The sequence below is a fragment of the Urocitellus parryii genome, chromosome 11, assembly GCF_045843805.1.
Source record: "Urocitellus parryii isolate mUroPar1 chromosome 11, mUroPar1.hap1, whole genome shotgun sequence".
Lineage (NCBI taxonomy): Eukaryota > Metazoa > Chordata > Mammalia > Rodentia > Sciuridae > Urocitellus > Urocitellus parryii.
In genome coordinates this window covers 81,112,241-81,184,329 of record NC_135541.1, presented here as the reverse complement: position 1 = coordinate 81,184,329, position 72,089 = coordinate 81,112,241, and the positions used below count along the sequence as shown (strand labels likewise).

Genomic DNA, 72,089 nt, shown 5'->3' with positions numbered 1-72,089 from the left:
TCTTGTTGCCTTAGGCGTGTCCTCTACTTTGGAGTTCCCATAGAGTTCTGGAGAGTGAGTGTGCTCAGCCCGGTGCAGTGGGAGAGAGTTCCCGGGGAGGGTGCATGGAGTGCAGGTGGAGTTTGGGCAATAAAATTTCCTGTTTGAACATACAAGTGCTTTGTGGCAGCTCGGTGATTTGTGCCCAGCCAGACTGCGGCAAATACTCTCCCTCTGCATTCTTTATGTACCATAACACAGAGAGAGTATTCACTGTTACATTTTACTATGACTGCCTACTTACCTGTGTCCTCCAAGACTGTAAGATCTAGAACAGGGAAAGAGTCCTAGGACAGGAAATGAGTCTTTCCCTCTCCCTGTGCATCTCTGTCTCTTTCTGTTTCCCGTTGATCTGTTGCTTTTCTCTTTTCTTCCATTTATTTGTATTTAGATCACAGCATAATAGCCTGGCACACAGTAGGTCTTAGTAACTTCAAATGTTGAATGGTTAAAACTCTCTCTTGGCTTCCAGGTCATCTCTCTTTCTTGATTTTTCTCTTTCTCTGGCTTTCCTCTTTCTTTGTTCTTGGAAGTCTTCACAATCAACTCCTCCTCTGTCTACCCATTAACTATTCTTCAGAGCAGCTCATTCTTATCTGCCTTTTGGACTTCAGCCATCAGTAAATACCACAATCCCCAAAAGCATATTTTCAATCTTAACCTTTCACATGAGCTAAGGCTGGCCCTCTCTCCCTTCAAGCAGTTCAGATAAAGTCTCATTATTTCTCCATTCCCAACCTGGCCTCCTCCTGCTTCCAGTACTCAGTCCACTCAGTTGTCCAAGTGACAAACTTCAAAGTCCCCCAACTCTTTCCATTGTTTTTCCCCCTTTGTCCTGCTGGGCAACATGTTTCATCCATTTTCACAATTTACACTCTGTTTATGAGTCTTTATTTTTTCTAATTCTTTTACCAAGAACACTTTGCCCCCACTTTAACTCAAATACTTTGCATTCTTTGAAATTCAGAAAACTGGTCAATTTCAATTCGTTGCTTCTTCCTCCAAGTGATTTCTATTTTTGTCTGCTTGTGGGATTTGTTTGTTTGTTTGTTTTTGCAGTTCAGGGGTTTGAACCCATGACCTTGCACACATGCTAGTTAAGCACTCTACCACTGTGCTATAGATCCCCCACACTTGTTAAAATTTTGGGCCAGGGTCTCAGTTTCCCAGTCTTGCCTCCCACTTATGATCCTCCTGCCTCAGCCTCAGAAGCAGCTGGGCTTGATGGGTAGCTGAGCCGAGTAGATGGCTAGGGCACCTGGCTTGATGCCGTGACTTTTAATGTTGGATCTAAACATGTCTCCATCAGTAGAAGATAAAATTATTAGGTTTTATTTTTGTCATTGGGACTAGCTTGTGATTGATATTTTATGCAATTAAAATATTTTATATGAATGAATGAATAAATGAATTAACTGGGAAAGAGAATCTTTTCAATTACACCCTTTCAGAGGTTATTGCAAGAGAATCTTTGAGACTAAAGGATAATAGTCTCAGTTGAAAAACCTGAACTTTATGTGACCAAGTCAATATACACTTTAACAAGATATTGTATGTGCTTATACAGGACAGTTAATTGCTATGCACGTAGCAAGATTTTTTTTTTTTAAGCTTACACTGAAGAATTTGATTTTAAACATTTTCAATTCCGAGTATGGGCAAATTTTAAAAGGGAAGGTGTGATTTTAACTCCTTCTATGCTCTTTTTTTACCCTGGGTGATAGGCATTAGACAAAAGAAAAAAAAAAAAAAAGCCTGTATCAGTACAGGGCTGGGCACTTGGTAAGCCCTCAACACATTTTAATCCCTTTCTTTTTTCCTCTTCTTTATTTCATATTTGAAGGTTAGCGAATGTTGAGTATTTGAAAGAAGTTTTAGTTTTTGGATTTCAATTTGACTAAAACAACGTCATATTCTGACAGTCCCTATTAACTCTGAAACCCAAGGGAAAGAAATCGCTGGAAGGGGAGGGGGAGAAAAGAGGTGGCGCAAAACTGAAAGCAAAGGCGCCCAGGAAGCCATAGAAGGCAGCTTTTTTGGCTGCCTTTGCCTTTTTTAAGCCCAAAGAGGCCTGATGCGCTAACTGCAGTCGCGGATTAGTTTCCCCCAGGAGGCTCCTGCCTGCCCAGAATCTCCCCGGCCTCCAGGTGCCTCCTGCTTCCGCCCTGCAGTGCGCTGCAGATCGCGGCCGCTGGGGGCGCCAGGGGCCGAGTTTCTGAGGTGGAGACAGCGACCTTACTCTGAGCTTCACCTCTCGAAGCTCCCAGAAGGGTGGCCACAGTGGCGAGGTGCGCACCAAAGGGCGCCCTTTCCCCGGGCAAGCTGCAGCACAACTGCTTGCCAAAGGCGCCTGGGGTCCGTGACGCAGCCGCCGCCGGGCTCAGGTTCAGGCTGCTGGAGAGGCTGCGGCGGTGGTCCTGGCCCCTGCTGTTCAGCGGCGCCCCGGGTCTGGGCAGATCCTGGACTCAGGGGAGCTAAGGCGGCGCCAGGCTGCGCAGCCTGCTCGCCGGCGCCTGGCTCTCACAATGATGAAGAAGTTTAAGTTTAAGGTGGACTTCGAGCTCCAGGTACCCTTCATCAGTGGAGTCCTCTTCTTTAAGATGTGGCTGCTGGTCGGCCACATCTTCACTGCAGGTAAGGCGCCCTCCGTGCCTGGCACGCCTCCAGAGCCCTGCTTGCCCAGCCTTGGCTGGTTCAAGGAGAGCATCCCTTCCCTTGGCCCCTTCATTCCAGGCGGGCAGCCAGCCTTGTGAGCTCCCTGTCCTGCAGGGACCCGTCCAAAACCAGTCAGGAATGTATCCATCAGCACAAAGTGCTCCACAAATGGGTTTAACTAGATTGGCCTTGGCTTCTGCATTCCTCGCTCCAAATGGTTCCTGGTGACAGCTCTTTCCTAGGAATGGGAGCAATGGCCAAAGGGAGAGAGAGGATGCCTCTTGTTTCCTTAGGACATTTCCATATTTGTAAAATACAAAGTGTAATTGGAGCTGTTGTTAAAAATTAAAAAGGATCCCAGCTTCTCTGAGTTCTAAGAACGCCCCCTGTGAACAGCCTGTGCTTGGTGTCACTCTTCTTTTTGGTGGGCTAAAAGGGGTTTTGTGCGCCCAGATTGAGGCTGAGGTAGGCCAGGTTGGTCTTAATTTAAGGCAAGTGTTCCTAGCAGATGAGGCAACAGTCCATGAAACTGTAGATTGCATCTCCAGCTCCGAACTAATGCTCATCTAATTACCTGTCTTGAAGTGACCACTGTGAGTCTCAATGTGGGGGACTTAGAACCAGGAGGGGATCCCAAACTCTGTGCTCATTTTGAAATGAACCTCTCCCTGTGCGCCCTGTGCACTCTCTGGGAGAGACATTAATATGTTCCAGAATGCATCCAGGTGTGGCAATGTTCCTTGAGTAATTTCAGGGTTATTCACAGACTGACAGATTTGCCCTAGGGTGTTTTTCTATTTTCTTGAAAAGAAAAAAAAAAGTTTATCACTGAATTTTTGAGTTCTTGAGGTCAAGGAGAAGGGTTAATGATCTTTGTTTAACCCAAATATATATATATATATATATATATATATATATATATATATATATATATATATATATAGTGGTCACAGACTTTATTTTGACACTAAAAATATTGTACTTTCTTTTTATCTATCATCCCATTAAAATTGTAAAGGAAATAATGTCAATGGATTGTGGAATTGGAGCCAGAAAATTGTCCACTGTGGCAATATTGAAGATTATGGCAGCCTGATAATGTCTGGTTGGCTAAACCAAAGGACGTGTTAAGCACTATTGATTCTCAAAATTAATAAATAGTCCACTGAGGATAATTTTAAAAATTAAGTTTGGTAACAAATCTGAGGATATTCAGCTAATTAATTATAGAACATAATTTTTAGCACACCTGTAAGATAATAATGAATGGTACAAATAATGTGTGTGTGTGTGTGTGTGTGTGTGTGTGTGTGTGTGTTTGTGTGTAACCAGCTCCCAAGGTATGGAAAAGCCTATATCAATTCCGAGTGTACTGTAGGTGAAAGTGACAGTCTTGTTTTGCTGCTAGGTTCTAGCCCCCTACCTGGAGCAGATAGGTGAGTACTCCTAGCAATGGTGACACCTGGTGGTCAGGACACTTGCTGGCTACCTTTTGAATATACTTCATTAGTTCTTTCTTTTTTCTTTTCTGTTTTTTTTTTTTTTTTTTTTTTGTACAGGGTCTTTAACTCAGGAGAACTGGACCAGTTAGCCACATTCCCAGCTCTATTCTGTATTTTATATTAATACACAGGGTCTGGCTGAGTTCCTTAGGGCCTCACCATTGCTGAGGCTGGCTTTGAACTCACAATCCTCCTAAAATATACTATTGTATTTAATTCTCAAAGCAAGCCTAGGGATCCACATTTTGTGAATAAATGATTCAAAGTCCCCACAGATGATATGTGTGATGCTGAGATTCTGATACAGGTGTAACATTAAACAGGGGGATGCCAGATAAAAAGAGAAAGTGTGTTCTGTGCTGAAGAGTTTCTAAATAGGCAGCTTCCTAAAGGTTTTAAAGTGCAGTGGGTATCACTTGATTTGTCCTCTGCAAGAGTTGGAAAGGAAAAACTATGCTGTGGTAAGCTTCACCCTTTCTCTTCCAGCTAAAATCTGGCTTTAATCAAGGTAAACACTGTTAAGCATATTGCTTGATTTTTTCTTCCTTTTTTTTCCCTTTTAGGCTGAGCAGAGAATGAGAAAACTGTGATTCTTGATTTATCCCCCCCTCTTCATCCTCAATTCTTTTTTAATTTATTTTTTAATTTGTTTTTGTAGTTGTAGATGGACAGAATGCCTTTGTTTATTTTTATGTGGTGCTAAGGATAGAACCCAGTGCTTCACACAGGCTAGGTAAGTGCTCTGCCACTGAGCTACAGCCCCACCCCTTCTCCTCAGTTCTTATCATTACAAAATTTGTATTTATGAAAAAAAAGAATACTGCTTGGTACAGCCAAAAAACAAAGAAACAGAATTTGAGGGAAATGATTCAAAATAAGAAGTATGTGCCTTTGAAGTTAGGTAGAGAGAGTTAGCATAAAGCTAAGATCAAGAGTTTGCAATGAGGTAGGTTTAAGCCTAATCCCAGTTCCACTATGGTAGATCTGGTTGTGGTTACATAGGCTCTCAAAGTTAAAAAAACTGTAAAATTGAAACAGTCACTGACACTTGAGGCGATTTTGAGGATTTAGTAAGCTGTTGTGCCTAAAATGTGCCCAACAGTGCTTTGGCATCTAGTTGGCACTTATTCAAAAATGTCTGCTTGCTTTAGATGTCATAGTTAATTTCTTTTTCCTGACAAGTAGAAAAATGTTGATTTAAGAAACATTCCTCATTTTACAAGGGAAAAAAGAAATCCTGAAATACCAGTGGTAAGTAAATTATTTCAAAATTGCATAACTCTTACCTAGTGGATGCCAGTCTAGGAATGCAACTTTGATTAAATGCTAGGTTTTAATTTCTAAAAATCCATTTGTGGGACCCTTTTAAATCAGAAACATTAAACACTGTAACATTTCTCCAATAAATATGTGAAATCAATATTATGTAAAAGATATAATAAAGTACACTCAAGACTGCTGTCTTTAGAAAGGTTTACCAGGTTGTTCTTGGCTAGTGTCTGGGAACCTGAGTGGTAAATAGTTGTATACCTGATATAAAACTTCATCTAAATGATACAAGGTGCTCAATGTGCCTAGACTGCAGAAAGTGTGATTTTTGATAAACACCTTCTGAGAGTCATGCATTTGGGTCCATTAAGCAAAGGGTGCTAAAGTAACCAACCTAATAAAAACCTTCAGCACTGAGTCTCTAATGAGTTTTCCAAGTAGACAACACATGTGACAATTTGATGCTAAAGAAATTGTGCCTGAGTCTGCTTAGTATCCTGTTGATGTAATAAATCATAGCTATAAAACAACTATATACTGAGTCCTGTGAGTTCTCCTGAGGAATCTCTAAACCCAGGGATGGTCTTGGGAACCCCCCTACATGAACTAGTGTGAAATAATATTTGTTTGTTAGAGAAAAGTCTTGGAGATATATAGAAAATTCTCTGTCTCTTACACACACATACACACACACCATAAACTTGGCTTTGTATAAAACCTAAACATGCAGATACTACATTTTTCACCAAATATTAATTGTGCATTTACCAGTTTCTAGCTGTTAGGAATCATGAGAAGTACAACAAATAAAGGTTCCACAAAAAAATACCTCAAGTTAATAAAAATAATTATAATTATTTGTCAATAGGAGACAGTATGACTTGCTGCCCTGTCCATGGGTCAGACAATATGTAAGGGTTGTTGAAATTATAAAGGAAAAGAGTTCATTTACAGCTGTACTAGTTACTTAAAATTGTATTTGCATTTCAGTTGAGCGTGCTGGGAGGATGGATTTTTATTGACAAGAAAGTGAAGTGGGAGGATAGCTTGAGCAACACACTCATAGAATTGGTTCTACATCATCCTGATTCCACAGAGTTCATGTGGAGAAAAAGCAGAAGATTAAAAAAAGCTTTTGAATGCCATTTTAGTTTGCTTTCCACTGCTCATAGGATAAAATTCAAGCTAGGATTCTTGAACTGAGTTGTAGTATGATTAAAGTGATATTTGAGCTTCCTGGAAGGATGACGCTTTTGAATTTAAGTGATAATAGATGTGATGAGGAGAAAAATTAGGAGCCTATTAAAATAATGCAGGCAGAAGCTAATGAGATCCTGAACTCAAGTTTCTCATATGAGTGACTGATAAATGAAAATACTGTGATAGAGCCCTTGATACCAGGAGAGAAATAAGAAAGTCCAGACAATTGTATATGGTGGTAGAAGATATGAAGACTTAAGTTGATAACATGATAACATGATACATTGGGGGTGACAGTGAGTCTGATAAGCAGTCGAAGTCACATTTATTGTGATACATGTGTTTCTTAAATTCTAGTCTATGGGAGCCATACAAACCTGCTTATTTCTCATTTAGGTCTTCCTTATACTGTTTTGGCCTTTTAGTGATTGTTAGTGAAAATTAATTTTAGAAGGATCCAGTTTCTTAAGGGAATGTTTGCTCAGTGAAGAGGTTAAAAAGAAATAAGACTAGAAGGTATTTATTTGTAATGAATGATGTTGTTATTATGATTTTGGTACTGGGAATTAAACCCAGGGGTGATTAACCACTGAGCCTCATCCTCAGCCATTTTTATGTTTTATTTTGAGACAGGGTCTTTTTAAATTGCTTAGAGCCTCACTAAATGCTGAGTTTGACTTTGGACTTGGGATCCTCCTGCCATAACCTGCCATGCCCCCAGTCATTGGGATTACAGGGGAGAGCCACCATATCCAACTATAACTGTTATTAAAATGGTCAGGGTAAATGGTTAGATTTTACATAGCCACAATTATTATAACATTTGGAAAATACCTTGTACAATTATATTGGTCTATTCAGCTAAGCCAAATTCTGGCATAATAAAATATTTTTAAATATCTCTTAGACAAAATATTATATTTTTTGAATCTTTTTAGAGTTCTTCCTTTGTAAACATTTAAATCACTTTTGAAGTTTTATTAAGACTTTCAGGATAAATTTAATTCTGTTCTGTTTAAATAAAGGAAGAAATTTTTTCTACATATTTTAGGCCATTTTTCCTTATTTCTTCATCTGTATGGGTGGATGGGTGCTAATACCTAAAGTAATTTTTCAGATTTCACATGAGTTTGTGGCAAAAACACATGTGAATTCAGGGAGTATCCAGGAAGCTATTAAACACATCTGTGTATTGGATCTTTTACTTTGTAAACAAGCTGAAAATATTTCTCTCTTTTTTGTCAAAGACTGTCTTTATGTTTTCAAGATTTTATTTGTTTTTTTTTAAACTTGTATAACAAATATTTATTATTTTAACTAAATTATTTATTCTAATTTGGTAAACATGATGGCAGAATAGAATTTATTTCATATTACATAAATAGAGCACGAGTTTTCAAGTCATTGATTGTACACAAAATATTTCACACTGTTCATGTCTATGTACATGTACTTAGGGTAATGGTTTCTAACTCATTTCCCCATCATTCCTACCCCTGTGCCCCCTCCCTGTTTTCAAGATTTTAATTCACTTCATTGTTTATTTCTTTTTAGTATTTTTCCATACTTCAAAAGTAATATAGACTCATGTGGAAAACTTAGAAAAGCAAAAAGAAAAGAACAAAAATCGCATGTAAATGAACAATCCAGTAATAAACACTATTACTGATATTTTGGTGTATGACCTAAAAACCTATATCAATCCCCACGTATACATACATACATAGACATATATGCATGCCCTCTCCATAATCATCAGCAGAGCAGAGAAAGGGAATATAGCCAGAGAAGAGGGGAGGGAAAAAGAAAGTATCTGGGACTGAAATGGAGCAAATCGCATTCCAGTCATGTATGATTGTATCAGAATGAACTCCACTATTATGTATAATTATAATATGCTAATAAAAATGAAAATGTTTTAAATAGATGCATATCATTCTATTTTGTTAATTTTCATGATTTATTGTACCAACCTCTTTGTAGCAGTCGGGTTCTTGTTGTTATATTTAGATGCTGGGTATTGGACCTCTAATTCTGGGTTATATCCCCAGCTCTTTTTTTCCTTTGTAATTAATATTTTTTTTATAAATAAACCATCATAAGTATCCATATAGCCCAATTTTGTGCATGATTATTTAGTATTAACACTTAGAAATGGAAATATCTAGTAATGCATGCATGTTTTTAAAACATTTGACATATACTGCCAGTTCATCCTTTTGCATTAAATTGAGTTTTGATGATGAAAAAAAAATAATAAATATCAAATATCAAAAGTAATCAATATTAGAAAATGCTGTTTGACTATATGACAGAAAATTGTTTACACCCTTGCTCCAGCAATGGCCCTTCTGGGTATATATCCAAAGGCAATTAAATCAGTATACTGAAGAGAAGTCTGCACTCCCACATTCATTGCAACATTATTCACAATAGCCAAGAAACTGAAACAACCTGTCTGTAACAGATGAATGGATTTTTAAAATGTGGTATATCCAATGGAATAATATTCAGTCTTTAAAAAGAAATAAATCATTTCATTTATGACAAAGTGGATGAACCTGGAGGACATTATGCTAAATGAGGTAAGCCAGGCATAGACAGTGCACATGTGTAACATGAAAAAGGCCATCTCGTGGAAGCAGAAAATAGAATGGTGGTCTCCAGAGCATAGGGGTGGAAGGTATGGGGAATTTCTAATTTCTGTTAGAATGAGTAAGTCCCAGAGATATATTGTATATCATAATTATTAGAGTTAATGTACATTTAGAAATTGCTGAGAGTGGATGATAAATGTTCTGAGAACAAAAAAAAAGTAAATTGGTGAAATTATTAACTTAATTGAACCATTTCACAATGTACACATATATCAAAAAATCATTATACACTATGTAATAAAACATTATGAAATAAATATATAATTGAGTGCATAAGTTTTGGTCAACTGTATATTAATATAAATAAAGATGTAAGAAGAACTCTTTATATCCTCACTGGAAATGGAATCATCAGTTCACTTTATTATAATAGCTGTGATCTACTAGTAGCTAACACTTATTTTAGCACTTTCCATATATATATATATATATATATATATATATATATATATATATATTTCAATTAAATTATATGTACATGATCATGTGTATGTATAAAAGTACAAATTGCTCATTCATTAAACACCTTCTGAATACCTGGTAGGCACCAGACATTGGGAAGGGTGTTAGGAATCTCTAGTAATGATGACATCAATACCGGAAATTAAACAGCTGACTTTTCTCTGGAGCCTTCTATGAGGTAGGCATGGAACAGGAATCCTCCACCTAATTTAGTTCCCATTTTATAATTAAAGAACAAAGAATTAGAGAAAATATCTAATGCAAATGATCAGCTCTACTTGCAATGTGGTTATCTAAATTATGGTCTGTTAGGCTCAAAAACGTGTCCAGCTATGTCACACTGTGCTCATAGAGAAGACAGACATACTTTCCCCTAAAAACAAAGGTGACAAAGGACAGTAGATGTGTGGAGAGTAAGAAGACACCATGGTACATGCTGTCCTCCAGTATTGGTCTGACCCTTCACAGATCTCTAACAGAGAAGGTAAGACCAATACTACAAGGTCCATGGATTTTCTCGTGCATATTTTCTCTGTCTCCAATGCTTCCTTTTTGAGTCCCTTCCTTCTGGGACTGTGAAGTTGACTCAGTCAGGCTTCTCTGGCCTGCAGGTCACAGGTGCAGAGGCCATAGGACTCACTGGATGCATGTGGCGTTAGGCTGCCCGGGGGTCGGTGTAGGGCAGAAGAGCGCAAACCTGCTCAGCACACCTCCTAGCTGGCCTGCTAAGCCAGACCAGGCTCCCTCATGGTGGAATACTAACAGAATGACCAGGGGTCAGAGAGGGCAGAGTCTGTTTGTTCGGCCAGCAGCACCCCATTGGAATCAGCCACTTGTTTCTGCTGATCTCATTTTTTCATCTCTTCCAAGGCATGATCAGCTTAGTTTTCTTTAAGTTCTGTTTATGTTAGTCACAAGCAGTGGCTGTTGGTGACCAAAGAACCCAGTTAACAGAGGGTATCTACATGCTGGAGCAACCGAGTGCTCCATAGGAGTTACTTCCTTTAATTGTCAGCAAAAGCAGATGTGGTAGGAAGGAAATTATGGACTCTACATGAGAAAGCTGGGCACAGAGATGTCAGGTCAACTTCTCCATGCCACACAGCTAGGCAGTGTTGGAGCTGTGACTCAGACTGGGGTCTGTCAGACCTCTGAGTTCATATCCAGAGCCTTCCTGCAGTCACCACCTCAGTGAAATGTCAGGTGCACACAGTGCTATGGGGCCAGGGAGATTGATATAGTCAACCCAGCTTATGGGTCAAGAGGGACATTGCCGCCCAGCTGAAATCCATCAGATGCATCCACAGAGAGGGGACAGGTGGGCCTAGCATACTAGGTGACCAAGTTAGGAAGGACATTGCAAGCAGAGAGCCTGTCCACTAGACCTGGTCTCTTGCTGGTCTTCAAGAGACCAGGAAGACAGATGGCCCAGCACTAGTTGATTCGTGGCTCATCCCCCTTGGAATGAGGTTCCGCATTCACCTGGCTTCTCACGTTTCACCCCGACTCTTGGGGTTCAGGCAAGCAGTCCCTATCTTATCCCCCACCTCTCGGTGACCAGTTTTTGTGCCTGCTTCTTCCTGGGCATCCGATTACCTGCTGTCTGAATCCACCAGCCACCTCTGCCTCAGGGGTCACTGGAACCAGTGCCTGTTTAGGGGGTGTTCATGGAAACCTCACAAGGTCCTTGGGGAGATGGGCTCCAGGCACCCCTATCAGATGGACCATGAACCAACCATGCAGTTCCCAGGGCTCCTTTATGGAAGCCAATGGGCCATCCCAGACTCACAGAATAAAGGCTTGTTTGAACCCTTTTTGAAAACTCACACTTTGCTTTCTACACATGCACTGGCGAGGATTTCTCCAGGATTTTGTTCAGTTGATGCCCAGGGTTAAATTTTCAGCTTTGGAATGAACTCAGAGGTGTTGAACTGGCATAGGTTTTGGAGTTAAACTTCAAACAGCTTCACAAAGGATGCTTTCTGGGGAAGAGCAGCTGCTCCCAGAGGCTTTGCTGCCACGTTTCCAGCTCCTCCTATGAGCATCTTCTCTCTTTCGTGATGGCTTACCTGCCCACCCTTCAGTGGGACATGATGGTGACAGCATACAGGCTGTCATCCAGAGGACTGGACACGGGGGTCAGAGAGCAAGCACTGGAGTTATTTTGGCGGGCTTTCCTTGAATAGGCACTTGGATTTAGGTGGCCAACACATTGATCTTGGTTCCTACTGGAGGTCAAAGTCACTACTATGGAGCTGGGAAGAGTCATGTGGATCCCAGGCTTGGTGCTGGGGCCAGCTGCTCTGCTCTCTGTGTTCTTCTTACTCTGGTCCACGCCCCAGAGTGGTGTGTCCGTTGTGGGGAACCTGATGGCAAGGTGTAAGGCGGCTGGGCCCGACTTCTTTGGTAGATCATGGTCCAGAACTCATGGTCCAACTGCAGTCAGTTCTGCTGACCAGTGTCATCTATGAACGTTGTTATTCCAAAGTACTCCTTTTGTTTCAGGTTGAAGTGTGAAGCCACAAGGTCCAGGAGCTCTCTTGACAGAACTTTGGGCTGAACCAGCAGCTCCAGCCTTCTGTCATCCAGGAGCTGCACCTGTAGTGCCTGTCCTCTGTCATCTGGTACACATCGGCAGCCCGCACAAGCCTGCAGCACCTGATGGCAAGCGCGCAGCCGCTCCATCTCCACAGCGTGGACACTATCAGGTTCCACACGAAGGGGCTGCTGGTGAACAGCAGGTCCTCCACGCAGCACATGAACAACAAGGCCATCCTCTTGGCTCCGCCGGGGTTCCCACTGTTGTCCCAAAGCCACGTCCAGGGGCAGCAGTGTCAAGCCTGTTGCCTGGCTGGTTTAAAGTGTGCATCCTGGCCGGTTCCAGGCAGCATGCCCTGAGATTGGGCACCGGCCAGCCAAAGGTGGCGGCTGGCACTGGCCGCCTGCCTGCACACCAATGGCTGCATTGCCCAGCAGGCTGCACTAAGATCCACCAACTCCTAATATATTTTTAATTCTTTACCTTAATCCTCAAAATAATCCTATGAGGAAGTACTAATATTTTCTCATTACTATTGCTATCATTACCATTGTTGTTATTATTACTCTCATTTTATACCTGAAGAAATAGAAACACAAAGAATTATAGAAAAGTCAGCTAGTAAGTTCAGAGCCAAGAGGCAGGCCGGCTCCATGGTCCATTTTTAATCATAGACTTTAATGCTGCTTACGTTTTGGTTTGTAAGCTTTCTCAGCTTTATGTTTTAGAAAACCAATACATAAATCTATGTAGTATAATTTTTCCTGAATATTAGTTATAGGAAATTGGTTCCAATATGTGATACCACTAAATGGGTTAGTAGACCTGGACCATTTACATTTGCCTCAAGATAGTCATACATAAAAGATAAAAAATATAATACTCATGCATATACTCTATTTTTCAAGCTGTGGTTTTCTAGTTCTAAGTCTACAATATTCAGACTCATTACTAGGTATTCATGCCTTGTAAAACTTTTGCTAATGCCATTTTATGCCACTAAGTTAATATTCACCATTATATCATTAAACTATGCACACAAGGCAGGGGAATCTGAAATTCAAAACAAGTTTGGGCAACTTGGAGAGGACCCAAAATTTTTAAAAAGGCTAGAATGTGGCTCAGTGGTAATATACACTGAATTCAGTTCCTCAGTACAAGAGAATGGGGGAGAGATGAAGGTCTTCAAATGCTGATAATTGAATATATATATATATATATATATATATATATATAGACACACACACACAAACACACACACACACACACACACACACACACACACACACACATATATATATATATATATATATATGTTTATATAGTATATAAAATAAAATATACATGTATAGTTTAGCTCATATATATATTATATATGCATATATATGCATGTATATTTTATATTCCTAATTTTACCCAATTCTTACAAAACCCCTTTAACAGAAGTAAAAAAAAAATTATTGCTACTCTTCTTGGATTAGCAGATATATCATAACACACTTTAAAAATTTTTAATGTTAAGCATATTATCAGAATAAGGGTTTAGAAAAACAAAAATATTCTGAAAAGACCATTCATCCTAGTACATGAGAAATAATTGAAGTGCTAGATAGTTTAGGAACTGTCTCATAGAAAATAAGTAGATCTGGGACTGGGGTTATGGCTCAGTGGTAGAGCTCTCACCTCGAACATTTAAGGCCCTGGGTTCGATCTTCAGCACCACATATAAATAAAATAAAATAAAGTTTACAAAAAAAGAAAAAGAAGTTTTTCTGACATTAGTGTCACAAGAGCACAAAATGAGGACCAATAATAGGTGGGAGCTCTAGGGGAGTAGATTTATAATCAACCTAAAGAGCACTTCCCAATGCTTTGTACTGACTGGACATTGAATGGGTTTCTTTCAGAGGATGGTGGAATCCTAAGCATCATCTGAATAACTGTTTTGGGAAATGTTGAAGAGTGAATCTTTGGAAATTTTTTTTTAAATACTTTTTTAGTTGTAAATGGACACAATATTTTTGTATGCATTTATTTTTATGTGGTGCCAAGGATTAAACCCAGTGCCTCACAAATGTGAGTGAAGTGCTCTATCACTGAGCTACCACCCCATCCCAGAATCTTTGCAAGTTTGCTAAGTATTCTCTTCCCCTCTCTCTGCAGTAGATTAAATATCTGTGGAACTCAGAAGTGATCATATGACTTTCTCTGACCAATGAGATGTGAGCAAAAGTGACATCTGCCATTTCTGGGCAGCAGGTTTAAGAGAAATGATGTAGTTTGTTGTGTCTCTTTTCCTTTACTACAAACAGCTGTCCATGTGTGGTCAACCTGGACAATGAATGAATATGGTATGGTTCAGAGCCTCAAGTGACCTCCACTAGACATTAACATGAACAGAAACAAACCCTTGGATGTTTTTTGAACCATCAAAATTTCAGGGTTGCATATTAACTGAAGCATAATGGACCCTATCCTGACTGATACAGACTCTTCTTTATTTAGGTGACCCCTAAAACCAATCCTATACATGAAGTTTTTAGGATGTGATATCATCTGCAGTATTTTTTAGTTGTTTACTTCCTGTATTTCTTCCTTATAGTTGAGTTGTAATTATCAAGCGTTATAGAGTCAAGAAAAAAAATCATGTATTGTTGGGTTGTAACTCAGTAGTAAAATGCTTGTCTCATAAGCATGAAGGCCTGGGTTTTATCCCCAGTACACCCCCCTACACACACACAACATACAAGAATCATGAATTGTCAAAGTTACCCTTGAAAATAATGAGAAACACCCACAAAACCAAAACAATAAATGCAGTAGTATATGCATATCTCTGTAAGTATTATACATAAATTTACAATGAAGTTGTTGGATCATTTTTTAAGGATAATGTTGCATGACAATACATATCTTAAAATTCTAGAATTATACCTGTGTAGCAAGATGTGCATGTTTTAATATTACCAGAAAACTAAGGACAAAGTAACTGAAGAAATTGAAATTGGTGTCTCCCATTTCATGCTGACTGGGGGCTTTTGCTCTCTGAGTGGAGTGGTGAGGGAGACCCTGTGCTCTTTTTCCTCACTATGACTCTAAGTGTTAGGTTCTCTAAGTTACATGTGCCATCCCATGGTGCAATTGTGTGGCACTTCTTTCCTTCGTTATAGTTTGAGTATTAAGGGCTGGGGTTGTGGCTCAGTGGTAGAGCTCTTGCCTAGCACATGTGAGGCCCTGAGTTAAATCCTCAGGACCACATACAATAAATAAAGATACTGTGTCCATCTACAACTAAAAAATAAATATTTCAAAAAAAGTTTGAGTATTAAAAAGCAAGCTTAGGTCCTGAACCAAAATTTCAGGTGATCACAGATTAGAGGAGACCAACAAATTTGGACTATATGTTCTTGTGTCATAACTCATTTATTTTTAAAAAGTAAGAAGAAGCTTAAACTAAATAGAAGTTTATTTCTCTCTTATATAAAGTATAAACTGGCATGGTAGTTCTGTATTGTCAAGTTGTCAGGGGCCTGGTCTCTTTTTATCTTGTTTTCAGGGTATTGTGCTCATCCACAGGGATTAACTTGGCTCACCCTACATCCAAATTCTAGCCCCAACCTTTGGAAATGAGGAAAGGGGATGAGGAGGTCCCTTTTGCTCACAGTCCATTGACCAGAATATAACTAGAATGTCACATTCAACTGTCTGGAAGGATAAAAAATGTAATCATTGCTGGGTTCCATATACCTAGAAAACAATTCTAATTATAATAAATGGAGGGGACAGCAGCTATCAGGAGACAATTAGCTTCTGTATACCTCTGTTTTAGAGATAAGAAAGTTGATCCTCAGAAAATATTTTGTTCAAGGTCTCACATAACTAAGATATTTGAAAAGCTGTCCAAAAAAGAGAAGTTAGAGTTATGCTGAGTATATCAGAAGTCAGAACCAGAATTGGTAGGGAGATGTTAAAGGAGGCATGTTTGTATACAGTTAATATTAGAACAAATAATTTTCAACATTTAGAAGAGTACAATAATGAAGAGGCTACCTCAGTGCTATTACCAATTGAATGGCCTTGTCCATTTGTCAGGGATGTCATTCTTAGCTAGGCACCATGCCTGTAATCCCAGCACCTTGTTTGAAGTGGGAGGATTGCAATTTTGAAGCCAGCCTCAGCAACTCAGGCTCTTAGCAACTTAGTAAGACCCTACCTTAAAATTGAGAGAGATCAATAGATAGATAGATAGATAGATAGATAGATAGATAGATAGATAGAAAGAAAGATAGATATACCATTCTTCATTAGGAAGATGGGTCACTTGGGTGATTCTTAAATCTTTTCTAATTGCAAGTATCTATGATTGAGCTTTCAGTTTTGTCTCCTAATATGAGTGTTCCTAAACCTTTCCTTTTTAGCCAGGACCAGTCAGCTTATATTAGCCAAATTTGTATGTTTTTGTTTCCTTGGTAACCTATCCTTTCCCTACCTCTCCTTCAAGCTTCTTTTAGTTAATTCACATTCCAACCTTTCTTCAAGATCTTGATGTAATTTAATGTCTCATCAGTTTGATTGCCACACCTGTCCCAACTACAGCCTACCCACATGTTTTTCTCCAACCCTTGGTGTACATACTAAATATGTTGTTAATATGTTGGTTATTTGTTTAGTGAATGAGGAACCTTCCTCACCATCCTACTTTGACTTCTCACTCAGTTGTTATAATTCTTGTTCCTACCAGTCTCTTCACAACAAATTTGTTCTTCAAATTACCTTTATTGATAATTACCATGCCATGTAAAAACTGCAGTTATACAAATATGAAGAAAAAGAAGAAGAAGAAGAAGAAGAAGAAGAAGAAGAAGAAGAAGAAGAAGAAGAAGGAGAAGAAGAAGGAGGAGGAGAAGGAGGAGGAGGAGAAGGAGGAGGAGGAGGATTAGGAGGAAATTAAGAAATATTTAACTACTTTTTTACTTTTTTCCCTTTTTGTGGAGGGGAGTTAGGAGACATGGAAGAGATTTCTTTAGGAAAGTTTTTTTTTTTTTTTTTAATTCTAACTGGAGGAGGAAATAGATTGGCAGAAGGAACAGCATACACAGCATGAGCAACATGGTGTGTTCAAGGCACAGTTAGGATACTGGTATTTTACTGATGCCACAGAAAGATAGGGAGAGGAAGTGGTTATTTCAAGGAATCTAGACTTGTGTGCATACTGTATTTAGGGAGTCAAAAACAGAAGGGTGACTTAAACAAAGTGATAGGTGGCTTTAGGCTGAAATTGAAGGGAATTCTTATTTGACAGACCACCTTAGCTTTCTCAGCTATCAAGAAAGGTAGACGAAGGTATGATAAAATATCAGAAAAGCTTCTACAAGTGATGGAATGGGATGAAGAATAAAGGCAAGTCCAAAAGGCCCCACTGAAATTTTAAAATATGAATTATAGTATGAGTAGCATGCACATTTGTACAGTTTTTTTTCAGCAATGCTCATAGGTTAGGTGTAGGAGAAAATGGATGGTAGGATTGATTCAGGTTTAGAAGTTGATAGCTTGATGGAAAGGTCAAAGGCAAGGGATTAAGAGTGTTGAAAACATTTTAAGCAATCAATTATGGGATACAAATTGCATAAGAAAGAAAACCAGGCCAAAAAGATAAATCTGGAAAGTATAGAATGTTTGGAAGATGAGGCCTCAGTGATGTCAAAGAAGGTGTGTATTTAATCAGTAATGCTATTATGCTTGATTAATCTAGGGATTAAAGAGTGGGATATTAAAGCCTGAGTTTCCTTCAGTAAAGCAGTGTAGAGTGGGCAAGGTCAAGGGCGTGGGTGTTGCTGAAATGGCATGAAGGCTTGGGTAGGGCAAAGAATGCTGAGCCTAGGGTGTTAGGTTATTTTTCTAGTGTTAAGGTAGATTGTATGATTGCAGGTGTTGGGGTGAAGACAGAGATTGCAAAACAGATATTTCAACTGTAGTATCAAATAGGAGAAGAGCATGACATAACCAGACATGTTGTATCTTCAGATTTTGAGTCTTAAGTTTGAAAGTAGAAGGGTGACAACCTGCAAGTGACAGGGTGCTACAAAGGGCTGGTGCTGCCTCTGGACCTGTGGGAGATGGAGGTGGAGAATTAACCTCCTGCCAGCAGGGGCATAATTCCAGTGGTATACTCTTGAGGTAGCCAGGTTTCAGTTAGGCAGTAAGTGGAGGGTTAGTGAAAAGACTGATAATGTGAGGGTTTGCTGAATCCTGGAACAAAGGTTAGAGGTGGTGAGACAGAATGAGGGGAAAAAATTTGCAACAAGAGAATGAATCAGAGTGAGGTTAGGTGTAGGAGAAAATGGATGGTAGGATTGATTCAGGTTTAGAAGTTGATAGCTAGATGAAAGGGTCAAAAGGCAAGGGATTAAGAGTGTTGAAAGAAATATAAGCAATCAATTATGGGATCCAAATTGCATAAGGATGGCAACCAGGCCAGGGAAATTTTTTAAAAATCCAAAACAAAGAGTGAGAAAAGACAGAGGAAATTGGGAACTGAAAGAGAATAGGTGACCAGGACTTCCATTTTCATCTTCTCCTGTGGATTGTGGGGATAAAATATATAGGTAGAACTGAGAGGCCTGAGGATGTCCAATATGGACATGAAATAGTTTATATCAAAGGCCCCAGAGATACAAAGCGACTCTCTCACCCCTCTACTTATGGCCTCAATCCTCATCACCATCTGCCTATTAGCTCTCATTTCAGAAAAATAGTATTCCTATTATTCCCTGACATCCCTATATCTTTGACCCAACCCACATCTTATTTCCTTCTCCTTGTTTTGTTATGCAATTCTGAGCTAAATTCATGAAAAAATAATCTACAATTCCTATCTCTTAAGAATTCCTTTTCTCCCTTTTAACCCTTACTCTGAGTCTTGCTGTACCATTTGACTCAAATTATTTTTTTTTGCTAATATCATCAGTCATCTCCAGTTGACATAACTAATCAATATTTTCTCATTTATACGTTTGTGCTCTGCTCAGAACTTTATCATTACCTATTTCTTGAAACTTGAGTATTTTGGTTTCATGAACTGAATTCTCTACTTTTACCTCCCACTTCTTTATTTCCTTTACCAAATTCTCTGAGGGTATTACTTCTCCCCATTTTTAAAAATCAACTTTATTTTAAAAGCAAGTACATAGTTTCCATTTACCTCCTGTGCTCCCACTCAAAGAGGCTTCCCCACCATGGTCATCCTGCGTTTGTTACAGAGGCACACTTGTTACATTCAGCAATCCACACTGACACCTCATTGTTCCCTAAATTGTGCAGTTTCCATTAAGGATCAATCTTGCTGTTAGGTATTGTATGAGTCTTGACAAATGTATAATGACATGTATCCACCATTGTATTATAATAGTAAATAATTTCACCACCCTAAAAATCCTCTGTAGGTTTTCTATTTTCCCTGTCTCCCCAACCACTAATCTTTTTACTTTCTCCATAATTTTTCTTTTTATCATAATATTATGTAGTTAGAATTGAACATTATGGAGCCCTTTCGAATTGGTGTCTTTCATTTAGTAATATGCATCTAAGTTTCCTCCATGTCTTTTCATGTCTTCCTAACTTTTTTTTGATTTTTAGTGCTTAATAATATTCTGTTATCTAGAATTCAATTCATTTGTTTTCATCAGAACATCTTGATTGATTCCAAGTTTGGGAAGTTATGAATAAAGATGCTATAAACATGTATAGTTAGGGTTTTATGTGGATATGTTTTCAATTCACTGGATTAAATACCAGAGAACATGACTGCTGAACCACATGGGAAAGTATTGTCAACCCTTTTTAAAGGTGAATGGTCCATTCTGCTTTGTAAATAGGTAACTTAAGGTCAAAAAACTTAAATGACTTACCCAAGGATTACACAGTAATAAGTGATAGAGCAGGTCTAAACTTTGGGATTTCTCCCTACTGGTCCAAGACTTTTTACTATCTTATGTGGCTTCCTCATTACATAACAGAGAAAAAGTTTGGATTTCTTACCCAGGGGTTTAAGTCTAAAATTATCACACAGCTCAAAAAGACTACAGTAATGTTGTACCTAGAACTGGGTGGGGAAAAAGTACAAGCAAGAAAAGTATAATATTTTAATACCTTTAAGAGTGAAGAGGATATTAAAGTTTCTAAAAAAAACCCAAGAGTTTTATTTATATTAAAACATGTTTAGATGATAGTAAAATAGCAACTTATAGGAGGGAAGAAAATATTTACAAATCACATATTCCATAAGGGTTTAATATCCAGAGTTGGGCTGGATTTGTGCCTCAGTGGCAGGTCACTTGCCTAGCATGTGTGAGGTACTGGGTTCAATTTCCAGCACCAGTAAAAATTATTTACTATTATAATACAAAATAAATAAAATAAAGATATTATGTCCAACTACAACTAAAAATATTTTTTTTAAAAAATACCCAAAGTAATGGGCTTGGGTTGTGGCTCATCGGTAGAGTGCTTGCCTAATATGTGTGAGGCCCTGCACCACATAAAAATAAAGAAGTAAAATAAACATATGTGTCCAACTAGAACTAAAAAATAAATATATTTGTAATATGATGTATTAAGAACTATGTAATGTTTTGAACTACCAATAAAAAAAAAATTCACAAGAGGTAAGAGACAAGCCATTGGATGTCTACATTATAATTTCCAAAAATAAACTACAATATTAAGTCATGCTTTTATGAAAAAAAATAAAAAATACAAAGTGAATAAAGAACTCCTTCAACTCAACAACAATAAAACTTGATTAAAAATGGGCAAAGGATTTCTCCAAAGAAGTTGCACAAATGACCAATAAGCACAAGATGTACAGCATCACTTATCATTTGGGAAATGAAAATCAAACTACAATAGGAACCACCTCACACCCATTAAGATTGGCTACTATTCAAAAATAATAATAATGACAAGTGTTGACAATGGAATGGAAAAATAGAAACCCTCTTGTGTTGTTGGAGTAATGTAAAATAGTACATTCAAGATGGAAAATAGTATGGCAGGTGCTGAAAAACCTTAATAAACAATTCCACTTTGGGGTATAAGTACCCCAAAGAATTGATAACAAACCCAAACAGGTATTTGGACAACCATGCTCATAGCATTATTTGCAGTAGCCAAAAGGTGTAGGCATTTTAAATGTCCATCAAAGGTTGAATGAATAAACAAAATTTGGCATACACACATATAGTAGAATAGTATTCATCCTTATAAAGGAAGGGAATTCTGATACAACATTTATGAAATTTAAGGATACGATGCTATGTGAACTAAGGACAAATACTATATAATTCTACTTAACTTAGTTAATCTGACCCAGAGTTGTCAGGTGGTTGTCATGGAATGAATAGTGGAATGGGGAGATGATTATGGAAATGGAGTTTTGGTTTTGTAAGATAAAAAGTTCTGAACATTAGACATACAACTGCATGACTGTAATTAACCCAATGAACTGTGCACTTAAAAATGATTGTGATGGTGAACATTATGTGTATTCTACCATTATTTTTTTTAAAAAAATGAGTAAATATTTTGACCAAGCCCCAGATTTTTATAAGGCTAAGCTAATTATTTGTATATTATTATATTCAAGTAAAGTACACAAGTGTTAAAAACAAATTTTTTTCAATACTCAATTTTTGATGAGTTCAGTCAGTCACTCTACTAACTAATATGATTTAGTAAATGATAGACATGTAGGCTTAGGCTTATACAGTGATTACTTTTTATTTGATACTTTTGGAAAGTTCCTCCATTGCCCCAGTCTGGCTGGGCACAATTCAGGAGCCACTTGTCAAAAGAAACAAACTTTATTTTTAGAACACACGCCACACCACACAGCTCTTCATGAAAACCTTCAGAGCCCAACTGCCACCACTGGCTTCCCACAAGCCTCTCAACATCCCCCACACCTCCTGCTCTTGAGGCCAATTGGCTGGGTCACATAGGCGGAGCTAAGAAAAAGTCCCCCAATGAGCAGTTCCGTGGTCTGAAAGGGCAGGGAAACAATCCAATGAGCATCACTGCAGAGGAGCCAATCAGTTGGCAGCTAGAAGTTTGCTGGGGCTGCTGTGAGCCACTCATCAGCTGGCAGCTGGAACTTTGCTGGCAGCTGGAAGTTTGCTGGGGCCCCTTCTGCTGGGGTCACTGTGAGCCAGTCATCAGCTGGCAGCTGGTACTGGCAGCTGGAAGTTTGCTGGGGCCCTTTTGGCTGTGGCTCTCAACACTCCATCATAGTATAATGTTTAACTCTGAGGCATTGCCAAGTTGTTTTTCAAGAGGCTGCACTAGGAAATGCAATGCTTTCTTGACAGAAACACAAGTGCAAGCAAATGTGCTTCAGGTTGACTGGGTTCTGGGGGCTCAGGGTTCTACAAAATTTAGATTTCAATCCAAGGTTATGGTAAAACATGTGAAGTTCAATGCCAGTCTTTTTTTTTTTTTTTTTTTTTTTTTGGTATAGGAGGGGAACATGGAAGGTGCCTACAGGACCTTAGCAGAATCCTCACCATGGATGGGCACTGAGGATATGTGGCTATACAGTGGTGCTGTGATGTGCCTGGCCTCCTTTGATGGCAGGGAAACTGTAAAAGTGCTAGTGGATCCGCAAAGTGGAAATGGCTCCAAAAATCAATTTCTTTTTTATCACTCCCCAGTATGGGGACTGGAACCCAGGAACATTCTACCTCTGGGCTGTATCCCCAGCCCTTTTTAAAACTTGATTTTGAGACAGGGTCTTGCTAAGCTGTCCAGGTTGTCCTCAAACTTGCAATCCTCATGCCTCCATTTCCTGAGTAGTTGGGATTATAGATGGTGAAATGAGAAGGTCATCATTATGCCAAATACATGTATGAAGACATGAATAGGTATGAATATACTTTGTATATGAACATAAATGTGAAATATTGTGCTCTATATGTGTAATATGAATTGTAATGCATCCCACTGTCATAAGTAAATAAAAAATAAAATATGTGTTTTATAAGAGATAAATAAATGAGATGCTTTTTTATGTTAGAAATGCAAAATAATAGCTTTTGTAATATATAAATAATCTCAAAATCTAAAAATTATTCCAAGTACAATATCATGTGGTATATGTTTTTGTCATTTTACCCTTCTTATACAAACATTTCTGTTGTAAGGACCTAGCTCCCTTGGAACATTTCATCAATAATTAATGGCAAAAGCAGCTGCCACCCATTAGTTCAGAAAATGGAGATTTTCCACAAGATGTAGATACTGTGAACACATTGTCATATTTTGAGGTCTTAAATGTGAAGAGGTAAGATCTTTATGGAATCACATTTTTTTCTTTTGCTATATACTTCTTTGTTATGATTTTACTTATTTGGAGATGTGTGTGTCCACACACATATAAATATATATATATATATAAATTTGTTGTTTGTTCTCCTGGGAATTAAATTCAGGGTCTTGAACATGCCATATTTTTAGAGAGAGAAGAGAAATGAGAGAGAGAGAGAGAGAGAGAGAGAGAGAGAGAGAGAGAGAGAGAGAGAATTTTTTATCATTTATTTTTCTGTTTTCCGTGGAAAAAAATATCTTTTTTTAAATTTTATTTTTTATGTAGTGCTGAGGATCGAACCCAGAGTCCCATGCACACCATGCGAGCACATTACTGCTTGAGCCACATCCACAGCCCATCTACCCTTTCTTAAAATTGTGTTTTGAAATGGGTTCTTGCTAGATTGGTCTGGCCTTCAACTTGTGAAATTCCTGTTTCAACCCCTCAAGTAGCTGGAATCATGGGCATATGCCATCACACCTGGGTTGCCAGTACGTTTTAATAAAGTCCCACAGTTTATTTCTATAGTTTTCTTCTTTGTTTTCCTGTTAAATGTAATTCACAAACTACAAATAGTACTTTTAACTTATTTTTGTCATTATTAGTCGGTCTGTATTTTGCTTAGTTGTGAATAATTTTAAGTTGAGTCAATCAGTTTTCAAATATCATTTTCTTTAGTGTCTTCTTGTCTGCCATAAAAAATTCATGGCAAACTTAACCATTGTTTGCGGACATCAGACACTTCAGGGGAAAATACACTTATTTGGAGCAGAATTGTGCTGTGTTGCCAAAAAGTAGCCAGATGGCTTTCCTTTCATAATCAAAATGTGTACTTTAGAATTTGAAAAGACTGCCTTGTGTTTACAAGTATGTTGTTTACTCTTAAAACTCTAAAAACATAAATGCCTTTGTGATTTGTTTTAATGAAAAAGAGACTTTAAGAAAATCAGCACTCTCCATTTGTAATAATTAAATTTATTCACATTTATTTGGAAAATGTTAATTTATTTGATTTCAACTTGTATTTTTTAAATAGTAATAAAAATTGAAGTAGATATATCAACTCTGTCTAGATGTCTGCATTTAGCTCTTTGTACTAAACTAAAATATTGCATTCTGTTTTTCTTTTCTCTTCAAGGGAATTTACTGAGTCAGTGGCAACAAGGCAAAAATCCCAATACTGTGTCAAGCTCTGGAAAACGGAAGGCATTTAGTAGATCTGTCAGAATTTTCTTCACATGACATCTGTAAAGTGTTAAAATTTTACCTTCAACAGGTTCAAGTTTTACTCTAAACCTACCATCAAATGCAAAGAGCAAAAATATTTTATATTTCATATTTTTCATTGGTATAGACTATGTCATCACCCCCTCATTATTCTAAGATTTTTATTATTTTATTACTTTTTATTTTTTTTTAATTTTTATTGTTGGTTGTTCAAAACATTACATAGTTCTTGACATATCATATTTCACACTTTGATTCAAGTGGGTTATGAACTCCCATTTTTACCCCATATACAGATTGCAGAATCACATCGGTTACACATCCACTGATTTACCTATTGCCATACTAGTGTCTGTTGTGGTCTGCTGCCTTTCCTATCCTCTACTCTCCCCTCTCCCCTCCCCTCCCATCTTCTCTCTCTACCCCATCTACTGTACTTCATTTATCCCCCTTGTTTTTTCCCTTTCCCCTCACTTCCTCTTGTATGTAATTTTGTATAACCATGATAATATTCCATTTCCATACAATTTCCCTTCTCTCTCCCTTTCCCTCTCACCTCTCGTCCCTGTTTAATGTTAATATTCTTCTCATGCTCTTCCTCCCTACTCTGTTCTTAGTTACTCTCCTTATATCAAAGAAGACATTTGGCATTTCTGTTTTAGGGATTGGCTAGCTTCATTTAGCATAATCTGCTCTAATGCTATCCATTTTCCTGAAAATTCCATGATTTTGTCTTTTTTCAATGCAGAATAATACTCCATTGTGTATAAATGCCACATTATTTTATCCATTCATCTATTGAAGGGCATCTAGGTTGGTTCCACAGTCTTGCTATTGTTAATTGTGCTGTTATGAACATCGATGTAGCAGTGTCCCTGTACTACGCTCTTTTTAGGTCTTTAGGGACTAGACCGAGAAGGGGAAAAGCTGGGTCAAATGATGGTTCCATTCCCAGCTTTCCAAGAAATCTCCATACTGCTTTCCAAATTGGCCACACCAATTTGCAGTCCCACCATTAATGTACAAGTGTACCCTTTTCCCCACATCCTCACCAGCACTTGTTGTTTGACTTCATAGTGGCTGCCAATCTTACTGGAGAGAGATGGTATCTTAGGGTGGTTTTGATTTGCATTTCTCTGACTGCTAGAGATGGTGACCATTTTTTCATGTATTTGTTGATTGATTGTATGTCCTCCTCTAAGAAGTTTCTGTTCAGGTCCTTGGCCCATTTGTTGATTGGGTTATTGGTTTTCTTATTGCTTAATTTTTTGAGTTCTTTGTATACTCTGGATATTAGGGCTCTATCTGAAGTGTGAGGAGTAAAGATTTGTTCCCATGATGTAGGCTCCCTATTTACCTCTCTTATTGTTAATTTTGCTGAGAAAAAAAACTTTTTAGTTTGAGTAAGTCTATTTGTTGATTCTTGTTTTAACTCTTGTGCTATGGGTGTCCTATTAAGGAATTTGGAGCCCGACCACACAATATGTAGATTAAAGCCAACTGTTTCTTCTATCGGATGCAGAGTCTCTGTTTTGATATCAAGCTCCTTGATCCATTTTGAGTTAACGTTTGTGCATGGTGAGAGAAAGGGATTCAGTTTCATTTTGTTGCTTATGGATTTCCAGTTTTCCAAGCACCTTTTGTTGAGGATGCTATCCTTCCTCCATTGCATGCTTTTAGCCCCGTTATGAATATAAGATAGTTGTAATTTTGTGGATTGGTTTCTGTGTCCTCTATTTTGTTCCATTGGTCCACCCGCGTGTTTTGGTACCAGTACCATGCTGTTTTTGTTACTATTGCTCTGTAGTATAATTTGAAGTCTGGTATCCCTATACCGCCTGATTTTCACTTCCTGCTTAGAGTTGTTTTGGCTATTCTGGGTCTTTTATTATTCCAGATGAATTTCATGATTGCTTTATATGTTTCTACAGGAAATGCCATTGGGATTTTGATTGGCATTGCAGTAAACCTATAGAGAACTCTTGGTAATATCACCATTTTGATGATATTAGTTCTGCCTATCCATGAACAGGGTATATTTTTCCATCTTCTAAGATATTCTTCTATTTCTCTCTTTAGGGTTCTGTAGTTTTCATTGTATAAGTCTTTCACCTCTTTTGTTAGGTTGATTCCCAAGTATTTTGAGGGTAATGTGAATGGAGTGGTTGTCCTCATTTCCATTTCAGAAGATTTGTTGCTGATATCACAGAATGCCTTTGATTTATGTGTGTTGATTTTATGTCCTGCCATTTTCCTGAATTCATTTATTAGCTCTAACAGTTTCTTAGTAGACCCCTTTGGGTCTCCTAGGTATAGAATCATGTCATCTGCAAATAGCGATAATTTAAGTTCTTCTTTTCCTATTTTTATACCTTTAATTTCTTTCGTCTATCTAATTGTTCGGGCCAGTGTTTTGAGAACTATGTTGAACAAAAGTGGTGAGAGAGGGCATCCCTGTCTTGTTCCAGATTTTAGAGGGAATGCCTTCAATTTTTCTCCATTCAGAATGATGCTAGCCTGAGGCTTAGCATAGATAGCTTTTACAATGTTGAGATATGATCCTGTTATCCCTAGTTTTTCTAGAGTTTTGAACATAAAGGAATGCTGTACTTTGTCAAATGCTTTTTCTGCGTGTATTGAGATTATCATATGGTTCTTATCTTTAAGTCTATTGATGTGGTGAATAACATTTATTGATTTCCGTATATTGAACCAGCCTTGCATCCCAGGGATGAATCCTACTTGATCATGGTGCACAATTTTTTTGATATGTTATTGTAACCGATTCTCCAGCATTTTATTGAGGATTTGTGCATCTAGGTTCATTAGAGATATTGGTCTGTAGTTTTCTTTCTTTGAAGTGTCTTTGTCTGGTTTAGGAATGAGGGTGATGTTGGCCTCATAGAATGAATTTGGAAGTTCTCCCTCTTTTTTCTATTCCCTGAAATAACTTGAAAAGTATTGGTATTAGTTCTTCTTTAAAGATTTTGTAAAACTCTGCTGTATACCCATCCAGTACTGGGATTTTCTTAGTTGGTAGTCTTTTAATGGCTCCTTCTATTTCCTCAATTGATATTGGTCTGCTTAGGTTGTCTATATCCTCCTGACTCAATCTGAGCAGATCATATGACTTAAGAAATTTATTGATGCCTTCACTATCTTCTATTTTATTGGAGTATAAGGATTCAAAATAATTTCTAATTATATTCTGTATTTCTGAAGTGTGTGTTGTAATATTGCCTTTTTCATCCCATATGCTAGTAATTTGAGTTCTCTCTCTTCTTCTCTTCATTAGCATGGCTAAGGGTCTGTCAATCTTATTTATTTTTCAAACAACAAACTTTTAGTTTTGTCAATTTTTTCAATTGTTTCTTTTGTTTCGATTTAATTAATTTCAGCTCTGATTTTAATTATTTCTTGCCTTCTACTACATTTGCTGTTGTTTTGCTCTTCTTTTTCTAGGATTTTGAGATGAAGTGTGAGAACATTTATTTGTTGGTTTTTTTCTTTTTTAAGGAATGAACTCCAAGCAATGAATTTTCCTCTTAGAACTGCTTTCATTGTGTTCCATAGATTCCGATATGTTGTGTCTGTGTTTTCATTTATCTCTAAGAATTTTTTAATTTCCTCCTTGATGTCTTCTATAACCCATTGATCATTCAGTAACCTATTGTTCATTCTCCAAGTGATGCATGATTTCTCCTTCTTTCTTTTATCATGGATTTCCAATTTCATTCCATTATGATCAGATAAGATGCATGGTATTATCTCTACTCCTTTTTACTGTCTAAGAGTTGCCCTGTGACATAATATATGATCTATTTTTGAGAAGGATCCATGTGCTGCTGAGAAAAAGGTGTCACTGCTTGATGTTGGGTGGTACATTCTATATATGTCAATTAAGACTAGGTTATTAATTGTATTACTGAGTTCTATAGTTTCTGTATTAAACTTTTGTTTGGAAGATCTGTCCAGTGGTGAGAGAGGTGTGTTGAAGTCTCCCATAGTTATTGTATGGTGGTCTATTAGACTGTTGAACTTGAGAAGAGTTTGTTTGATGAACATAGCTGCACCATTGTTTGGGGCATATATATTTAAGATTGTTATGTCTTGTTGGTGTATGGTTCCCTTGAGCAGTATGTAGTGACCCTCTTTATCCCTTTTGATTAACTTTGGCTTGAAATCTATTTTATTTGATATGAGTATGGACACTCCTGCTTGTTTTTGAAGTCCATATGAGTGATATGATTTTTCCCAACCTTTCACTTTCAGTCTATGTATGTATTTTCCTATCAAATGCTTCTCCTGTAGGCAGCATATTGTTGGATCTTTTTTTTTTGATCCATTCTACTAGCCTGTGTCTCTTAATTGGTGAGTTTAAGCCATTAACATTTAGGGTTATTATTGAGATATGGATTGTTCTTCCAGCCATATTTGTTTACTTATGTTACTTTACATGGTTTGTTTTTCCTCTTTGATTATTTTCTCCCTTACTGTACTACCTCCCACTGTTGGTTTTCATTGTTATTTTCCATTTCCTCTTCCTGTAATGTTTTGTTGAGGATGTTTTGGAGATGGTTTTGTAGCTGCAAATTCTTTTAACTTTTGTTTATCGTGGAAGGTTTTAATTTCATCTTCCATCCTGAAGCTTAATTTCGCTAAATACACAATTCTTGGTTGGAACTCATTTTCTTACAGTGTTTGAAATATGTTGTTCCAGGATCTTCTAGCTTTTAGAGTCTGTGTTGAAAGATCAGGTGTTATCCTGATTGGTTTACCCCTAAATGTAATCTGCCTCCTTTTTCTTGTAGCTTTTAAAATTCTCTCCTTATTTTGTATGTTGGGCATCTTCATTATAATGTGTCTAGGTGTGGATCTCTTATGCTTTTGCATATTCGGCATCCTGTAGGCTTCTAGGATTTGGGATTCTGTCTCATTCTTCATGTCTGGGAAGTTTTCTCCTATTATTTCATTGAACAGATTGCTCATTCCTTTGGTTTGGACCTCTATACCTTTCTGTATCCCAATGACTCTTAAGTTTGGTCTCTTTATGTTATCCCATATTTCTTGGATGTTCTGCTCATGATTTCTTAACAGTCTTGCTGTGCTGTCTATGTTCTTTTCAAGTTGAAATACTTTGTCTTCATTGTTTGATGTCCTATCTTCTACTCTGCTGGTAGTATTCTCCTTTGAGTTTTTAATTTGGTTTATTGCTCCCTGCATTTCTCAGATTTCTGTTTGTTTGTTTTTTATAACCTCTATCTCCCTGTATAATTCATCTTTTGCTCCTTGGATTTGTTTATGTAATTCATTGTCGAAGTGATATTTCATTGTTTGATTTTGCTCTCTAATGTCTTCTTTGAGACTCCAGATCATCTGAAGCATGTAAATCCTGAATTCTTTATCTGACATTCCATCTGCTGCAGATATTTCCTCTTCTAAAGTTGAGTTGACCTGCATTGCTTGTGGTCCTTTTTTTCCTTGTCTTTTCATACTGCTCGCATTTCTTTATGCTTGGTGAAACTGTTGTGTTATTTAATTTTCCCCCTATATATTTATATTGCTCTTGTATACTTGCAAAGTCTCCCTTGCAGGCACGGGCGGCGGCTGTGCTCCTTCTCAAATTGGGGTGTGTGTCTATCACGCTGGTGGGCCGCTGGGCCCCTTCTCTGGTTCTCATGGTCTGCCTAACTTGCAGGCGCAGGTGGCGGCTGTGCCCCTCCTCCAATTGGGGTGATCTTTCAACTATGCCTGCGCGCTTCTGGGCCCCTTCTCTAATACACGCGGTCTACCTGCCTTGCAGGTGGCACTTGGGCCCTTCCTCCAATTGGGGTGATGTGTCTACCATGCAAGCAGGCCACTGGGCCTGTTATCCCGGTTGGTCACAGGTCTGCCTACTTTGCAGGTGTGGGCGGCAGCTCTGCCCCTCCTCCAATTGGGGTGATTTGTCTACCACGCTGGCGGGCCGCTGGACCTGTTCTGCTGGTCGGTCGCAGGTCTGCCTACCTTGCAGGCACGTTAGGCGGCTCTCTCTAAGATGTTATAATGATGTAGTTTGATGTAGATATATTTCCATCCAGTATTCTGGCCACTCCATGAGCTCCTTTAGTTGTGAGCACTTTAGTTCTTGGAACTTTTCTTGATTTTTATTGCCATTCTCTCACCCTTGTACATGAAGCTCTTCTTTGGAGATGTGTATGTGTACACATACACAAACACACATATAAATATTTATAAATTTGTTATTTGTACTCATGGGAATTAAAAATTCAGTGTCATGCACTTGCTTGGCAAGCATACTTCTTCTTCTGTTCCCTTAACTTTTCTTTATTGTTCTTTTTTCCTTCAAAAACCTTCTAAGACATTTTCTTGTCTTTTTCTTCTTGAATAAGTAAATTACTCCAATTGTGAGATCATGTTTTAATATTCAAGAAGTCTGATTTTCTATTCCTTTGATTAAATTTTTTAAATGATTATATGATGCTCTTTTATTGTGGATATCCATAAATTTTTCTCATTAAGGGTTCTTTACTCTATTTGGCCTCTAACCTCTGTAGAAATACAATGTGACCCTCATATATAACCTTAAACTTTCTATAGCAACATAAAAATTAAAAATAAAGTGAAGCGAATTTTAATATATCATTGAACATTTTGAATATCTAGGTTTTTAAATTATGAGGTATTTTGTTTCTTTATTTATTTGTATTTCATATCTTTTTTTTTTGAAATCTGGTATCTATTTTTCATTTAGAGTAAATCTAAATTTAGATCAGTTCCTTTTCCAGTACTCTTTCACCATATCTGACTAGTTGCCAGCATATTGACAGTATCATTTTACACCTTCAATTTGTTCTTTTTCTACTCATTTTGAATTTTATCTTTCATGGTGCCTAGATATATTAGAGTTTGGAATTGAAATAGCTTTGGAAGCACTTGAACACATCAAGGCTTTTTAGAAACTTTGAACTTCACTATAAAGTGGTCTAGGTGGACTGTTTGGTATATGCCTAACTACATGTCTCTAGTTCCCTGTTCTGGCACTGCTGTGATCCTCCTGAGAAGGCATTTTATTTAATTTTAGATGGACACAATATTTTTAATTAATTAATTTATTTTTTTGTGCTGATGAGGATCAAAACTAGTGCCTCACACATGCCAGATGAGTGTACTACAATGAGCCACAACCCAGTCCCCCAGGAAAGGTTTTTTTTTTTTTTCCTTTCCTAGAGATACAGTACCAATACTTTGGGAGCCAGGGTTACTAAGACTGTAGGATCTGTGTTTTCAGTGTCCATATAGCCAACATATCCCCATTTGAAAACAGTTACCTCTCTGTACCTTATGTTTGGCATTGCCTCTATTCAGAGAGCCTCTGTATCCCATTGCCCAGAGAAAAATTTTCCAGAGTTTCAGAAAGGAGATTGCTCTAGTACATGGAGTGGAGACAGGATTCTATAAAGAGCTAAGCTTTCTCAGCTGGCCCACCTGCAACCTAACCCAAGATCAGAGGACCTGGTAGTGATTGTCCAGGTCCCTTTAGGATTCTGAAAATCATGTTGAGTGACAAAGTGTCAGTTCTCTTGAAAATGATGCATCAGGACTTATTCATATGCTTTTCTACTTGTGAATTGTTGCTTTTTATTTTTTTCTATTTTCCTAGTCCTTATGAGCCTACTGTATTTTAGTGGAATTGCAGGAGGGAAAAAATTAAGTATAAATTTCTGGATCTACAATGTTAGCCCAGGAAAGCATTTATAACCCTTTAATCACATTCTACAGACCCTTCAACTGAGAATTGGAGGTTGATACCTTTGAATGACTATAAGTCTCATAATGTGTCATCCTTAATCTTGTTTAGTCAGTCAGGAAGGAGAGATGAATTGGCTCCAATACAATAAACTTACATTCTGTTGAGGAATTTTTGTATGTCTAAGACTTTCATTTGGGAAAGTGTGCTCAATTCTTGAAATAGTGTTAGAGAGTAGCCTCATTGACCTAAAGCTCCAAGAGGTGAAGTGAGTTGCTTCAGATCCCAGAGTGGTGAAGATAGAAACTGATCACAGGGCAACACTCTAACTGCCTACAGATTTTATAGGACATCAGGTAGCTAACGGTTCACTGAATTTTCTAGTGTAGATCAATAGAAAGATTGAAATTCATTATGACAGTGGATATTTGTTGTAAGAACTTTTCTTTTGATCTATTCATGGCAAATCATCCTGTTCTAAAGTTTCTTGAGATGTTGACAGTATGTTTTTGTAGGTCATATTATCTTGTGCTGATCTTCATTTTTGCCCAAGTAAAATCTATGCCCTTTACACTTTGGTATTTTTACCCCTTACTCATAAAATCCATGGATTTCTGATTCATTTTATAGATTTTGTGCACTATTCTATGTTTGTTCCAATAAAACAGCTGAAGATTATGCTATTTGGGGGGCAGATGTGAATATAATATGTTTAGGATACAGATGAAGAGTATTAAAATCCCATAATGAAGCTTAAAGTTTAAACTTCATTTAAAGTTTAGAATTTCACCTATTATCTATTAATTTGTTATTAACATAAATATAATTTATAGTCAAGATTTTGATTTGCTTTCTAAGTCACTTCTCTACCAAACATATATATTTTATTTTATGGGCAGTGATGAAGTTCAGTACTAGAGTGCTTGCATAGCATGCTTGAGGTCCTAGGTTCAATCCCCAGTACTGAAAAAGATATCAATAAATACAGATTGACGTTAGATTTTGTTAATCTAAAGGGACATGCTAAATTATTTGAGTAATTCTCACTTATAGTTGACTTTAACAAAGAAAACAGGCAGACGATTTTTTTCAAAATATTTATTTTGGGGTTGTAGCGGAATGCAATACCTTTATTTTATTTATTAATTTTTATGTGGTGCTGAGGATCAAACCCAGGACTCCATATGTGCTAGGCAAACACTCTACCTCTGAGCCACAACCTCAGCCCAAATGTATTTTTAATATTATTTTGTTTCTTTAGCTACCAGCACCATTGGTTTTATTCCAATGGTACCAGGAATTTATGGAGCTTGCAAATATCATCCAACATATTAACCAAGAACAGGACACCAAAAGGGACAACTCTGAAGACAACATATCTCCAAATATGTGTATGGAAATCAACCAAACTCTTCTCAAAACCAAGGAACTTATAAGACAATTGCCACCATCCAATTTTGACACTCTATGTTACCTTATCGTCCATCTTAAGAGGTAAGAATTTTTATACCATCTTAACCATTTTTAATTGAACAGGACAATAGTGTTCAGTACATTTATGTTGTTATGGTATGATTTTCAAAATAATTTTTAGGATGTTTTTATTATGTGTTGGGAGAGAGAGACATTGAATACATCTTCATGCAGCAAACATGGTACCCTCAGATGCTTCTTCTGTGCCAGGCTCTGGCTGGTGAAACTAGGATGGAAACATCGGGTTTCTGCTATTTGTGGGCTCATCGTCTTAGTGTACAGATCTATATATAACCACAGTTCACCATCATCCTTTTTCTAGTAGCTGTGCACAGCTTGTAGGCATGCAGAGGTAGTTTGGGGGTAGGGATAGAGCAGAAGAGGCAAAAGGCCTTGTGTCTGATTTTAGGAACTGAGGGGTGACTTGGAAGTGAATGTGCAGAAGAGCATACAAGGCAGAGAGTAATAAACATGGAGACACAAGAAAGCATTTTACATTTAGAAAATTTGATTTCATTAGCCTACAATATAACAAGCAGTAGCAGGAACTGTGCTACCCTTCCTAGAGACTTGATAAAAAATCTTACCTCCCTGGCAAATGAGTTGACCATATTGTTTCTATACCCACTAAAGAACTTGGAATCAGGAATTTCACATATTCAGATTTGCCTGCTAGACGTTTCTGTCAGCAATTAAAATATCCTTTTTAAATTTTTTTAAATTTATTTTTTGTGGCTGGAATTGTGGCTCAGCAGTAGAGCATGTGTAAGGTGTGCAGGGCCCTGGGTTTGAACCTCAGCCCCACATACAAATAAATAAATAAAATAAAAATTAAGAAAATTATTAGTTCAAATCAGTTATACATGACAGCAAAATGCTTTTCAATTCATTGTACACAAATGGAGCACAAATTTGAATTTCTCTGTACATGATGTAGAGTCATACCACATGTGCCATCATACATGTACTTAGGGTAATGATGTTCCTCTCATTCCACCATCTTTCCTACCCCATATCCCTCCTCTTCCTTCCCTCTCCTGAGCCCAATCCATATTCCTACATGCCCAGAGACCCAATTATGTATCAATATTTATTTATCAGAGAGAATTTTCGCCTTTGATTTTGGGGGATTGGCTTACTTCATGATATTCACCAACTCCATCCATTTACCTGTAAATGCCATTATTTCATTCTCTTATAATGCTGAGTAATAGTCCATTGTGTATATATACCACAGTTGTTTTTTAATTATTCATATGTTGAAGGGCTTCAAATTATTCCATGAAATAGAAAAGGAGGAAACCCATCCAAACTCATTCTGTGAAGCTAGTATCAACCTGATACCCAAACCAGCCAGAGACATATCAAAGAAAAAAATTTCAAAGCTATATCCCTGATGAACATAGATGCAAAAGTTCTCATTAAAATTATGGCAAATCACATACAAAAACATATGAAAAAAACAATGCACCATGATCAAGTTGTGTATTCCAGGGATGCAAGGTTGGTTTGACATACATAAATCAATAAATGTAATTCATCACATCATTAAACTTAAAGAGAAGAACCCTATGATTATATAAATTGATGCAGAGAAAGAATTTGACAAAATACAGTACCTTTTAATGTTCAAATCATTAGAAAAACTAGGGGTAGTAGGAATATACCTCAACATAGTAAAAGCTCTCTATGCTAAACCTAAGGCTAACATCATTCTAAATGAAGAAAAATTGGAAGCATTCCGTCTAAAAATTGTTCAACATAATCCTTGCCACTCTAGCCAGAGCAATTAGATGAAAAAAATTCAAGGAAATATGAATAGGAAAAGAAGAACTCAACTTATCATTCTTTGCCAATTACATATTTTTATACTTGGAGGATCCAAAAAACTCCACCAGAAAACTTCTAGAATAATAAATGAATTTGGCAAAGTAGCAAGATATAAAATTAATACTCAGAAATCAAATGCATTTCTATACATCAGTGATGAATCCTCTGAAAGACAAATAGCAAAACTCCTCCTCCCTTGTCTAGCATATGTCTGAAAACAAAGACAGTCCATTACCTCTCTGCAAAGAAAAGCACTGGACTCACTGAGTCCATTTATCTGATTTGATATATATAGTGAATCTATCTATCTATCTATCTATCTATCTATCTATCTATCTATATCTCTATATAGTTATATAGATATAGATATATTCACTATATATTATATATATAGATAGATATATTCTATATATATATATATATATATATATATATATATATATATATATATATATCACAGCTTTTTTACCCATAGATAAATCTAGTGTCATCCTGATAGCTAAACCAGGGAGACACATATTTCCTTAGATAGTCATAGAAATAACAAGCTGAGAGTGTTTGAAGTAAAACCAGAACATTGATAGTGTCAATAGAACAGAGAGATGTTCAGGAGAGAATCATTTAGGCTAGAAAACTAGGTGAGGGCAGCTGGGAGTGTGGCTAGTGATAGAATACTTGCCTAGCACATGTGAGACACGGGGTTTGATACTCAGCACTGCATACAAATAAATAATTAAAATAAAGGTATTTTGTCCATCTGTACGTAAAAATTATTTTTTTTTTAAAAAGAAAACTAACTGGGCAGTGAAAGAGAAATTGACAGTGATTTTTCAGGTTCCAGTATAAGAAATGGGGAGTATATCCCACATACAAAGATGGAGCAATTTTTAGGGGTGTTTTTCTTCCTTCTGCTACTGAGTTCAGTAGTTCCTTCTACTTACATGCATTTTATCCTAATATAGTACTCTGAAACTCAGTTTGGTGTGTGGTAAGTATCATAATGAAACAAAGGATTCTTTCCCTATACCCACTAAACTTGACCCTTGACAAATGTTTTGTAGTCTTCTATAGCCCATGTTATCTCCACCCTTCTCAAGTCATAGTAAACTACAATTAAGGACCTCTATTAGGCAAATCTCATACACTTTATGTGTTCTTCTTTTAAGGGTTGTAGTCCATTCTGAAGAAAATCTGATGAACTCAAAAAACTTGGGTGTGGTATGTGGACCCTGTCTGATGAGGCCCGGGCCTACAACCACTCCTGGTTCCATCTCCTCCTCCCTTGTTGCATATGCCAATCAGGCCCTTTTGGTAGAGTTCCTCATTACCAATGCACAGATGATCTTCGATGGGTCCTTCGAGCCACAAAATATTTCATCTAGTACTGATGTTGTTGCACCTCCGGTGGATAAAAGCCCTCCTTCCAAACCTGTAATATCAACAGAAGATTCCACAATGTCACAATATTTTTCTACAAAGAAAGTGAGTTTTGACCATTACAGAATTGCATTAAATTTGTGATGTTTATATTAACAAGTTAATAGTCTTTGAACTGTTTGTTTTGAGATGTGTTTTGCTTTTAGTTTAAAACTTTTCTTGTATCAATAGGATATCCACACTGCAGATATTGAAACTAAAAATTATGAATTGAGTATATCATTTGAGAAATCAGAATGCAAGCAAAATGCATTGGAAAAATGGGATGCATGTCTCATTGGTGAGTGGTCATGTAACATATATGTTTGCATATTTCAAACCTTGCCAAGAAGTCATGATTAAAAACCAAGGTGAGGTCTGGGCTTTTAGCTCGGTGGTAAAATGCTTGCCTTGGCATCTGTGAGGCCATGAGTTGGATCCTCAGTACCATATAAAACAAATAAATAAAGATAAAAATATTGTGTCCATCTACAATATTCATCCTTTAAAAAAAAATCAAGGTGTTTTAAATTGAGGTAAGTTCAAACTTCAAGGTTTTAGTAGTTAACTTTTCTAGCCATTGAGAAAGTTTAATGAATGTCATTAAAATGCTTTGTTTCTTTCTTGTAAAAAGATATCTTGAAATTCATAAATTATTTTTGTTCTCTTTCTGAAATTTGTTTTCACCTTTACTTCTTTGTCATCAATTAAAATCAAAGCAGAAAAAAGAAGCTGGACTCCTGAAACAAAAAAATAGACTAAAATTCATTGATGTCCCTTTACCTGTGGCCTAACTTTAGCACATTAAGCACACATGTCTTCCATTTTCTTGGCTCCAGTCTTTTTGTTCACTGTTTTTTGACCGTTTGATTTCAGTGAATGTTTTCTCATAAGGGGGTTGAAAAACTTTCATTCATTACTGTTTTAGTAGAGCTAAATCAGAATTTTTCAATATATAGTCATAAATGTTAAATTTGATATATAAAATTAATGAAATATCAATGAGTGTAGCCTGAGAAAGTCTGAAAACAAAGACAGTCCATTACCTCTCTGCAAAGAAAAGCACTGGACTCACTGATTCAATTTATCTGATTTGATCTTATTAGCACTTCTGTGCTATGAACCTTGGCCTCATTTAAGCCATAGCTAACAGTCTGAGGAAGGCAAATAATGCCATGTGTCATGTCTCTAAATTATTGTTTATTCAAGATTTGAACCTCATCCTTTCTCATTCCTAAATGAAATCTTGTTTCGCTGTCCAATGAAATTGGATTCCCAGGTAGGTATAATAATAACAATAAATAATTTTAATATATTTGAAGATTTCATTACATACCAGGTATTCTGAGCCTTGTCTTTATAAGATCATTAACACCACATGCCAACATATCTCCACATAGGAGTTTGTCTTGACAGAAGAAGGCAGGTAGGGCTAGTGCAGTAGGCTTGCCCAGGGCAGAACTGGAGCAGGGGCTGAGACAGCACCCAGGCAGCTAGAAGTGGTGCTAGAACTTCTGCAGGACTGTAAATATGTTCTAGTGGTTGCCATCCAACTACAATGGCTCAGCTCCCTTCTATCAATGTGGAGAAGGGCCCAGGACAGCAAATCACATGAGCACTGCCTGGGAACCAGGGAAGAAAGGCCAGAAGCCTCAGGTGAAGAAGGAGGTCAGATGAGATGATGACCTGCAAATGATGCTGGTGTGCACCTGTCTGCAAACCACTGCTCAAAGATATGGGAGAAGGATCAGGTGACACAGATGAGGACTGTGGGCTAGAACAGGGCTGTTGGAAAGCCATCAGACCCATAGCAAGGCACACAGTTTTCTGATGTTTCACAGCAGTGAAATGAGGATCATGGCCAGAGGGATGCCCTTTTCTAGCAACAGGAGCTTCTGGGGTATATGCAGCAAAGACAGAGTGTGAGAAGCTAGGCTTCTAGGGGAGAAAACAGGGACCTTGGGACCAGACTAGAGGAGAAAGAGAAGGAGGTAAATCTGGAGTCTCCAGGACCAGTAGCACAATGGCAATTTTGACAGCTCTTAAATCTTCCTTTGTTCAGAGGAAGTTGCCATGTATTAGTGGATCAGCTGGGAGAGCATCCAAGTCCTCTCTGGTGTGTTACCCTCAGTATGGACAGAATGTAGCTGGAAAGCATATTAAGTGACAGACAAAGTCTTTGGGATTCAGGATATGGCATTTCTTGGTGTACAGAATAGTGTTTTTTTTCTAGAGTTACCATTGTCTGTCTGTTGAAATCAGGAACATCTTAACCCTGAAAATATTCATTCACGGGTAGTATATTAAAACAAGTTACTATAGGAAGTGTTTTTTTTTTAATTTATGTGATTTGTGACTATTAGTTCTATTAAGATAAATTTTTAAAAGTAATTCTTTAATTAAAAATGTACCTTTAATATTGTATGGATTTTTGATTCCTCTGCATAGATAACTGAGAAAATAATGTTGGAAAAATATGTAAGACTCTGTTGTTTGAGAGAATGCCCATCAATAAATAACCACACTTCCTTATTAACCAAGCTCCATGAAGTTAAAAAAATCTCTTTTTTTCTGATCACAAGGAACTTAAATCACCATCACAAAAGATGGACAATACATGTAAAACCACAAAACCACTTAATCTGAAATCTGATGTGACAACAAATGATATAAAGAGGCCTATGCCAAGCACCAAGATCAGATGTTTCTGTTTACCTATAGATAGGTTCCATCTTGCAAGGTCTCCTAATGAGAAAAACAGCAGAAATGTGGGAAATGTCAATTCAGACAAGTTTTGCCAAAATCTTACCTTTGAAGGACTTAATAGAAAAGATACCCCTACTTCTGTTGGCTCCCAATTTAATGGTTTTGATCAGCAGATTCCACAAAAAAATCAGGGACAACAATGTGAACCAAAGTACTTAACTGGCATGAGTGCAGTGATTGTGCCAAGTGTACTCCAGGAAAATGTGACAATGAGCATCAAGGTTAGTGGTGACCATTCCAATGATGACACACAGCCCAACATGCCAGCTGTTTCAGCAAGAGAAACACCAGTGAGACTGTCCTCTCATTCTCACCATCTTTCTCCAGCAAGAGCACCCAGAATACTGCAACTCCAACTCGGGCCAACATTTTACAAACCACCTACCCCGATCAGCAAAGTCAGGGGGACTGAGGAGAGACCAGCTTCACCTTCAGCAGCAGTGCCTCCTAGTACAGCTCTTACTCCCCTGAGTCATGTGGAGAAAGATGTTCCAGAGGCAGACAGCACATCAGCTTATGCTTTGAAGCCAGCTGCTGAGCCTAAAGAGAACTCTGAGGAGCTCAGCCTGCCTGACATGAATCCAATGTGCCAGGGACTCAGGCTAAAACAAATAGAAGAGTGTCAAGACCTTGAATTTGAAATGCCACAGTTTGTGTAGGGTTGACAAAATTCACTTTTTCTTTTTCTTGTTTCGTTTTTATGTATTGTGTTTATTTTATGAAAGAATGCAGTGAAAGAACCCCTTTTGTATAGGATTGCCAAAGTGTATATTTTGCCTTTTTGCCTTGAATTGTGTTTACTAGTCATATAGAATGGTAGTGTTTTAGTCATATAGAATGATAGTGCCTCACTGGTATTGTCTTTAAATTCTGTGTTTTTGAGGTTATGCATAAAATAAGTATTATAATTTTAAATTTAAAATAATTTTATCTATAAAATGATTCATGTAAATGCATCTTTAATGTATAATATTGCTCTCAAAAAATAGGGGGCAGTAGGGGAAAATGAGCTTTATTTTGGAGAAAACCTGGTCCTGAATCATGAAATGCTTCTGAATGCATGTGCCTGAAAAATCTTGATTGGGTATGAATATATATTTTTTCCACATAATGTTCTAGTGCACCTTTGACCAATTGTGTTGTTATAGCATGTATGGAAGCATTGGCAATTCACTTAACTTTTTAAAATTTACATAGTGGCCTAAAAGCTTGCAAATCTGTGTTTACTAGCATTCTACTTGTCAATTTTTACTTATGGTATTTAATATCATTGTAGAAAGAAAATGCACTTCAATACTAAAAAGTTTGAGACATTGGCAGAGACAACACAGACTGACAGAGTTGAGGCATCTCGAGTGTGAGAGACCTATACCCTCACTCCTCTCAGCTGCGGCCTGTTGCTGCATTGCCTGGGACTTCTGGCTGTCTGCTGAGGAGAGCAAGTGGCCAACAGCTAGGGAAAGATGAAGCTTTCTCTGGTGGCCATGGTTCTGCTGCTACTCTGCGCAGCACAGATGAGGAGGATGACAAAAAAACGACATGGGTACCGTGCTGGGCATCAACCTGGGGACCACTTACTCTTGCATCGGGGTGTTCAAGAATGGCCACTGGAGATCATCTCCAATGATCAGGGCAACCGCTTCAGGCTGTCTAATGTGCCCTTCACCCCTGAAGAAGAATGTCTGATCAGCGCGATACAGTCAAGAACCAGCTCACCTCCAATCCTGAGAACATGGTCTTTGATGCCCAGTGGCTCATTGGCAGCAATGGGAATGACCCTTCTGTGCAGCAAGACATTAAGTTCTTGCCTTTCAAAGTGTTTGAAGAGAAACATAAGCCATACATTCAGGTTGATATTGGAGGTGGGCAAACTAACACATTTGCTCCAGAAGAAATCTCTGCTATAATTCTCACTAAAATGAAAGAGGCTTATTTGGGAAGAAGGTTACCCATGCAGTTGTTACTGAACCAGTCTATTTTAATGATGCCAGTGGGAAGCAACCAAAGATGCTGGAACTATTGCTGGCCTGAATGTTATGAGGATCATCAATGAGCCTACAGCAGCTACTATTGCTTATTGCCTGGATAAGAGGGAGGAAAAAAAGAACATCCTGGTGTTTGATCTGGGTGGTGGAACCTTCTATGTGTCTCTTCTCCCCAATGACAATTTGATGTCTTCAAAGTCATGGCCACCAATAGAGATACTCATCGAGGTGAAGAAGACTTTGACCAGCATGTTATGGAGCATTTCATCAGGCTGTACAAAAAGAAGACTGGCAAATATGTTAGGAAAGAAAACAGAGCTGTGCAGAAACTCCAGCATGAAGTAGAAAAGGCCAAGTGGGCCCTGTCTGCCCAACATTAAGCAAGAATTAAAAATTGAGTTCTTCTATGAAGGAGAAGACTTTTCTGAAACCCTGACTCAGGCAAAATTTGAAGAGAAAACATGGACCTGTTGTGGTCTACCATGAAACCTGTTCAGAAAGTACTGGAGGATTCTGACTTGTAGAAGTCTGATATTGATGAGATTGTTCTTGTTGGTGGCTCTAGTCAAATTCCAAAGATTCAGCAACTTGTTAAAGAGTTCTTCAATGGCAAGGAACCATTCTGTGGCATAAACCCAGATGAGGCTGTTGCATATGGCGACACTGTCCAGGCTGGTGTACTCTCTGATGATCAAGATACAGGTGACCTTGCTCTGCTTGATGTATGTCCCCTGAAATTTGGTATTGAAACTGTGGGAGGTGTCATGACCAAAGTGATACCAAGGTACACTGTTGTACCCACCAAGAGTCTCAGATCTTTTCTACAGCTTCTGATAAGCAACCTACTGTTCCAATCAAGGTCTATGAAGGTAAAGGACCCCTGAAAAAAGACAACCACTTTCTGGGTACATTTGATCTCACTGGAATTCCTCCTGTGGGGTCCCCCAGATTGAAGTCACTTTTGAGATACATGTGAATGCTATTCTTTGGGTGACAGCTGAAGACAAAGGTACAGAGAACAAAAATAAGATTACAATTACCAATGACCAAAATTGCTTGACACTTGAAGAAATTGAAAAGATGGTTAATGATGTTGAGAAGTTTGCTGAGGAAAACAAAAGACTCAAGGAGCATACTGATAGTAGGAATAAGTTGAAAAGCTATGCCTACTCTCTAAAGTATCAGATTGGAGATAAAGAAAAGTTGAGAGGCAAACTTTCCTCTGAAGATAAGGAGACCATGGAAAAAGCTGTAGAGGAAAAGACTGAATGGCTGGAAAGCCGCCAAGAAGCTGACATTGAAGACTTCAAAACTGAAAAGAAGGAACTAGAAGAAATTGTTCAGCCAATTAGCAGCAAATTCTATAGAAGTGTAGGCCCTCCCCCAACTGGTGAAGAGGATACAGCAGAAAGAGATGAATTGAAGACACTGATCTGCTAGTGCTGTAATATGTAAATACTGGACTCAGAACTTTCATTAGGAGAAAACTGAGAGAACTTAAGTCTTGAATGTAATTGGAATCTACACCACAGATTGGAGTTGAAAATGCTATAGCCCAAGTGGCTGTTTACTGCTTTGCATTAGCAGTTGCTCACATGTTTTGGGGAAGAGAGAGAGAGGAGGAATTGGCTATCTTAAAAAACTGGATATAAAAATATAGGTCAGAATATGTGTTCACCTCAGAAATGTTCAATTTAATGATTGGGTCATGCACATCTGGTGTAGGAACTTTTTTTCTACCATAAGTAACACCAATAAATGTTTGTTATTTAAAAAAAATATACTAAAAGTTTGGAACTGTCATAAAATAAAAATTTGTACATATAAAGCTACGGGATAAAACAGCATCAGAATCATTAAAACATCTAAAGCCAAATAACAAAAGTATATAATTTAAATTATATTTATATATTATATATTATGTATTATATATTATATACAACATATTATAGATTTACATATAACTATATGATATATTATAAGTTGTTTATATATAATTATAATAAAATACATATGTTTTATATATTGTATTAATATAAATTATACTAATATAATAATTGTATTATCTTATTAATTATAGAAATTATATTATTATATAATTACCTTACAATGATATGTAATATAATATAAATTAATATAAATCTAAATATATTATATGATATATAATAAATATGTTATATATAATAAAATAATACTTATATATTTATTTTATATATATTATTCTATTATATGTGTATATAATATATATGTATTTCATATATTATATTTAATTTATTTTAAGTACATATATATCATAAATATTTTGATATGTAATATATATATACTTTATATAATATATATGCTTGGGCTGGGGATGTGGCTCAAGCGGTAGTGCACTCGTCTGGCATGCGTGCGGCCCGGGTTCGATCCTCAGCACCACATACAAACAACGTTGTTGTGTCTGCCGATAACTAAAAAAAAAAATAAATATTAAAAAAAAAATTCTCTCTCTCTCTCTATCACTCTCTCTTAAAAAATAATAATAATATATATGCTTATATAATTATAAATAAATATATAATTTGTGTATAAATATACAAATATGTTATGTAAATATATTATATGAATTATATATAATATATGAATATGAATATATAATATGAACATATAATATATTTATATATTAATATACATAAAATTTATATATATAATTTATATATTTTTATTATATGTATATATGATAAAAAATATATTATATATAATATAAATTAGAATGTTATATAAATATCTTGTTTTTAATTTATATTATATATGTATTATATAATATGCAATGTATTTATGTAATATTATAGTTTAAATTATATAGATGAATTATGTCTTATTTGACTTTAGATGATTTTAATACATTTGATAGCTTTTAACTCCTTAACTTTATCTTTATATATTTTTATTTTATGTCAATTTTAAACTTTTTTGTATTTTTTATAATGGTCTTAAGAAACGCGTGCTTAAAATATTTTTAATTTCAATTCATTTTCTCTTGTCATTATGAGGGTTTGGTTAAAAACATTCCTTAGGATGTATGCCTGTAATTCCAGTAGCTTGGGAGGCTGAGACAGGTGGATCTCAAGTAGAAAGCCAGCCTTAGCAATGGCAAAACTCTTAGCAACCCTGTCTTTAAATAAAATTCAGAATAAGACTGGGGATGTGGCTCAATGGTTGAGTGTCCCTTAGTTCAATTTCCATTACCCCCCCCAAAAAAAGGTCCTTTTGTTTGAAATGTTTTGACTTATAAATCACTTTACATACTTTTTCTACCTGGACTATCAACCAGTGAAAACATATATGTCATTAGAATGGAACAATAATGTATTTTAGTTCTTTTTGAGAGTAAGAAAGGTTGATCTTAACCAGGTGATGGTGAAGTGTACTGAAAATTTATTAGGTCAGGTACTGTTCTAAGCACTTTTCATCTCAACAAACTCAAAGAACTCCTAGTTGATCTACATAAGAGTTGACCCTTTCTCATTTTGTGATTACAAGAAGAGTTCGTGGTGCTATTTAGTCCACAGCCAGCACAGATGGTGTGAACAGTTTGGTCACGTGGGAAAATCCTCAGGGAGTTTAAATTAAAGATACAGACACCATTTTATCTTTAAACCAGCTCTGGGATGGCTCCTTGAACCCTCAGCCTCAAGCTCCCCAGGGGGGCAGTGAGGTTTTACTGAAGGGGGGGGAGAGAGAGAGAGAGAGAGAGAGAGAGAGAGAGAGAGAGAGAGAGAACACACTGGGGAGAGGGCTTTTATTGGGAAACAAAAAATTCTGGGGAAAATTTCATTCAATGAAGGTCAAGGGGGGGCAATGTAGCAAGGTCAGGCGCAATGATTGGATCTTTGGGTCAGTGGTGAGACACGCCTCCACATGGAAAAGCTCTCAAACCCAAGAAGGGTGGGGAGAGCTCTGCCACATTAAAAGTGTCTGAGCACCTCACACCTAGCCAGGGAGTAAACTCAGTCAGTTCAAGGATGGACTCCCACAGTGCTGCATTTTGAAGGAAAGGGAAACAAATATATATAATGACTCCTCTCTAGGGAGCAGAGTAGCTCAGCAGCTCAGCAGCTTGGGGGTCACCCAGTTCCAGGAATGGGGGGTGGTCCAGAAAACTTACCCAGTTCCAGAACTGCAGGGTTCTGGGAGATCACTTCATTGTAGGGTCTAGGATTCTTATCCAGTTCCAGGACTGCAGAATCTTGGGAGGCCTGCTGCCCTCAGCAGAACAGACAGCCAAACTAAAGGTTGAGTGAATTTCCTAGGATACCAAATAAAACAGCCAGGACAACTCCTCTGCATCAAGCTCCCCAAATGGGAGAGCAAGGAATGTCACGAGGGGCTGGTGAGAGTGAGCATGTCCAAGAGTGGACTTTTACTTGGAGACCCTCATTCTTTAGAAAATTTCATCCAAAAAAGGTCAAGAGGGGCAGGGTTACAAGGACAGGTAAGGTAATTCGACCCCTGGGGTTATAGGAAGGCACGCCTAAGCATGAAGACACATTCTGCTACTTCCAGGATCAGGGCAGCAATCTAGGGCCACTTTGAATGTGGCAAGATCACTGGAAGTGACTGACAGAGCTGCAACCAATCAGGGAAGAAAAATGCTGGTCACTCAGAGCAACAGCCCCCCACAGAGGCCTATCCAGTTCTAGGACTGGAAGGTCTAGGAAGCTCACACAGTTCCAGCATTGCAGGGTCCTGGCTCTTACCCAGAGTTGTAGGGTTTTCTGACCTGTAGGGTGAGGATGCAGCTTAGCCAATGCTCTGTTTTCTGAATCCATGGCACTACATTCATCTCAGCCCTTGTAAGTCTGGCTGCTCAGCTAGGTCCCAAGAAGTGATGTGAAACTTCAGTCAGATGTGGGTTATGACTGCTGTGGGCACTCAGATGCCTCTTCCAGGAGGCAGCATACAGTCCCAGCCCAGGCTCTGAGGGGAAGGGTGCACCAGAGCCTGGGAGCACTGATGTGTGGCTTCACTGCAGCCTGGCCCCATGGGGTAGGCTGTGACAGGGGCTGAGCTCAGGAGTGGCAGGCCACCAAGTGTGGGTCGTTTAGCAGTGCCTAAGTCTCAGGGAAGCTGGGGTGCCATGGCTGTTTGTCACCTAAGCAAGACACAATCCAGCAGTATTTCCAGTCCCCAGGTGCCATCGTCTAATAGTTGTGCTGGCCACAAGAGTCGGGTACACAGTCACCTCCTTTTCTTCTACCAGCTCAGATATGTGGACTCCAGGCAGTCCCCTCAGGGGATCTGAGTGGCCTGAGAATACAAGAGTCCTAGTAGTGAGTATGGAAGTTGTCTAAGGTTTGGGTGGAAGCTGCTGGGGTCCCCTTGCTTGATTAGTCCACACAGGGAGGAGGCTCCCTTGTTCTGAGCTGCTCCTGGCTGTTGATGGTGTGTCAGACATTAAGAGTGTCCTATACTCTGTGTGAACATCCCAGGTTCCCATGCTCTATCTGGCTTCTGCTGATCCTTAGATGTGCTCTGAGGCTCTCTTCACATACCCTCACCAAAATGCATTGCTTATTTTGGGAGTTGTCTTTGTGGGAGGAAGGATGGCAGTAGGGCTTCTAGTCAGACTTCTTGCTAGCATCTCTCCTCCCTAGAAATTCTTACTTTAAAATCAGAATAATCATACCCAGTATCACCAAGTTTAATCAAATTTGTATTGGAGATCCTCATGAGTAAAATATAGTGAGAATAAAAGAAAGTAGAAAGAAAAATGGAATACCAAAATATAGAAAGCTTAAACTTGCATTATTTTCAAATGATGACTATTTTTTTAATATTATTTTTTAATTTTTTTAAATTTTAGATGGACCCAATATCTTTATTTTAATTTTTTAATGTGGTGCTGAGGATCGAACCCAGTACCTCCTGCATGACAGGAGAGCGCACTACCACTTGAGCCACATCCCCAACCCAAACTATTTATATTTTGAAAAAAAACAATGTAATCTCCAGAAAGATTATTGAAAATACCTATAGAAATTGTTAAGGTTCCTGAATAAAAGCTTGAGGTACAAAAGTAAAATTAAAGTTTTATATTCCAGTGGCAAATGATTAGAAATTGTGATTGAACAGGATATACTATTTACAATAGTATCAGAGACTGAAATTACCTAAATAATCAAATAATAGACTTAAGACTTCTATAGACAAATTATAAAATTTTATTAGGGGATATTCAAAAGAACATAAATATATAAAGGCATATACTACATTTGTCAATATAAGATTTAGTCTAGGTCATTTTTAAAAGAATTTTTAAGGTAGCCAGGTGCTTTGGTGCACACACGTAATGCCTGCAGCTCAGGAGGCAGAGACAGGAGGATCATGACTTGAATGCTAGCCAATGCAAAAGCAGGCACTAAACAATTCAGTGAGAGCGTGTCTCTGAAATAAAATACAAAATAGCCTGGGGATGTGGCTCCATGGTAGAGTGCCCCTAAATTCAATCCCCAGTACATCCTTCCCCCACCCAAGTATTTTGAAGGCTAAAACACCATGAAATCTAAAGAGGAACCTGGAGTGGGTCTGGCCTATCAATTAACTATTAAGCTATTATTATTATAAATTAAGCAAATGTCATTATAAAGTTGTTTTGATTAAAATAGTATAATGCTGGTGCAGACATAGAAATTACATTAAGTACAAAATTACTTTGATGTAACAGCAACCTCCTATCAATTAGACATTTCATTTTGCATGAAAACACAGAGGCTCACAAAACAACTCAGCATTCTAGAATCACAGAGTTTTTGAAGAATTTAAAAATTGCCGCAGTCTGGCTGGGCACAAATCACCAAGCCGCCACAATGCACTTGTATCTTCAAACAGGAAACTTTATTGCCCGAGTTCCACCAGCACTCCACGCACACTCCCCAGGAACTCTCTCAGCTCTCCACCTGGCTCTGCCCCCACTCTCTCAGATGGTTAGAACTCCATGGGAACTCCAAAGTAGAGGGTGCCCTAGACAGCAAGAGAAGCCCTACTGTGGGACAGTAAAGGTCTATATACAATTGAATACACAGCTTAACATAACCATCATCATCTCAATAGCTTGCTGGATTCACCTCTCAATGACTGCCTTCCAGCAAAATGCCATGTGTCATCCCGACTCGGTTGTGGCCCTCAACAAAAAATGTTCAGTAAAATACAAGAGGAAATTCATTGCAAAATTACACACTAGGGTAGTGTGCAAGAAGAATGCAGAATGGAAGCAATATACAATCTAAATGTCTGAATGTTCTATTCCTCATGACATACCCACTCCCATGCATACATTAGGCTTTCTTGGTAACAGTGTAATAGGTTAGTTGTGAGGACGAGACTGAAGTAACCAAGGCTTCTCAGCAGAGGGACTTTTCCAAGAGCCATGCACTCTTGCTCTTTTGGGAGATGCAGCGGGCAACGCTATTGGTCAAAGCCACAATTCTCTCGTTTTCTTAATTTTTAATTTTTTTTAATTAGTTATACATGACAATAGAATGCACCTATATACTTTGATATATCATATGTAGATGGGATATAATTTCTCTTTTTCTGAGTGTACATATTTTAGAATCACATTGGTCATACAGTCACATATATATAAAGTAATAATGTCTGCTTCATTCTACTATCTTTCTTATTGTTAGACCAGAACAAAACAGCAGCCCCACCTATCCTACAGCCCAGCTTTATAGCCCAGAAAGTTACAAAAAAGGGGGGTTACAGATAACAGAACTCTGACAAGCATCACACTAATGGTAGTTTACATTTTTTTTTTTTTTTTGCTGGCCCCAACATCAGAATTTATGAGGACCATTAGAGCCTCAGAGAGGGTCGTTGTCTGGCCAGGGAAGGCCAACATTTATGAGGTGTCACTAAAGTTTCAGAGAGGGCTGCTATCTGGTCAGAGAGCCAGGCATGGGTGAGTTCAAGGCACAGGCAGACATTCCAAGCAGGTTCAGAATTTGCAGTAATTTATAGTAAAGCTGAAATTAGCTTTTCATGGCTTTGTGGCAAGATGGCTCCAAATTTTAATAAAAGATCAGGTTGGGTCTATCATTATCCCCATATCCTCTGCCTTCCCCCTCCTTTCACTTCCCTCTACCTAAGGTAATGCTATTTTTTAATACACATATATACCACAATTTTTGTATTTCTGTTTGTATATAAAGTATGTTGACACCGAATTCAAGTCTTAATAAATAAAATTTTACCATCCTTGCTAATCCCCTGCCCCCTCCCTTTCTCTCCCACCCCTCTACTCTATTTATCCCATTCTCTCTCTCCCAACCCCACCAAGAGTCAACTTTCTTATATCAGAAAAAACATTCAGTATTTGTTTTGGAGGGATTGACTAACTTCACTTAGTATTATCTTCTCCAGCGCCATCCATTTACATGCATATGCCATGGTATTGTTCTTTTTTAATGCTGAGTAAAATTCCTTTGTGTATATATGCCACATTTTTTTTATCCATTAATCCACTGAAGGACATCAGGTTCACTCACTTCTATTTCATTCTTCTATCTTTCCTATCCCCACATCCCTGCCTTCCCCTCCTTTAGCTATTGTGAATTGTGCTGCTACAAACATTGATGTGGTTGTGTCTCTGTAGTATGCTGTTTTTAAGTCCTTTGGATATAGTCCAAGGAGAGAAATAGCTGGGTCAAATGGTGGTTCCATACCTCCATACTGTTTTCTGTATTGGCTGCACCAATTTGCAGTCCCACCAGCAATGTATGAGTGTACCTTTTTCCCACATCCTCACCAACACTTATTGTTGTTTGTCTTCATAATAGCTGCCATTCTGACTGGAGTGAGATGATATCTTAGAGTGGTTTTGATTTGCATTTCTCTGATTGCTAGAGATGATGAGCATTTTTTCTTATATTTATTGATTGATTGTATATCCTCTTCTGAGAAGTGTCTGTTCAGGTCTTTAGCCCATTTGTTGATTGGGTTATTTGTTTTTTCTGTGTTTAGCTTTTTGAGTTCTTTATGTACCCTAGAGATTAGAGCACTATCTGATATGTGAGGTGTAAAGATTTGCTCCCAGGATGTAGGCTCTCTGTTCACCTCACAGATTGTTTTTTTTTTTTTTTTCTGTAAAGAAACTTTTTAGTTTGATTCCATCCCATTTCTTGATTCTTGGTTTTAATTCTTGTACAGTAAGAGTCTTGTACAGTAAGGAAGTTGGGGTCTAATCCCACATGGTGAAGATTAAGGCCTATTTTTTCTTCTATTAGACACAGAGTCTCTCACAACTCTCTTTACAATACTGAGTAAGTGGCAATTATTTTACTTGGGTAGACTTTTCATAGGGTCAGAATAGATGTCATGAAAGAAAGAGGGCTGTCCATCGATAGGGGACAGGTCTCTGCTTCATGGCTACTTAGTGTTGAGAGGGTTCTATAAGCAGTGTTCTGATACTACTACATTTAAAAAAATTATGTCCAACATATATTCTTCCCAATGAAAGCTCTATCACACAGGTTACTATTATTACCCTTCTATACACGTGGATGTCTTATGATCATATTTTTTATTTTTACTCTGTAGTGGAAAGAAACATTCTCAACCGATGTAGCAAAAATAATTTATCAATAGAATAAAAACACAAGTTTATCAACACATTCTTAAGAATCCCAGAAGCAGAACTGTCCACATGGATAACTTGGATTCATGATGGAGATGGCATCATAGAGAAGTAGGAAAAGAGATAATTAGTTAACAAATGGGACTGGAGAATTGACATTCCACAAATAAAATACACACTTGCATTCCCACATCATACCATATGCATTGTCAACTCTAGATATATTAACCATGTTAATATTTTAAAAGGAAATTTTAAAATGATTAGTGGAATATATTGCGGATAGCTTTTAAAACTTGATCTTACAAAATATTTCCTAAGAATGCACGCATGAAAACAAATGATCACATGAGAAAAGATTAGTAATTTGAGCACATAAAATTAAAAAACATCTGGGGCTGGGGCTGGAGCTCAGTGGTGGAGTGCTTGTCTACCATGTGCAAGGTGCTGGGTTTGATTCTCAGCACCACATAAAAATAAATAAATAAAATAAAAGTATTGTGTCCAACTATAACTAAAAGATATTTTTTTAAAAAAATTAAAGACATCTTATGTCCAAAGATATCTTAAACAGGAAGACCAGGGTGCTGCTGGGTGAAAAAGGGTGCCCAGCGAAGATGCTGCTGAACTTTGTAGGAAGAGCATAAGGAACACCTGGCCTTCCTGCCGAAGTGGTGGTGGAGTTTGGGTGGATTGGGTGGAGTTCCTGAGGTGAGGGACCATCCCCAAGGTCTACGAAGATGCCACCAGGAAGCTCAATGTGAGCAGCAACATTGTCCAGCATGGTGTGGAAGGGTTGACCTACCTGCTCACCAAGAGCTCCAAGCACATGGATTTCTGAAATGGATTTCCAAGACTCTGTTTTTGTTTTGGGATTCTCTGAATAACTGAACAAATTATTGCTTAAGCTTTACCTGGACAACAGAAAAGAGATCAGGACTATTCTGGGTGAATTGGCACCCACCCTTCCCAGTTACCACAGCCTTGAGTGACGACTAGGTGTACAGCTTGCAAGCAGAAGTCTCAGGCTACAGATTAAGCCAGCAGTGACTATAAAACTACACCTAAATCAGAATGGAGACCATAACACCAAAGTTCTGCAGACAGACTCATCCACGCTCCTTCATTTAGTTCAGCAACTGTAACAATCTTTGGAGGAGATGAAAACAAACCACTGTAGGAGAGTAATTCACAACATCAAGTAGTACCAAGTGTTAAGGTCCTAATGCCTTTGACCCATTTGTGAATGGATGACATTCAGGAATTACTTTTCAGAATTAATTTTTATTAATTGGTGTTGATAAATGCATCTAGATTCCATGAAATTTCTTTTCCTATTCCAGGATATTGAGGTCATGATCAGAAGCTAAAGTCAAGTTCCTTTTCTGGTGCTAAATGTGGTCAGCTTCTTGGCAGATTAAAATGTAATATTGAATTTTAAATGTGTAAATAGGATTGAATCAACTAGAAATGAATCTATACTGTTCATATCTTCTGAATATATGAGTAATACCCTGTTTTTGATACATTTTTTCTGCCTAACTAGTATTTTCTTCCTTATTGATCAATTTTGAGAATAAAATTTACAGCTAATTCCTTTCCTATTGAGAGTATTTCAAAATAGTACAATATTTCTGACTTTTAAAAGCATCTCATGATGTTACTAGCTACAGACTAATGTAAAGTGAGTATGAGTTTTTTTAAATTATATGCCCATATTGTTATAGGAAGTTCTTGCATTTTTCTTTGAATGTAAAGATAAGTAGCCTTTACCACATTGCTGAAGTTTGACTTATGGTTCATTGACTTAAGTAGTACTCAATTTTGTGTGATTGTTAATAATATTTTCACAAGGATTAATTTTTTCCATATACCCAAAGCAACTAAGAGACACATTGTCATTTACATTTATAAATAATGCATACAAGAATAATGTAATCAATGCTTGATTATCTGGGGGAAGAAAGATGTCTTAAACTAAAAATGTTTAGAAATTTAAGAATATATTTTCAATATAACTGATAGTTTCAATATAACTAACACACTTGAAAATTAAAAATATGTAAATATAACCTACAAATTGGTAAGAAAATATAATTAATCTAGTTAAAAATGACCAAAATATATGACCAGAAATTTTACAAAGGAATACAAATGACTATCAAACACAGAAAAGGAATGTAACATTATCAATTGCAATAAATACAGACCTCATAATGAAATACCTTCTGGAAGTTTTATTGCCAACAACTAAGAGACCATGAGAAAGTGCCTGGACACCTTCAAGGGGACTAGGCCAAGGACATCTCACATGTAATCGACACTGTGGCAACTGACGCTGCTTCTAGGAAGAGAGCTGGGTGTGACCCCTGGACTGACCTCTCATATGCCCTGTGACCAGCAGCCACATTCCCAGAACATATACTACAGAGAGTCCCACACAAAGGAGGCCTGTGCCTAAAGCTCATAGCAATGAGGTTCTGAGCAGCAAAAACCTGAAGACCTCTCAAAAGTGCATAAGCAAGAGAGTGAGCAAGGCAACCTGGTACATCCACAGGCTGGCTCCAGTCAAAACCAGTGAGCACAGTGGGTGAGTTTAAGGACCACCACTCTTTGATGGCTATTTTTATGTGTCCAGCTGGCAAGGTTATGGTCCCAGGTTGTTTGATTAAGCATCAGTCTAGATGTGGAAAAATACTTCTTAGCTGTGATTAACATTGACTTTGAGTAACATAGGCTACCCTTTATAGTGTAGGTGGGCCTCATCTAATCATTTGACAGTCTTAAGAGCAAGAACTGAGGTTCCTAAAGCAGAAAGGATTCTTCTCAAGGCTGCAACATAGAAGACTCATCTGAGTTTCCAAGCTGCTAACTTATGGAATTCACTTGAGACTGCAGCATCTACTTTTTTCTAAATTTCCAGCCTGCTGACAAGTGCCATGGATTTCAGATTGTCTGCTCCCATAATATGAAACAACACATCAAAACTAATCTCTCTCCCATTCTCTCTCTCCTTATCTCTTCCCAGACTACACAGAATGCAGATACATTCAACAGAATATTTTTGTTAAAGGATCACTAAAATGTTATACATTTATATGCATTTGTACACACACACAAACACATACACATACACATATAATGTCAGGAATGCTAACAGCTGCAATAAAACTTCAAAAAAAGCGAGAGAATAAGGACTCCTAAAGGTGGAAAGAGGCAGGGGAAAGCGTATACTTCCATGAAAGTTGTTACACTTGAATTTTCAAGGTAGGTTTATGAGAAATAACTAAAAACTTAATAAAAGCAGGCCAGTATTGACAATGTAAGTGTGTTATCAATGTGAGTTATGGGCAATTGAATCTTTGGCATCTGATATCTTTTGAAACATAGGAAAATTAGTAATCAATGTTTCAATGATGTGCATGGATTTCTGGTGGCAGTGGATGGAGGTGGAAGAGGAAAACAAAGGCCACATGCTGAGGAGAGGCACTTTCCCACACCTGTGCTCATTTTTCAGTCATCTGACCAGAGAACAGAACTGTGGAATCTTGGCTGTCCCTGGAGTCACCTGGGAAGTTCTTCGTGCCTGGATCTCACCCCCAGACATCCCCATTTATTGGCCTTAGAACGAGTTTAGGAAAGGACATATCTGAAGGCTCACCAAGGGGTTCTCGTTGCAGGTCTGGGACTCCCTGCAAGACAGGATGCTCTCAGGCTGCAGGTGTCTGAGCCTGATTTAAATTTAGTTTCAAGCAAGTGAAGAGCACAACCATATCTGCTTTGTACAAAGAGTACAGGGCAGAGGGTAGAGGACAGATGAGCAAGAGGATAGGCTGGCAGTTGGATGCCCATCTTGGTGGCTTTGGAGAAAGGTGAGGCCTTTGGAAGCAAATGTGCTGACTGTGCGGTGTGGAGGCCAAGAGGGAAAGATGCTCAGGGGTGTCTGGTGGGACTCAGGATTTCAAGCTTGTGATTAGGTAGTTTGTGATAAGTAGTGATGGTGAGCAGATTGGAACCCCTGGCCCTTTGATGTGCCAGCTTTGCAGCGCCTGGGAACCCATTGCTGCAGAAAAATATTTGTTAATCATTGGATGGCTTGAGAGAAGGTTAAAAGCAATGAGGGCATGGTGACATATTCTTGTAATCCCATCAGATCAGGAGGTTGAGGCAGAAGGATCCTGAGTTCAAAGCCAGCCTCAGCGAAAGTGAGATGCTAAGCAACTGAGTGAGACCCTGTCTCTAAATAAAATACAAAAAAGGGCTGGGATGTGGCTTAGTAGTTGACTGACCCTGAGATCAATCCCTGGTATACATACTCCAAAAAAATTTTTTTTTAAATAAAAGCAATGGGTGATCTGTGCATTTTCTCCCAGAGGGCTGTTCAGAAAAATTTGCTTTTCATTCTTTGGTTCCTTGTGCCATGTCTGTTGGTGGCACAGCTTTTCTAGAGAGCAGGATTGATGGTTACTATGAAACCCAAAGACTTCTCATGAGTTGTTCCACGGGGCCAGTTGCACTCACCTCTGTCTTCAGGTTTCCAAAATGCTGGTGTAGTCCCATGAACATCTTCTTGGTTTTATTTTATCTGTTTTTAAACACAAAGTGAGGATCTATTGAATTGTCACCTAACGTCATTAGCAAATAACATTTTTCCCCTTAGTTCACAGTGTCACAGCAAACCATTTAAATGGTATTCATGAGCAGAGTAATTTTAATATTAATAAACCTAATGATGATTTAAAAGCAAATTAAAAATTTAATCTTTCGTTAATTCATGACATAGTTATAGAAAGCCTAGTTATTATGACTTCAATAAAAGGTCTTTTGGAGATTATCACATTTTATTTGAAAAGAAACTGAAGGCAAAATTTCTAAATCTAACTTGCAGTTCAAATCTTCCAATTTCTCCTCCTTTTCTGGAGGCAGGATGAGGCTTAAAGACTTCCTTTCACTCTTTTCTGCTTTCTTAGTATGGACTTCCCATCTCCTCCTGGCTGATGATTTATTTGAGTTTCTTAGGATGGAGGAGGAATAATCCAGGGGATAGGAAACAACCTTCAAGAGCTGCAGCTTGACTAGACAGCGCATGGACAGGTACCCGGTTGAAGGGCTGCAAGTGCTGGGTCCAGGCTTCCCGCAGCCCCCAGGCACAAATGTTTGCCAAATTAAGCTCAGAAATACATCAGGATTTTTTAAGGGAGTTGGGAGTAGAGGAAAAGCATCTCTGGTTTGTGAGATCACATGAGGAGAAGATGGTTGCCTGGGCCGCTGCTCTGTCAGGTCACTGGCTCTGGAATAGAGCTCAGAACAGAAAAGGTCAGAGCCCAGTCAGAGGTTGCCTGCCTCTCGCCTCCCTGTAACTGTGCTTTGGCAGCCTGCACCTTCTGATGGACTCAGCACCAGTATCTGCAGCTGCTCAGTCTGCCAGAAGAGCTGTGTGAAGACAGGCATATCAGGAGGTGTCAGGAGTAGTAGGGATGAGAGCCTGGGCCTGGCTCTAGCACAGGAGTGAGTCTGAGTCGCACCAGGTTGTAGTGACGGCTGCATGGCAGCCTGGCAAAATTCAACTGTCCTGACCTCTGAAGGTAAGGATGAGCTCACATTGTTTTTGGGACCATGCTGCATACCACTTTTAAATATGTTTATAAGGAACTGGCTTCAGAGATATCACCAGGCACTGCTCACAGAGTTCGGTGAGAGGCCAGAGGTAAGACAGGTTTCCAGAAGGTAAGACAGAAATATCCAATAAGATCCAACCCCTCACACAGTATCCTCCTCACCCTCTCTCTTGTACAATAAAAGGTGTGAAGGTCGTTACACCTCTCAGCACTGGGCTGGGGACACAGGGATGACTCTGTACCCTGCTTCAATTCTGGCTGATGGCATTACTATAACAGTGCATGTCTGAAATGTTAGAGGGGCATTTATGATCATTAGAAATAATCAAGTCCAGAGCAAGGAAAAAAGTTTAAGAGAATATTCAATAATTTATATCTAAATGACTTTGGGACCTTAAGATAGAATATCCAGGTGGTTCTTAAAGGACTCATAAATACTCAATTTAAAGGGGAAATATTAACATGGAGGTTTATGATCAGAGCATTGAAATTACATTGATCATGTCTACTCTGGCTCTAAAAATAAAAACGGAATAATAATCCAGCTATCTAAGTGAGAAGGCTGCAAGCCATGTCTTGCATGGTAAAGCAACATCTGACATTGTCACAGATCAGGGACCCTGCTCCAGGAGACCTTCCTGGAAATGCCCCCAAGGACACTCAATGGACCCAGCTTCTAGCCCCTACTTGGCCTGTCAGGGGGGAGTGTGCCCATCATTTGCTGTTAGATTTTGTTTCTTTGAGGCAGAGAGGACACATATCAGAGTGAGAGATGTTGATGGAGGCAGCTTCTCAGGAAGAGATCTGCCCATGAGCTGGAATGGGACCTTCCAAAGTTCTGGTTGTCCTGGGACAGGCATGGAGAATGCAAAACAAGAGGTTATCTGAGGGTCTTTGGTGAGGGTTTACAGGATAGAGGGGTGGACCATGATGAGAAACGGAGAAGTGTGAGGCCTTCCTAGGGAAGTAGAGTGCCCAGGCCTCTCCTTAGATACCTGCAGCTCCTGAGAGGGTTGAGGAATACCAAGCTGGTTCAGACACCTCCTAGAATGGAAATGACAGAAAAACTCACAATTCCTGCCCTACCTACCCTAGGATCTGTTGGAAAAATGCAGTAAGATCATCCTAAAAATAGATGAATTCTAGACAGGGCAGAGGGGTGGGAGGGAAAGGGAAGGGGCAAGGGTTAGCAAGGATGGTGGAATGTGATGGACATCATTATCCAAAGTACATGTATGAAGACATGAATTGGTGTAAACAAGCTTTATATACAACCAGAGATATGAAAAATAATGCTGTACACATATAATAAGAATTGTAATGCATTCTGCTGTCATTTATTTTTTAAAAAGTCAATAAAAATAAATTTTAAAAATGAGAAGCTAAAAAAAGAGATTAATAAAATAAAATAAAATAATTATAATAATTTCTCTGAAAAAAAAAGATCATCCTGGAGACTAAAAATTGCAGTCCAAATGCAAGTTCCACAAAACACACATGAACATTGATTAATTATTTCCTGAATGGACAAAGCCAACAAATGGGTGGTGGTGCAGAGGAGAGAAAAATCACTTCCCAGCAACTAAAAAGAATTAATCACTGCCTCTCCTAAGACATTCACTGGCCATATTGGGTGGATTGGTACATTAGTTATGAATACAGACCTGGGGCTCTCACTTGACTTCACACTCAGCTTTCTTACTCTCTATACCTCAGTTTCCTCATCTACAAAATAAGGCAATTGTGATATTTCCTATTGAATATTTTCTGTCATGATCAGAGGATGTAAAATACTCCATAAAAGAAAGACTGAGAGGAAAAACAGGGCTAGAAAAAGAATCTGGGGATGGGGTTATTGTTTTAGACTTGGCATCTGAGGTCAGGAGACTGAACAATGCCTCAGGGAAAGATCTACACTGGGAGCTCAAGAATTGAGCCCCAAGGCAAACTGACTTAGGAGGTTAGGAAAACAGCAAAGAAGTTGCCTTTTACCTAAGATTGCACAGCCATTTGGGGTGGAAAGAAGCAGGACAAGAGTGTCATTCTGAGCTCTTGAATGAGCTAAGAGATCTTAAAACTGCTAATGTTATGCCAGATTCATGGGACCCCAATAGACCTCCAGCGGCCGAATCCAATGAAATCACTCAAGTCTTTATTGCAAGCTCAAGCCTGGACTCACAACCATTCCCAATGCAGGAGTGAGTCCCGGTCCTTTGTTCAGTGAGATTTTATAGGTTTTGGGGGGATACTGTATGCATCACAACATCACACAGCAAATCATTTCATACCACGGGAAAGTCAAACAACAACTCTCAACATTGATTAGCACATTCAATGGCGGGAACAAGTTGGTAGGGGTGATTGGTTAATACAAAAGGGGGATTTGTTTGAACTGATTGGTTTAGGCCATGAGGGGGTATACGTGCTATACTACATGGTTTTCCAACATGTTATCAACCACCATAAACTACTTGGGGGTCATCTGGCATTCCAGGTATTTTCCCTGTTTCATGCTGATTGAAGTTTGTTAGGGGGGTTGCTATGGGTCCTCACCTAGCCTAACTGAGTCAGGAACACCTGGTGCCAAAGACCTCTCCTGTTATTTACAGACAAAAAACTCAGCAAGGTGGGTATGTGCTTAGGAGTGTTCTGTGGGTTTTTCCAAAGACAAGGGTCACGCCCTCTTCCTTAGGACAGGCCTTGAAGTAGAAGCTGCTGTTATTTATTTTTAAAAATGGAGTTACATTAGTTTCTCACTAAGAGGGGGTCAGGGTCTTGACTCCTCCTTTGTGGTCTTAACACTATCCAATTAATGCCATTCATGGGTTCGATCACATGAGGCCAAGAATTTCCAATGGATTTCACAGCAATGTGGAGGTCATTGTTGACTTCAGAGGGCACTTTGAAAGGGAGGTGTGTTAAGAGGTTAACAGGAAAGTTGTGGAAGTTAAATCGAACAGTTTATTTGAACAAATAATATTCCTGAATATTCCTGAAGCAGGCAGTTCTCAGAACCAGGAGAAGGCTGGAGAGCTCTGCTCTGTAGATGGTGGGCATTTCCAGATCAAGCTGGGAAGTTGAGTACAGACAGAGCTCCCCTGTTGAGAGCCAGGAGTTTGCCTTGCCTGGTCATGCATGGTCTGGTGCTAGGCAGCTTGTGTTTGGCTGAAGCTCAGCTATGTGTGATTGGCTGAGACTTAGCTGCTTCCTTATACTACTGAGTTTAGTTTCCAGTTTGTTTTTGAACTACATTGGGTGGCTATTTGTTATACAGGAATTCAAAGCATAACCACAGTCTCTGATCAGGTCTCCTATTCATTTAACATGACAGATGGGGGCAACAGCTTCACTGAGGAGCATTCCAGATAGAGCTCAGAGAGACAGTCTACAGGTAGAAGAAGAGATTTGGGGAACTGAGCCACCGAGCACGGTTGGAGATGGGTAGGAGACGTAAGGAGGGAGCTGAGCCACCAGAGGAGGAGCAGCAGATCCCCATGAGTCTGAGGTCCTGGCAGCTTTGAATCCACAGTGTGAGCCTGTTTGGGTCTTGTTCCCATATCTGAGGCTGTGTAAGCAGGTCTCCTTCTTGCTTTGACACTGAAATCCTTCAGACAAATTTCTAGAGGCAAAAATACAAATCGACATGAGAAAAGAACCACATACACTTGGGAGTGAGCCCAGGGCTTTGTGAAGTAAGAAATGTGAAAAGACCTGAAAGAACCTGAATCTTGCAGAAGTAAACAAACAAGTCTAGTGCTGCCTGAAAGCTTCTGGGGTGACCTTCAATGTGCCTTGTGACCATGCTGGCTTCATGTTCATGAGGTCTATATACATCAAAATTAGTGGATTGTTTCTGTCCATTGATAGAAAGGATTTTCTATCAAAGGACTTTTAAGATTTTCACTGAATGTTCACTGTGCACAAATAACTTTATAGTCAAGAAGATGTTGAATGGCCTAACTGTGTAAATCTCACAATACCTCAGGTACACAACAGATTTTTATATGCATCACTTTATTTACTATCAAAGAAACCCTAAGAAATAGGACTTATCATCCCCTTTTTTTATAAAAAGAAATCAGAAACCCAGTCCAGACAATATACTTCACAAGTGGCCACATCAGCAATGGCTCCCAGGCTACCTTACCCCGGACCCAGGGCTGTTCCCAAATACAAGTCAGTCATCCCTTAGCAGTAGGGCATGTTCTGAGAGATGTGCTGTAAGGTGATTTTATTGTTAGGTGAACATAAGAAACTGTGCTTACCCAAAATAAGGTATTTGCAACATCAGTAGGAAATATGATTTTGAGATCATTGTCATACACAAAGTCCATCAGATGTGGCACATGATCATTCAGCAGAAGTGGCACCCCTTTGTGATCACCACATTGCACCCCAAAGGCAAGGCCTGAACAGTGTAAGCACACAGGAGGAGGGAATCAAGGAGTCACCTTGGAGCACTGTCCAGGATATTCTCTGAATCCCATACCTGTGTTCTCTTCTCCTCTCACACAAGTCTTTCATCACTACAGGGATGGTTTCTGATGCCCCCAGAAGCCTTTGCAATGCCCACCTGGAGCTAATTAAGGTGTGGTTCAATCATACTGACATTTCTGTGCTCCCATTTTCTCACCTGAAAAATTAGAGGGTTGAGCTTCATCAAAGTTGTTCTTGAACCTCTGAGGCCAGAATCACTTCTTTGAGGGTTTGTGGCTCTGCTCTACGTAACTGGATAGCTGAAATTTTGATTATTGTATAAATAAGACATTACCTTATTTCCCTGTAATGAATGTGTTTATAACTAGCCCTTCTACTAGGATGTAGAAAAAAATTTCATCTTTCAAGCACCACTCAACGGACTTTGCCTTTACTTGGACATTTTGGTTCTGATCTGTCATTGTGGGAAGAGAAGAGATGCATCTTTTCAGGGCAGAAATCAGTTTAGTTCTCTAACTCTGCCATCTCCATGTTTTCTCAGTTAATAAATTACATCTCATGTTTATTTTTTGAAGATTCTTTTTTCAGTATATAAAAAAAGATGAATTAAAAAAAAGAATGGATTAAATTTGCAATTACCAAGGAATAAAGGAGTTTCTGTTTAAAAAAAAAAAAAGATGTTAGCCGGGCTCAGTGGTACATGCCTGTAATCCCAGCAGCTCAGGAGGCTGAGTCAGGAGGATCAGGAGTTCAAAGCCAGCCTCAGCAAAAGTAAGGCGCTAAGCAACTCAGTGAGATTCTGTCTCTAAATAAAATACAAAATAAGGCTGGGTTTGGGGCTCAGTAGTGGAGTGCCCCTGAGTTCAAACCTTGGTACCCCAAAATATAGGTTTTTATCTATTGAGGAAATATACCTATTTTTCATATAAATGAATTCAAGTAAATATGCTTTACACCAGTCAAGTAATCTTCAAAGTAAAAAAAAAAAGAAAAAAGGAAAATTGTCTTTACCTGAGCAGTCTATCTACCATGATATTTCCATGTAATTTATCATAATTCTTTAAAAATATTGGGGAAATAACTGGAAAATCCAAACCATAAATTAATCACTAAACTTTTCTCTTTTTGAAGGCTTGCAAATAGAATTTACATATCACTTTCTGAGTAAAAACTCAGGTGCATATGATTAAAAAATACAATCTTTGACAGTATAAAATATCACTTTTCATAAAGAAATTACAAGACAGTGTCTGATCTCTGTATTTTGAAAGAAAAAAAAAAACTTTTCTTTACTATTATTCAATTTGAAGCAAAAATTCCAAAATTGTTTTATGAAAAAACTTTCTTTCAACCCAGGGCTGTACTTCTGAGAGTTACACTTCATGGTCTTTTCCATTCACATCTGAATGAAAGCAGAATGGCTGCACCATTTTAAATACATACAAAGATATAATGAAGTTAGGCAGAGGAGCATGACATTGCTTCTCTTATTTATTTATTTATTTATTTATTTATTTATTTATAGTTGTTGGCCTTTTTTGATTTATTTGTATGTGGTGCTGAGACTCAAATTCAGTACCTCACACATGCCAGACAAGTGCAATACCACTGAGCCACAGCCATAGCCCCTGCTTCTCTTCTTTTGACATATTTCTTTCTGGGTCCTCTGAACATGTAATTTCTGTTTAAAAATGTCCCATTAATTCCTATTAGGGAGTTACTAGTAAGGGAAATTGCATGTTAGCTTCTATCAATCTGTATCAATAAGCATTAACCATTCTCAGTTAAAAGCCCTCCTTTTAGCCCTACTTATGTGGAAACATCATGCACCTCAGCAAACCATTCAGGAAATTAACGCACTTCAGCCTACACAAGCACTTGTTGATGCATATTAGCATTATAGATTTTAATTTGAAATAATGTCAGTCTTTTCTGGCCTGCATTGTAGTGAATGGGCTGCCATCTGCTTATAATAATGAATCTGACAATCCACGTAAATTGATTTGCTACCTCTCTTGCCAGCATAATGGCTTGGATATTGATCCTAATTATAGAGCAGTTGCAGGTATTTCATTGAATACCAACAGGACAGATTGGGCGCTGTGGCTTCTGAAACATAGTTGGAATGACAGTAGAAACAACGGTGCATTTTTCTGTCTCCCCCATCCCTGCACCACCAGGTTCAACTTTTCCGCTCTCAGAGTGGCTGTGGGTTTCATTATTTCTCAATATTTCAGTACAACTAGAAACACAGTCAACCAATTTAGTGAGCAACAAGACGCAAGCGTAGAACACCTAAGCTATCCCTACCTGGTTCTCTCTGAGAAATGTCACTCCAGTGACCAGAAGGGCTCTGTGTACCAGCAAAACCCTTGATATCACTGCCCAATGTGGTAGCCACCACACATGTTGCCAGTTATATTTAAAGTAATTAAAAGTGAGTGAACTAAGAAACAAACTCCTGAGGACACAAACAGATATCTGTTCAGTTTTCTGCACATTCAAAAGATGAAACAATCCCACATTTTCAGTGATGGATGAATGGATAAACAAAATGTGCTGTGTATACACAGTGGAATATTATTTGGACTTAATTAACTCTAGTACATTTTGCAAATTAGATGAACCTTGAGTACAGTACACTAAGTAAAATAATCTAGTCACAAACACAAATATTATGTGATTCTCCTTAGATGAGGTTCTCAGAATCATTGTTTAGTCCAAACAAAGTTTTACATTTACAATATGGGAAATTCTGGGGCTGGGGTTGTAGCTCAGTGGTAGAGTGCTAGCCTAGCACATTCAAGGTGCTGGGTTTGATCCTCAGCACCACATAAAAATTGGTAAACATAATAAATGTGTTGTATCCAACAACAACTAAATACACACACACACACACACACACACACACACACACATATATATATATATATATATATATATATATATATATATATTTAAGATGGAAATTTCTGGCAATTGATGTTGGTTATGGAGGCACAACAATGTCAATGTGTTTAATGTCACAGATTTAAAAGTGCTTACATAGCAAATTCTACATTATGCATATTTTACTCCAATTTGAACCATAGCCCCTCATTTTCCCAGTAGCCCCATGTGGTCAGGGGTTACCACGCTAGACAGCACAGGAATGATCACTCCCCTTATCACAGGAAACTCTGCTGATGTCATTGCTTTAGCTTCAGGCTGTTGGGACTCAGGTAGGTGAAGCAAGGAGCTGAGCTATGGTGAGATTTGGTCTCAGTAACAGGTTGGTGCCCTGCACCCTACACACACCACAAGTGCAGCATAAATGGAAACAGACCACCCTCTTGTGATTGAGACATGAACTGGTTTCTCTAACTTTGATTTAAATTGCTTCTATGTTCTTTGCAATGCATTTTCCATTTTCAGAACAACTAACCATGAACATACATGGGGCTATCAGAGTCAGGCACATTGTTTCACTCATCTTTCTAAGTTCATGTATTTTTAAGTCAGAAGGGTTAAACGTGGTATCAGTCTAAACTGTAAATTAGAGTAATGCTAATAGTAGCCACCTCTGGATTGCAAATTCACTAACAGAGGAATCAACCAATTGATCATAGGGTATAGATAAATAAGGATGGGCAGGGGGTCATTACACCATCTTATTTACTCCATTATGATCCCTTAACTTGTAGTGATGTGTGAATGCAGGGTAGTTATTAGGGATCACAATTCAATGTCAGTGTTTGAGAGTCCTAAGTCTGTCTGACCCCAAATTTTAGGTACTGCACTACAGTCTACAGGTGTTATTTATGGTCCATGTATTTATTTTTCACTGATATTCTTAAGAGTGGAGATGTATTTTTTTCTTTTTCTTTCCACTGATAGCATCTATCATGTGGCACTTAATAGTTCTTTAAAAATTCTTTCTGAATAAATGACCAAAGGCACACACTGGGAGTTCCCCCATCCCACTTCTGGCTTTTGTGCATTTTGAGCCTTCAGACAGTGAGTAGGTGAGATGTATCTCCTTCCCTCCTCTCAAAAGCCCCTCATCATGAAGGAAAAAGTACTTCCTCACCCAACTCCATGTTCACTTTCTTTTAGTTGTCAAAGACAGCTTTCTTATTTTTCATACTAAGCACATTTTAAAATCTTATTCTAATTTAGTAGCAATAATAAAATATATAAAACTGTGTAAACAGAGTGTACCTGAATATGGTCTGTTACATCATAAGTGGGTTCTGAGACACATAGCATTTCATTGCTCTGGGAGATCCACTGGCTTTCTTCTCGTTCAGCATCTCGTCTCACCCATGGAGTGGCCTCTAGCAACCATTCCACTCACCGGGGGATGCTTTCATTAACTATTTAGTTAACTTGGTTTTGACAAACATAATATGAATACTGCTTGCCAATTTCTTTATTTTCAGTAAAATATAGAGCTTTTCCACTGCACTGATCTTTTTGAAATTTGAAATTCATTCTTCTTGTAACAAATTAGTTTGAGTCACTGACAAGCCTTGAATACCTTCTTAATAAAATAATTGAACTGTCGTTTTTGCAATTAATGCCCCAGCCTGGCTGGGCCCAGAATCACGATCCACTCAAGCAAGAACAAACTTTAGTTTTGAAACTGCCGCCAATGCCCCCAACGCTCGGAAAAAAACTGCTGACCAACACACCCAGCGTTCTCCTGGACCCCAACAGGAAGTCCCTCCTCTGGAATTCCCTCCTACCGCACTTCCCCAACAAATGGGAACTCTCCAGGTGTCCCTTAGCAGGCCAAGGTGGACAGCAGGTATCTAATATCCATAAGAATTCAGATCTTAACATAATCATATCAACTCAATGGCTTGCTGGCTTCACCTATCAACCAAAAATGCCATGCATCATACTACTTGGCTATGGCTCTTAGCAATTAGACTTCAGGTTTAACCACTTTTGTTTTACTTTTGTTATAATATTAAAAAGACAAATTATTGTAAATGTTAAATCTGTAGTGTGGTTTGATTATAGAAACAAAATCTTTCTATTGTTTTATAATAATTTGAAGCTGAGAATATTTTTTAAAATTTATGTTCATCAGTATAGAAAATTAATTTTTGGAATATTTTTCCACCTAGTTTCTTGAATTTTAAATGTCTGCATCACACACACACACACACACACACACACACACACATATATATATATATATATTAGATACATAAAATTATATAGATATATAGATACTATATCTATATATCTATTATATAGACATTGATATATACACATTGACAGTTTTCTAATTACCACCTCATAATCACTTTTGTGCATTTATCTTTACTAATCAGAAGAGTGAAAGAAAATCTTTTTAAGTGCATTTGCATTTACTTCATTTGCTACTGCATTTGTTGCAATTAATAAAAGTAGTGCAACCAGCTTTTATTGATCATCCTTTTGATTCCAGGCTGCTGAGTACTCAGGAAACCAGAATTCTTAGACATACAAGACAACACTCCTTTCAAGCTCATGGTCCAGTGTTGGAGAGAAACATGTCAACTGTGACTCAGTGAGCAGCAGTGCTTCTAAGGAGGAGAAAAAGCCAGGAGAGTGGAGGCTTCCTGAGGGCAGGCAGTGCCCTTCCAAGATCTGGGGGGGCTCAGGGGGCCAGCACTGAAGCCACCAAGTATTCTATGCACAAGGGCTCATACAGACAGACTACTGAAGCAGTCGTTAGAAATGCACTCAGGTTAGAAGTTCTGCTGACAGGTGTATGCTGGGGACAGATGGGTGTGGTTGTGTTCATCTGTATTCTGAGTACAGGAGGCAGAGCGCTCCAGGTGGGCAGGCTATCTGGCATTTCTGTAGTTGTGTTAGGACATCCCTGTGACTTGAGTCTGGCCCTTGCAGAAGCAGCATGAGCAGACATAGTGACTTGCCATCACCGGAATGCTAAGAGGCTTAGGAGATGAGGCCATGGCTAATAGGGAGGACAAAGAGGACATGGGGACCACGGCTCAGAAGGAATCAGCAGGAGGCAGATTGAAGGCAGGTGGAGAGCACAGAGAAGGTGGGGAGAGGTTTCAGCTACTACACAGACCAGTCTGAGAAGGTGGGAAGTCATCAGGAGGTGGGTTAAAATGCAATGGCTGACCCTGAACAAGGACACTTGGGGCCCAGCGCAGTGGGAGTGGCTGGGAGACCTGAAGCAGCAGGCACCATCTCTCTTCTCCACGTGGCAGCTGCATATCAGACCTGGTCCATCTGTGACTTCCAGGTCTACTTAGTCCTCCTTCCATGTAAATGCCTTCTTTCACTCTCAAACAAACAGATTAAATTTGCCACGAGAAAAGTTCCTCATCTAGAACCAAACCCTCTGCCTTTCAGGCCATGAGGCCATCACTATGTCCCCACATGTGAGGCCCTAAAGCAAGCCGCTATGCTCTGCACCCACTGAATGGAAGCCCCACCTGGGAGGAACCTGGAGGAGACAGAGCTGGGCTGATGCAGGGCTCCCAGCAGTCCCACCTCCCTGGGACCTGGGGCAAGTGGATCTGCATCCAAGTGGCAGCAATGGAGGATCAGTGGCAAAGTGGATCTCTGGGTTTGGATGCTAGATGGAGAAACATGATTTCAATTTATTTGGAAATAAACAATCAGCCAACCTTGATTCTAGATATGACATAGTCATATTTGTGTTTTAAGAAACTGGAGAAAATGAAGTTCCCAGATGTTAATGAGGCAGAGTCCATTGGGAGAGGCTTGAGGCAGGGGATTATTAGAAGCAAATTTCTTTATGGGGTCCCCAGGGCTGTGCCAGGAAGGGGCAGAAGTGGTACAGCAGCAGAGTAGTGTGGGGGACTATGAAAGAGAAAGACAAATGGCATGGGTGCCTACTGTTCCTAGCATTTGTAGCCAGAAGCATGTCTCATATTTGAAATAGGGAACCCAGAAAAGAAGATGTGGAGGAAAGGAAACTGGGATTAGGTGAAGCTTTAAAGGACCAGCAGCTCAAGAGGCCTGGCAGGCACAGGGAAGAGAAGGTCTCCAGACTCAGATAAACCCAGGTTTGGGGAGATGTGTGTAGGGGACCTCTGTGTGATCCAACTGGTGGAGGAAAGCAATTGAGAGAACTAAAAAAAGAAAAGTCCCAACAAATGTAGGCATCCAAGGCAAGCATGAAAGGAACGTTTAGAAAACAAGCTGCCTGTGAGCATGGAGGCCCATTGAGAGGATGACTTCCAACCCAGAGAAGCAACTCTGCCTGGGAGAGGCCCTGGCTGGGAACAGACCCTCCCAAGACCAAGGCCCAGCACCTGCAGGGCTGAGGACAGACAACAAGTGAAGCCAGAGGTGAATGCTGCTGGGTCATGTGATCAGACAGCTTCCTGCCAATCAAGATGGGGCTGAAGCAAAGGGCTCCATGTGGCAGGACACAGATAACTCAGGTACCAGGACCTGGGACTGCGAGGGAGCGAGAAGGGCGTTGTAGGTGCTAAGAGAGGCACCTGGATAAGAAGACAGAAGGTAGATTTGTGTTGCACTAAAAAGGTGAAAGAAAACCACAGGGGCTTGCAAGCAAGTTCTGAGGTGCACACTTGGTTTTCTATGTAGATGTCCCTTCCTGTACTCTGGGGTCACTCCTGCTGCGACACCTGGGGGTGTGGGCAATTCTTACTGAGCTGGGACCAACCACAGAAGCCAGGAAGGGAGAAGACTCTTGTCAGGACACTGCATGGGCCCTGAAAGGGTGACTGGAGAGACCTTCCAGCTGTCCTGACCCGACCCGGGCCTGGGGAAGCCATTCATCAGTCAGGGAAGACTTATAAAGGGGAGACTCAAGCACGCTCACACAGCTCTACCCCCTAGTCTTGGAGCTTTGCTGGGAGATAATTTGTTTTATATATTTTACAGATGTATTTGGTAACATAAGAAGTTCCCAATGTTTATTGGGAATATAATCATATGTCCAAGTTAGGTCAGACTTTAACGACTTCTCTCTCCAAGTTCATTGTTGACTGGGCTTTGAAAATCAGTGAAATTTTTATGTTAATTGTGCTGCCCTCTAAACTGGAAGGGAGTTGCCCTACCCTGAGTCACTCCAACATGTGTCTGTGTTAGCTCCTGCCCAGGCTCTTCTGAATGACAGTTGCCGCACAGGACCCCATCTGCAGGCGTTTCCAGGAAAAAGCATCCCAGCCTCTATGTTAAAAAGGGTTTCCTTGCTGTTGAATTTAACATCAGACCAAAGATAGTCTTTTACCACTCAAAGAGAGCAGGGAAAATCCAATCTCCTTCTAAATGTAGTCAAAGCCAGTGCAGCATTTTTCAGGGGGAAGAAGAACGAAGGTAGGCCCACCATGTTGGGCTGTCAGACACAGGAGCTCATGTGCTCAGTGCAGGTGGGAAGCAACATTGGTCATCAGGCATCCCCAAAAAGGATAAGAGAAAGAAGAGCCACAGGAGGTCTTTCCTGGCAGATATTAAGCTTCTTCCATCTCATACTAAATACAGAGCTCAAAATACACCTAGTATTTTGAGGGGTGGAAAGACCATCTTGCCATGATCATGCAAAAGAAATGTAGTTATGCAATAATGTTGAGCCAATTGTTTGCCTTTTCAAGAAAAAGAAATGACTGGCCTTGGTGGCATTTGGTGTCCATTGCTGTACCAACTTAGGGATGAAAAGTCCTGGAGAGATGAGGAGAACAGGCCCTTCCTAGTTTCTTTTGCAATCCCAATGTCTAACTCTGCAGAGGTTGAATGTACTCCTGGATGTGTAGATAATCATATTGCTCATAACTCAACTCTTCACACCTTAAATTGAGCCATGATTGACTTTGGAGAAAATGTCCTCTCATATTAAATAGCCTTTTGTCTTGGCATCTAGGAACCAGAACTGTACACTGTGCACTGTAAGTAGGGGCCAGGAGCAAGCAGTCAAGGCCCTGTGCTCCCTGGGGCTGGCTGGGGTGGACAGCAGTGGTCAGAGAAGATCCACAAGTACAGCCAGTGAGCTGGATGCTCTAAGACAGCTGAGTGTGCTGCCACCATAGGGCAGGATGGCACTCAAGGGTGATGAGGCACAGTGGTCCTTAGGGATCCCTGGTGACCAGAGAGGCCCAGGCTGTGCTCTGTGCAGAAGACCCAGCATCAGACTGCAGATAATGCTTTCCTCTCTGATGTGAAGTGTCCGGCTGATAGTAGGGTACATATCCATGGGATGCCATGGACACTCAGGAGGCATAAGCGAAACTGTGAACCCGTTGCTGGGGACCATTCTCTCTGTGCTCTGCCTAATATCTGGAAAACTGAGGTTCAGTGGATCCCCTTTCTGGGGCTCCATTTCTCCAAGAAGAAAATGAGTGACTGCATCTGCTGATGGCTGAGAATTCCTCAGACACCACTCTGCACTTTCTGAATGACATGTCACTATAGCATCAGGCAACACAGTGCAGTGGTGAGTCTCAGACATGCTCCTTAAAGGGAAAATTTGTTTCTTAATTGTTTGCCTAAAGAGACTGTTGTACTTCCAAAAAATAAAAATACATAAAAACTCAATAAATGTTAAAGCAAAATACCTTTCATTTATATAGTGAGTCTGAAAAAATTTCACTGTGCAATAGTCCCAGCTGGTCGTTTTTTACAAAAGCATTCTCATTATCTCAATTTTATTGCCAAGAAATGAAAAAAGGAGGAAATTGTAGATGCATAAGAAAAATCCACTTTTAATAATGCTGAGTCCTGTTCCTATATGAAATATAAGAATTTATAATCAGATTGTACAATCAGAGGGCCAGATATATTTTCTATAGGCCCAATTATTGCTAATTCTTATTTCAAACACTATGAATATTCTTAGGAATTATTTCCACCCCCTTGAAGGACTTTTAAGCCATTAGCTCATGTAGCATTCAACTATCTGCCAAGCATTTTATTAGTCTCTCCAAGCACACAAAGTAAACCTCAAGATTCCTGTTGAAAAAATTGCAGGTTCTGAATGATAGGAAATAGTCTTAAGTTGCTTTAAGAGAACGTTCAAGGTAAAGCTGTAGAAAGACTGAGCAAGCCTTGGAGAAAACAAGAAAAAAGGAAGAAACCAACTGTCCCCAAGATTCAGGGGGAAGGGGATTTTTAAAGTAAGTGAATACTCAGTGCATCCTGGAGCTAGGTTGTGACCAGTGTCCATTTGTCCTATAAGACCACAAAGGCTGGAGGGAATAAGTGAGCTGGGCAGAGCCACCAAACAGGTGAGTAAAGGACCTGGCTTCAGCCTTCCAGGTCTTGCTCCAATGCCTCCACCCACATTCTGT

General features: G+C 38.7%; 3 pseudogenes; all 3 read left to right on the top strand.

Annotated features, from left to right (window-relative positions):
- Positions 1-22,845: 22,845 nt before the first annotated feature.
- LOC144249294 (rho GTPase-activating protein 29-like) lies at positions 22,846-40,803 on the top strand (annotated as a pseudogene).
- An 874-nt stretch (positions 40,804-41,677) lies between these two features.
- LOC144249293 (endoplasmic reticulum chaperone BiP pseudogene) lies at positions 41,678-43,569 on the top strand (annotated as a pseudogene).
- A 2,944-nt stretch (positions 43,570-46,513) lies between these two features.
- On the top strand, positions 46,514-52,953 carry LOC144249292 (COMM domain-containing protein 2 pseudogene; annotated as a pseudogene).
- The last annotated feature ends 19,136 nt before the right edge of the window (positions 52,954-72,089 follow it).